Source organism: Aethina tumida, chromosome 5, assembly GCF_024364675.1.
Source record: "Aethina tumida isolate Nest 87 chromosome 5, icAetTumi1.1, whole genome shotgun sequence".
Taxonomy (NCBI): domain Eukaryota; kingdom Metazoa; phylum Arthropoda; class Insecta; order Coleoptera; family Nitidulidae; genus Aethina; species Aethina tumida.
In genome coordinates, this window is record NC_065439.1 from 5,992,592 (window position 1) to 6,064,680 (window position 72,089).

The 72,089-nt window shown below is 36.2% G+C and overlaps 4 protein-coding genes and 1 long non-coding RNA gene across 6 annotated transcripts; 2 read left to right on the forward strand and 3 right to left on the reverse strand.

Moving 5' to 3' along the window:
• Positions 1–481: 481 nt before the first annotated feature.
• On the reverse strand, positions 482–48,306 carry LOC126265512 (uncharacterized). 2 transcript variants are annotated; one of them, XR_007547991.1, is made up of 3 exons: positions 47,342–48,304; positions 47,024–47,278; positions 482–947 (listed from the first exon to the last, which is right to left on the reverse strand). XR_007547991.1 is itself a non-coding variant. In XM_049967267.1 (2 exons), exons 1-2 carry the CDS (start codon positions 47,265–47,267, stop codon positions 886–888), a joined length of 306 nt encoding a protein of 101 aa, XP_049823224.1. In that variant the 5' UTR covers positions 47,268–48,306; the 3' UTR covers positions 482–885. The 2 variants fall into 2 exon arrangements, 1 of the variants encoding a protein (XP_049823224.1); XM_049967267.1 differs by having other exon boundaries at positions 47,024–48,306.
• LOC109606330 (uncharacterized) lies at positions 32,918–35,495 on the forward strand. The gene is made up of 3 exons (XR_002192071.2): positions 32,918–33,009; positions 33,064–33,301; positions 35,351–35,495. It is a non-coding gene; the product is annotated as an uncharacterized LOC109606330 (long non-coding RNA).
• An 8,428-nt stretch (positions 48,307–56,734) lies between the features above and the next one.
• LOC126265589 (uncharacterized) lies at positions 56,735–58,545 on the reverse strand. The gene is made up of 4 exons (XM_049967515.1): positions 58,381–58,545; positions 57,146–58,334; positions 56,941–57,084; positions 56,735–56,742 (listed from the first exon to the last, which is right to left on the reverse strand). Exons 1-4 carry the CDS (start codon positions 58,543–58,545, stop codon positions 56,735–56,737), a joined length of 1,506 nt encoding a protein of 501 aa, XP_049823472.1.
• A 2,285-nt stretch (positions 58,546–60,830) lies between these two features.
• LOC126265590 (uncharacterized) lies at positions 60,831–62,032 on the reverse strand. Its single transcript, XM_049967516.1, has 2 exons — positions 61,289–62,032; positions 60,831–61,226 (listed from the first exon to the last, which is right to left on the reverse strand). The coding sequence occupies exons 1-2, from the start codon at positions 61,313–61,315 to the stop codon at positions 60,831–60,833; spliced, it is 423 nt and encodes a 140-aa protein (XP_049823473.1). The 5' UTR covers positions 61,316–62,032.
• On the forward strand, positions 61,659–65,879 carry LOC126265591 (uncharacterized). Its single transcript, XM_049967517.1, has 3 exons — positions 61,659–61,756; positions 61,809–61,913; positions 61,990–65,879. Exons 1-3 carry the CDS (start codon positions 61,753–61,755, stop codon positions 65,877–65,879), a joined length of 3,999 nt encoding a protein of 1,332 aa, XP_049823474.1. The 5' UTR covers positions 61,659–61,752.
• Positions 65,880–72,089: the final 6,210 nt, after the last annotated feature.

Sequence of the window (72,089 nt, forward strand, 5' to 3'; positions counted from 1 at the left end):
TGAAACGACGGTTAAAATAATACGTGCTTAAATTGATACACCGGTAGTAAAATTAATAACTGTGTTCATTTAAAAATAGTCAAATTAGTGTTAAATCGTTTTTACAAAGTTGAATTAGAACGGGATACAAGTATATTATAAGTATTAAAACACAATATTTGATTAATTATTTATTTAAACAATAATTTTTTTAAATAACTTTTATAATAAAAATTAAATTTAAATAACTTTAAAGTAGAATATGGGCCACTTGAGACAGACAGCGTAGGAGTGACGTCACGACCCTATCGGGACGTGCCGCCCATCTGTTTGGGTGGTTGCTGGCCTTTGTCGGCAAGTGAGCACGCGCCACCCCTCTGTTTGGGGCGGTTTGTAGCCTTTGTCGGCACGTGGGCACGCGCCACTCATCTGTTTGTGATGATTTATAGCCTTTGTCGGCATGTGGGCAGGCGTCACCCTTGTCGTGGGCCACCTCAGACCAAAAGCGTAGAAGTGACGTCACGAGTGTACGATATGCGCACCTTTCGTTGGCCACTTCGGACCAAAAGCGTAGGTGTGACATCACGAGTGTATGAGTCGTGGGCCACCTCAGACCAAAAGCGTAGGAGTGACGTCACGAGTGTATGATATGCGCACCTTTGTTTACTTTTCCTCGTGGGCCACTTGAGTCCAAAAGCGAAGGAAGACGCATATGCGCACATTTGTTTATTTTTACCCGTTCGTGGGCCACTTCAGACCAAAAGCGTAGGAGTGACGTCACGAGTGTATGAGTCGTGGGCCACCTCAGACCAAAAGTGTAGGAAGACGCAAGAGTGAATGAAAATGCAATTAATTTATAATTATGATTTTATTATTGTGTATTTATATAATGTATAATTTTTATTATTATTTCGTAACAATTTGAAATGTGGCAAGTGGCTTGGAGTAACCACCAATGAGTTGTTGACCTGTGAATACAAGCAAGTATTTTTCCGGTTCAAACTTCTCGATGTTGGCCTCCAGTACATGGGTCACTCGATTCGGCAGAAACACTACAGTTTTTTCCAATTCCATCAAGACACTTTTACCGAATGTGCCATTCACTATTCTCATGCCGAGTATCAAATGACCGTCTCCTTCCTGTAGACTGGTCAGCTTGGATATGGGTTTTCTGTTCTGATCGGATACAGCGTTGATTTGTTGCAAATCCATGTTTCTCTTCACTGCTTAGAGAAATATTCATATAACATACATTTATACAAAGGTTATTAATTATTTGTACCTACCCTGATTAATGATGATGATAGCGATGATGATGGTGTTGGTAAAACGAAAGCTGCCACTGATGGAATGAAAATGTAAAAAGTAAAGTTCACCCTCCCCCTCCCGACCAATAATCACAAAATAGTGTTGGTGGTGGTGGTAGTAGTAGGCGTGACTTGACAGAGTAAATCCAACTTGTCTGTACAAGTTATCAGATCTCAACTCGAATGAACGACAATGATGCACAATAAAAATGCCATAGTCGTAAATTAAAATGTATGTAAATAAAACAATGAAATAGAGTTTACAGTATTTATTTCACAAAATGTATAATATTTTTTTTTACAAATATAATTACTAAACTGATAAACCTGCAATAATTACAATATAAATTTAATTATTATTAATGTAACATTCGTACATATTCTAACAATTACAAACAATTATCGGTATGAAGAAGAAGAAAAGGAGAGGGGAATGCCATTGTCAAGATTTCTATTATACTACATATTATGCCATTTAACAAAATAATATTTTCAATGTCGCACATGTGTAAAAGTACACAACTGTCTGCTCGATATAAATTTACACAATTAAATATCGGATCGTATGATAAACAAATTTCTTCGGACACTTTTTGAAATGTAACTGATAAACTGCTCATCTCCTCCGGTTGCTCAGTTGAAATATTCTGAATAATTCGAATAAAGTTTATCCATTCTTCAATGTCAAAGGACACGTTGGTTTCATCTTCACAGGTGTTCACTATTCTATCCACAGGTGTACAGTCTGACTACACTTAATCCACACTCAATTTCATATTGGCAAACATGACTGAATTCGTGGGTGGTGCAAAACAAAAGATGTTTTTCTTTCTGAATCTCTACTTGAAAGTTCCTCCACATGCGATCCAACTTGGTATTGTAATTGATGCCTTGCTCCGTAATATCCACAAGTGTTGTTCCACAAGAGTCCGTAAAGTTCATCTCGTTGTCTTTTTCTTTTTTACGTTATCTATTATTACAATTTTATTCACTATTTAGTCTGCACGGACCGAGTTTTGAAACTCTACTAAACATACATACACATACACAAATAACGAAATCTCACCTAACTAACCCCCAGAAAATCGTACAACAGGTCTCGACAGATCTCAACATGTCTCTACAGGTTACTCTACAACGTTATTTTTGTCAATCCATTCTTCTTTCTTATAACCCAACCATTTGACAAGTAATAAATTACCCCGTCTACGTAAAACCTTTTCGATTAGACAGGTCACGGTGTTTTGTCTTTTGCAGTTCTTGTTCATAAAAACCACCATTGATTATGGTACCCTCAAGATCTTTTAATATGTACGTTCTCGGATTGCTGAGCACCACTTTGAATATCTTGAAAACTTCAGCAGTCCAGTTTGGAGTGTATACCTTTTCAAACACATGTTTTGCTTTGATAATTCGTACAAAATCACCGACGGAAAATTTTCCCTGTCCCGTCCATATTTTAATGTCAGCATACACATCTCTGTATAAACGTTCCTCATTTTCCTTATTCACATCCGACGGTCTCATTTTAATTATTCGATGCACTGTATTGTTATAATCCGACACTATTTTAGGAATTACGTCTCTCCTTTATTGTTCGTATTACACGTTCAGCCATCGCTGCTTTTTTGCAACTAAACGTATTGTAATGATTTATGGTGTGCTGCTTCATCAGTCGCTCGAATGAACTGTTGAAATATTCTGTGCCCTGATCAGTTTGAAGATTTTTCGGTCGTCTGTCCGTCAGTATTTTTGCAAATGCTTTTGCCACCTCGGTCCCCGTATTGGATTTTAATGGTTCCACCCATAAATACTTTGAGAAACAATCAATCACCACCAGTATGTATTTATAGTTTCTATTGTATTTGGCATACTTGTCCAATATTCCAAGATCCGATTACCACAAATCATCCAATCCTTTAACAACGGTTTGTCTTCTTGGAAAATTTATACGCATCGGTCGGTTCATTTACCAGGTCAATTTTATCGTTGTGGTGTTTGAGATTGTTGTAGTTTTTGTTGTTGCTGCTGCTACCATGTCGAGTTTGTTTAGCTGATTGTGTCGCTGGATCTAATCGGTTCATGAGCCATGATATCCATTCTGCAGTTTTATCCAATCTCTCTTTTATAACAATTATTTTGTATTCATGATCCTCAAACCTTTTATCTACATATTCCTTGTTTACTGCGTCGAGAAGGTTCGTGGATGCCAAGACATTAAACAATTTTCGACTTTTACAATCAATATTTCCGTCTCGAGTAAACTCAAAGGGTTGTAAGACCGGTTTCCAATTTTTATGATCCTTATTGCTGAACTCTTTGCGTAAGGACTGTCCGAACTTGTTCAGCCCCATTCTTACACTGATTAAAATGCATTAAATTTTTTAATTTATTATTCCACTCTCTTTTAGTTCTTCAATGATTGAAATAATCTCATTGTCATGTGCGTTATTTCCGGCATGTTTTGACGAAACCAATAGTTTTAGACGCTGTACCAGTTCGTTTACATCATCCCAATAAACGTATTCGATGGATTTATTCAACGTATTACAGGGTACTCGTCGTTGTCGCCGTCGTCGTTGTTGTTGTTGTTGTTGTCGCCGTACTTCACATCCTCCTCCTCCTCTACTTCCATCGCCAACTGATGAGCCCTTGTTTGATTGTTTCATAAGCGGCTTAATCACTTTTCTGTATTTCAGCGTATTCGTGCCTCTTATAGAGCCATTAGGTGCATAATTTCTTCGATGTACATTAGTACACTTTAAAATTTCTAAATACGCTTTTGTATCGTGTCTTGTAAAAAAAACGGGACTTTTTTTAAACAGCAACTCGTAAATGCCTTTTCGTCCGTCGTACGTTCGACCTCCAATTGTAAAACGATCCAGTTCGGTATCGAAATTAATTTCAGAATTTCCAATCAACCATCGCTCCGTTTCTACATCGTACTTTACGCCGTACGTTTTATCGACCTCCCTATTTTTAGAGTCATTTAAATACAGGTCCAAGTATGCACGAGTTAAAGGAGTGTAGACGATGGTCGACATGTCGTTTGTGTTATCGTATGAACCATCACTGTTACTGTTCTTGGACAAAGTTGATTGTTCCGGATCGTAAAAAATTTCATCTTCAGATTCTAGCTGTTTGGAGACGTCATCGTCGTCATTGACGTCGATTTTCTTCAATTGTGGTGGGTCGCTGTACAACTTTTGCTGTGTTGTTGCTTGTGTGGTCTGTTTTGTAGAATTTTTAAATTTGGCCGTCAATTCAGTTAATGGTTTGGTGATTGGGGTAAATAGTTCACCCAACACTGCTTCACTATCCAATTTGTTCTGTTTAAGTAACTGGTATTTTTTTCGTATGTTGCGGGATAATTCATCGATTTTACGCATAACCTGAGTATTGTTTGACGACATTGTCACGACTGTTTCCGTTGTATGTTAAACTTACACTTTTATATATTGATCAAATCCTTTTCGGAAGCGTCCATTGTCCAGAGGAAAATCTTTAATAATCACTAAACAACCATAATTTTCCCTCCAACAGTCGCAGCACAATTCCTTGAATCGTTCGTACGCCATGTCGGGAGACACATGTTCGTTGTACACATACTTTAAATTTTTCTCGTCCTGTCGAAATAGCACAATTACATTGCTGTTGTCGCGAATGAGTTGCTTGGATACACTGGTGTATGTTTGTGCTACAAACATGGCATCGATATTCTTGTGTCTACACATGGAGTAATACTCGCGAATTTTATTCTGTTTTTCACATATAACATCGTCAAATATAAATACCGAATTGCATTTAGCTTCCGACGGTTCAATCAACTCATCCTTGTTACTAAACTGAAAATATTCTATTCCTTTGATACGATTTAAAACGGATTCGAGCAGTTTGTACTTTGGCTGATACAGAGTTTTTGAATATACGTAAATATTTTCAAAACGTACTCCGTTCGGATCGTAAATTAAAGCCAGTAATGCATTTGTTTTTCCACAATTTAAAGGACCAATAAACAGAGCTCTGAATGAGTTGGGTAACAATTCACCTGTTCTGTTTTTTACACCTGTTGCTGCTTCGTCATCAAGATAATCTAGATTTTCAATGGGTAACTTTTGACGCTGTTGTATGTACTGCATGATTGGTTTGTCTTACACTGAAGCAGTTTAAAATTTTGACTAGGTATATAAGTATTTTACAAAGGAATAAAAACAAAAGATAAATTTACAGCAAAAAATGAAATGATGAATGATGATGAAAAATGAATTTATTGCCTCTGAAGAATCGGACATCGAATATAAGGACGGTGATGATGTGACCATGTGTGAGGACAACTCAGCGTCTAAACCCATCAGTTGATTGCTTTCGTACACGACACGGAATATGTAAAAACATTCACAAGTATCGGGTCCATCGACAGTCGTTGGATTAGCCCAAATACATGATTCAAAATGTGTACCAGAAGATTCAGTGTAAATCTCGCGCACATTAACAACCTTCTCAATTTTATTTTTAAGCAGTTCAAGTCTATTGATTTTTTCCCGATCTATACACGTTTGAATAAATTATTCAATTTTTTCTAAGGTGTACTTGATGATCGGTGACAGCGATGGCGACGATGACGACGACGAAGAGCTCGGTACCGATGACATTTCGAAACTAAACGTTAAATATAGACGGCTAATTAATTTATAGAAATTCATTACAAATACGGAAATATGAAAATATAATTTAAGTGTAGGGTTGATGTGTGTTTTCAACTGTTCATATGTCAAACCGCCAAGGATACTCTGCTCTGACATATTTGCGATTTTTGATAATTATTGTATATTCATTAAAATAGTTTTCTCACACTAGGGTGGTTTCAGAGTTTAATTGCTATCATTTTCAACCACAGCTGGTTGAAGGATGTTTACGACTCTGTGTCGAATCGATAATGATAAACTACCCTGTCATATTTAGGATTGCTGATAATCATTAGGCATTATTAAAATAGTTTTCTCACAAAATATTTTTGCCACCCAACATGTGGTTACAATCTTATCATCCACAACTGATTGAAAAATGTTTACGACTCTGTGTCGAATCGATAATGATAAACTACTCTGCCATATTTAGGATTGCTCATAATCATTAGGTATTCATTAAAATAGTTTTCTCACAAAATAGTTTTGGAATTTTTCCATCGTTCTGAAGAGGATGGTCAAGGGGTTCTTGAATAACAACGATCTCTATTACATTAGTTTTTATTTTATTATGATATTTTTACTACTCGTACACACAATTAATTTTACAATACATTTCTTGGTGTAATTATTCTCACAACAGGTTTATATTTTAAATTTCTAAATCTAAACGGATTCTAGAAAACATCCCGCCAGCAATTCATTGCAACAATATTTTCACATTCCTTGTTCTTGTTTATGTTGCTGTTGTTGTTGTTGTCCGCCGGTACGTCGACATCGACAGACTTGCTGGATTCCATGTGTTCGCTATTGTTGTGGACGTTGTGGTGTTTACACAATGAAATATTTTCACCGATGTTTCCAAACAGGGAACGGGGAGACGGCCATCCCCCTCGCTGTTGCACTTGACGAATCCGCAATGATGCGGAGCCGTCTAGCCTCTATTTGGAGACCAGCAAGTGTCGCCGCAGCCTCAACGGCGCGGCGCTCTGCCGCCTCGGCTTTGGCTACAGCGGCCTTAGCCACCGCCTCTGCTGCCACCACCTCTGCGTCCTCCGCTGCCGCATCTGCCTCCGCCTCTCTCCTTAATCTTTGGTGACGTTCACCCTCGCGATGTCTAAAAGCCTTTCTTTCCTCCCGAGTGAGTCTGTGAGGTGGATACCGGATGATCGGCAGATTCTCCGTCCTTGTGTAAAAATCGGTGTCAAAAAAGGAAGGGCGGCTGCAATCGTCGTCCCAATTTTCCTTTATAAGAAAATATATGTTTAATAAGTAAATTGTAATAATATAATGTCACATAGGGACGATAGGACACATAAATAATCCTCAATCATCAACATACGAACATTGCCCCTAGTGCGATTATTGCTTTCGCATAATGTCTTGATTGGCATTGTCAGCACCAACACATTCCGCTGACTTGCCAAGACTCAGCGGTATATCTGGGTCACGTTTTACTAGTGTCAATAAACTATTGTAATGTTTTGTAATAACAGACTATAAATAAAAGCGCGTCAAAGATGACAGGGGACAGAAGTGTGTGAACTAGAACAGAGGTCACGAGTCGCCCGGTGGATACCAGTGAACCCCAAGAGCAGCCCTGAAGATGGTCCCTTACTTATTACTGTAAGTTAGATAATTCGTAATGTGTTTTTTTTTATATATAAACTATGAATAAAATTGTATTTATTCTGTACTGGTGTTTATCTGAGCTACTCCCCAACCCCCAATAAGTCACGGGTGTGACAATAATAAGCTACAAACTCACCTCAATCAAGTTTGTCCTGGCTGCCATATTGTCAATGATTTTAAGAATTAAATAAAAATTGTAGACTGACTAATTCTTCAGAATAAAAATGGTTTTAAAGAAAACACCCCACTCTGGAATTCACTGTTTACACCTACACCCTTGTTGTCAACCACACACAAGTAACCATCCACTCCCTCCAAATAGATAAAAAGAAACCACCACCACCTAATGAAGTGTAAAAATCACCACCCTAGAAGAAACGCCCCCACATTCGAAATGTAATGGTAGGGATAGTGGTGGTACAGAGTCTTATATTTAGACTCTTCTGCTCTCATTTTCATATTCTTACATTAACCATCAGTTTACTAACACTGTTGACTGTTACTTGAAAGAATAGCTCTGTTGATCATCCTCACGAATATTTTTGTTCGAATTTTTAGTTTATTTTTAGACTTTTTTTCACCTTTTATTCTGCTATCATGGGTAAGTTGTTTTTATTTATTTATTTATTTATTTATTTATTTATTTATTTATTTATTAGTGTTTATTACAGAAAACAACGCATTCCACTTTGTGAATGATAATGATGATAATAATCTTGAATCAATTTACCATTGTTTGGTGTCAAGCTAAGTTCATCTATATTTATCTAAGATAATGACGATGAGTCCTACAACATGAGTTTACACATAATAGATGAGATTGAATCGCAAGAACAACAACAACAACAACCACAAGCCTGGCCGTTTTTACCTAATCCAGCATGCTGTTTCCTTTAAAATTAACCCCGTTCCGGAGAACATTCATCCAGCGAATTGGATACGCAATGGAATAACTTCAATTGTTCAACATTCATTGGAGGGACTCAATCCTGAGGATCGCGTCGGGTTTTCATTTTCTGGTAGTGAAATTGTTCGCGGTGAAGCCTGGGCACGCTTCAAACCACGGCATTCAGTGTCCGCTGATGAGGTGCTCGATTTGGTGCAATCAGTATACCAATCTAATTCGGCTGGCGTGAACACTGAAACTTTTCAGATAAAAGTGACGATTATTAAGATGCCGGTGGGTATGGGGCGTGCCCAGAAAACAAAATATAATAGTTTCGAAGAAGAATGTGCTGCAAGAAGAGGTATTATTGTTATAAAAAATTCTGATAACCTGTGCCTGCCACGGGCACTTGTAGTGTTAATCGCGAAACTGACTAGTGATCCTCAATTCGTACAGGTTCGCCGGGACATTGGACAACTACAAGGAATACGAGCTATGGAACTGTGCCAGAGAGCGGGTGTTGATATTCCCGTGGAGGGTGCCGGGATTCAGGAGTTGCAAGCATTCCAGAGGGTTTTATCCGAATACAGAAATACAGTGTTCAAGTACGGTGCCGGTGGACAAGAGGTGATTTTTAAAGGACAAAGTGAAAGACCAACCCTTAATTTACTACTCCACAAAGAACATTACAATGCGATTGTATCGTTAACCTCTGCGTTTTCCTGCAATTACTACTGCGAAGAATGTATTCTCCTCCCATTCAATACACGCGTCAACCATCGTTGCAGTGGAATTTGTCCGTGCTGCCGTCAATCACCACGGTGCGAGGATGAGGAGAAAATAGAGTGTGCGGATTGTCATCGTCACTTCAGGAGCCGGAAATGTTTGGAAAATCATCTACGGATTAAGAAGACATCCAACGTATGTGCCGACTTGCGATTGTGTCAAAGGTGCTTTAAAACTGTCGATGGAAAACGTAGGCATGAATGTGGTGAAATTTTTTGTAAGATCTGTAAAAAACACCATCAGATAAATCAACAGTGTTATATTCAGCCAAACACAAAGGAACCCTGTCTTACTGATTTATTATTCATATTTTACGAATTGGTAACACGACAGGACACCATTCAGACCGACGGCAGTGCAGTGCATGAAACCACATTGTGTGTGTTTAAATTGTGTTGTTCCAACTGTTTAGATACGGAAGTGGAATTTTGTGAAAATAGGCGGCGTAAGGACCCATGTAATCAACAACCCTATTGAAAATTTTATGAACTTTGTGCTGAATCAAAGGAAAATTTTCAAAAGAGTGACTGTGATTGCGCATAACGGTCAAGCATTCGACCATCAGTTCATCCTGAACTATATTCTCACCAAAACAGTCATCAAGCCAAACTTAATTATGCGGGGGACAAAAATTATTTTGGCTGAGGTGGGAAATGTGCGATTTTTGGACTCGCTAAATTATTTTCCAATGGCTCTGGCAAAGCTACCTAAAGCTTTCGGCCTTGCTGGAAACTTTAAGAAGGGTTATTTTCCACACTTGTTTAATACCCTGGAAAATCAGCAATACGTGGGTTCTTTACCATCTGCTGAATTTTACGGTCCGAATCAAATGAAGCCCGAGGACCGACATACGTTTTTAAACTGGCATCAAGAGCATCAGAATGATGTTTTTAATTTCCAGGAGGAAATCGTCGCATATTGCAAGTCGGACGTGGAAATACTAATGAGAGCCTGTCTTTCATTTAGGTCGATGCTTCTTAACGAGTGTAAGGTTTGCCTATTCATCGAAACAACAACAATAGCATCAGCGAGTAATAAGGTGTTTGCTCGAAACTATCTGGAAGCCGATACAATCGCCGTTATTCCCCGTGGTGGTTACCGAATGGCTGATAATCAATCGGTTATCGCTTTATAATGGTTGTTGTGGGAAGAGAACGTACGAGGAATCACCATACACCACGCCGGTACAGGTCGAGAACACATGGTAGGAGGAGGACTCAAAGTTGACGGCTTTAATGAGGAGCAGCGTCAGGTATTCGAGTTTCACGGTTGTTACTTCCATGGATGCACCAGCTGTTTCAAATTTCACCGAGACACATCTATTGGAGGATGTAAAATGGATACCATACGAAATCGTTACGAGGCCACCACCATTAAAACGACTCGACTTCGCAACTTAGGATTTGAAGTCATCGAAATGTGGGAATGTAGCTTCCGCACATTATTAAAACAGAGTTGTGAAGTGCGTGATTTTGCCGAAAACCATCCCGTGTTGGCAACATCACCATTGAATCCTCGTGACGGTTTTTATGGAGGACGAACCGGAAACACTGTTACATACTACAAATGTAACGAGGGTGAGCGCATCAAATACATCGATGTATGCTCGTTGTACCCTTTTGTGTGCAAGTACGGCCGATTTCCTCTAGGACACCCCACAATTCATGTAGGATCTGCAGTCCAGGACATTGATTTATCCACCGTAGATGGCATGGTGAAATGTAAAATTTTACCACCCACGCAGTTGTATCACCCCGTTCTCCCTGACAGGATGAAGGGAAAGTTAATGTTCGCCCTTTGCAACAGCTGTGGTGAAAGTTTACAACAGCGTGAGTGTTGCCATACGGAGGAAGAACGGTTGTTCAATGGGACATGGGTAATTGCAGAAGTTCTTAAAGCATTGGAAAAAGGCTACAGGATTGTGGAAGTGTTTGAAGTGTGGACATACGAAACGCGTCAATACAACCATGCGGCGGGTTAGCTGGGTTTATTCACAAAAATGATGAATAAATTCATCAAAATTAAACAGGAAGCCTCCGGCTGGCCCGCGGATTGCGTAAACGATGTAGTGAAACAGCAACAATATCTGGTGGATTTTGAAGAAGCTGAAAAAGTGAAGCTAACACCGGAACGCATCGAAAATAACCCTGATCTTCGATTCCTCGCCAAATTAATGCTGAATTCGTTCTGGGGAAAGTTTGGACAACGCGAAAACCAACCCCAAACAACCATCGTCAACGATCCTCAGGAATGCTTTGATCTCCTTGCGCATCCGTCGAAGAATGTCAACAGTATAACTCCTGTTAATGAACAAACTGTTGTAATCAACGGGAGTACGCCGACGAGGCAGTGGAATCTTTCCCCACTGTGAATGTGGTAATTGCAGCTTTTGTTACAGCACAGGCCCGTTTGAATTTGTACGAATATCTAGAGATGTTGGATACACGTGTTTTATACTACGATACCGATTCCGTTATCTATGTGTCAAACAACCTTTTTCCAGATCCCCCGACTGGAAAATTCATTGGGAATATGCCCGATGAGTTGGAGGTATACGGTATCGGTTCCTACATCACGGAATTTGTTTCGGGCGGACCGAAAAATTACGCATGCTCGGTGTGGTCAACGACGAAGCAATGTATCGAACATGTTTGTAAGGTGAAAGGGATCGCCTTAACATACAGCGCTTCTCAGTTGATTAATTTTGAGAAAATTAAACAAATGGTTCTGGAAAAAACAGATCCCATTCGTTTGACGTCGATGAACTTTGTGCGGACAAAAGATCATCACGTAATAACCAAAGAGGAGACAAAGACATACAGAACGAATTCAACAAAGAGACTCTTCATGGATGTCAACAGTTTTCGACCATTCGGATACAAGGTCCCTAGGAAGTGATTAATGGAAGTGATTAAGTGAAAATTAAAAATTAATATAATAATATAAAAAAAGGTAACTTTGAATTATTAATATTATATAGATATATATGGTACATACAATTTGTCTATTTTGTTTTTGATATATTCAACGCGTACAACTGGGTGAGAAACGGACTTGTACACTCAGCCTACATCACAACCACCACAACTACACTTATGAGCCTCAGTCAAATAATCAGTCACAAAAAAGGTGTATCACTACAAAAATTACCATTGAATAATTAATATTGTATATGTATGTTTTCTGTTTACTTTAGAAACACGGTTTTTGCACCCATCAACGACTGGGATTCGAAAGCAACAACGAAAGACAGAACTTTTTCACCTCTTTTTCATGTATCGAAATAACAAAATGTATAATAAATTGTAATATAAATGTACAATAATAAATTGTAATATAAACGTACAATAATAATAATAATTATATTGTTAACTTATTGATATGTTTTTGTTTTTAAAATGTAATAAATCATAATTATAAATTAATTGCATTTTCATTCACTCTTGCGTCTTCTTACACTTTTGGTCCGAGGTGGCCCACGACTCATACACTCGTGACGTCACTCCTACGCTTTTGGTCTGAAGTGGCCCACGAACGGGTAAAAATAAACAAATGTGCGCATATGCGTCTTAATTCGCTTTTGGACTCAAGTGGCCTACGAGGAAAAGTAAACAAAGGTGCGCATATCATACACTCGTGACGTCACTCCTACGCTTTTGGTCTGAGGTGGCCCACGACTCATACACTCGTGACGTCACTTCTACGCTTTTGGTCTGAGGCATGGGGGGGCAAGTGAATAGGACCGAATGGAAACAGCCGAATGTTCCCGAAGTTACACTCGTTTTCTAAAATTGATATGTTGTTTATAATGTTGGTATGATAATTGGTAATGGCTATTTAACCAGATTTGTTCGTTAATTTTTCGACCAATAGCTACGCAGTATTTAAATATGGCGCGGGCTTCTATCCGAAGACGCCGGGAGGATGGAAAAGAGCTAATGAATAAAATTGTTTAAAATTCTTGTTTTAGGTAAGTTATTTCTTATATTTCTTAATAAATTATATCATACTTGGATCCTATGCTTTTTAATTCAATAATTTAGTACTTAAGATGTTTACTTTACATTACAATCATATTAGAAATAAAATAACCTCAAATTTGAATAAGATGCTTTATATATTAATATACTTTTTCTTATCTGTTGATTAAATTAATATTATTTTGTAGGTTAAATAGTCTGCCGGACCAATGATTTAACCAGAATAGACTCGGTACTTTTTATGTATGTTAATCTTATTATATATATTATTAAAAGTGGGTATTCTAGGTTCCAACTAGATTGGAAAGGTTCGATCAATGGGAATTAGGTAGTTTATTAAAATACAGAATTTTTTTCTGCGATTTTATTTTATAATTTTATAAAATTCAACCATGAGTTCTCAGCCTCAATCTCTGTCTGGTTACTGTGTCAAAATGTGTTTCAATATATATTATATTATGTTTCAATACATATTATAGTGATGTTCATAATTCTAATTTTAATAATAAATCGTTTTTAAGCCACCTTCCAATTCTAAATTAAATTTAGTATGGCGTTCAATTTGTCAATTTGTAATATTAATCCTTCTATCAAAACATGTCATGTTTTTCACTAAAAAATTCGTCGCCTTAAACCTAAAATAGTTCCTTTGTCACCATTACTTTTTCATTCTTATATTGCTTCCACTTCCAGGGATCTTAATTTTAATGTTTTTGAAAATGCATTGTCTAATTTGAATTCTAGTCAATCTATTCCTGCAACGTCCAGAGATCTTAATTTTAATGTTTTTGGAAGTTCATTGTCTAATTTGAATTCTAATACGAATTATTTATTTTTATGTTGTTTGTTATTGTTGTTGAAGAAATTTATTGTGTTGTATTTGTAATTATTTATTTATAATATGAAGTATACAGAAGACTGATGTATTTTTCATAATGTACAATAAATAATTTGTAATAAAAATGTTTTAATTCCATAGCTTGTTTTATTTCTCACAATTCACTCAATAATATACCAATTAATTTGAATTTGAAACTATTCCCGCCAATTTTGTCAAATGTCAAATACAGAAAACTATAAAGGCGACATCTATTGACTAATTTAAACACTACAAATCAATTTATCGTCCAGTGTTGTTTCCCATTTTTAGTAAGAGGTTGGTACTTCTTGGGTGTTCTGTGGTCTGAGGTGGCCCACGACAAGGGTGGCGCAAGGGGCTACGAACCAGACTTTTCACCAATGATCTCTTTTGATTTCTAAAATTTTGCCGACAAACAACGAACACTATGTTAATCGCGTGATGGTCGTCTGCCATTGGTATTTTCTGATAGTAATAATATTATATTTTTAAATTTCCAAGCGGCAGACGTGGTCAAATGGATTTGAAATAAGCGAAAAAAAGATACCTGTCTCACCTGCGCACTACCTGCGTCCGCCACTTTGGGCTTAGTGAGTGCCCATCTCATGTAGGTTAGGTATAGAGGCCTCAATGCACAAAAACTCAGGTCTGGTCAAATACATATAGTTATCCACCCGCGGGCTCTTAGACTATCAAGGGTGTGCAGGCACTTCCACACCTAGTGGGCCTTCCTAGAACACGCACTTCCTAACGTCATAAACGTGTGCCTTCAAAGAAGGTATTTCCACATCTGGTAAGCCTTATCGGTACTCCAACATCTGGCGGGGCTTCCTGGAATACAAAGTTCAAAATATCATAAAATGTACATTCAAATATTACGAGCATTTCCCCTAATAAACCCTAAAGAATGCAGTAAAATATAATTCGAGGAATTTCCGTGGGGCATGGGCCCTACAGTAGGAATCCCCGTTCTCAGAGACAATGCGCCGAGCTGGTGCATAATATAAATTAATCTTTACGAATGCATTTAGTAACTCTCCATATGCGTAGGGATGTAGTTCGAGTTCTTCAGATGCTTCATTTAAATAAACTTTGTATAAATTTCAATCTGTAAAAAGAAATATTTTTTGAAAGTATATCAAAAACAAAAATAAGTATTCTAAAAATAAACTTCTTTTTTCAAAATAAAAATGTATACCAAAAATTAAATAAAATAAATAAATGTATAAATAAAATAAACTAAAAACAATTAAATAAGGTGTTCAAAAACGTCTCCATAGGCAGTCGTACAATACCCCAACCTGCCAGAGTGTCAGGAGTAATATTTTCCAATAAATTAATTATACGGCCTCTTAATTAATTGAGATTAGTCCTGTTCTCCTGGAAAGTGTATAATTTGTACTTCAGGTAACCCCACAGAAAAAAATCAAGGTGCAAGGTCCGGTGATCTAGCTGACCAAAGAATACTTCCGCAATCGCCCAAAGTGGTACGTAAATATTCTCTAATATATTAGTATTGTGAGCAGGGCAACCATCCTATTGAACCCATGCATTTTTCAGGTTTACTTAAAAACGGTGGGCTGCCGGGACAATTTTGTTTCGCAGAAGATCGAGGTATTTTTGACCAGTGAGGTTACCTTCTATAAAAAAGGACCCACTATGTTGTCTCCCAAAATACCAGCCCAAACATTTAGTTTTTGGGGGTACTGGGTACGGCCAACATAAAATTTTCTTAAATTTACCCATGACCAATACCGCGTAACGGTGGGATTGTGTCGCCCATGTAAAGGATATTACGACTCATCAGTAAAAAATACTTTACTAATAAAATTGTTGTCGCCATTTGCCTTTTCAGTTATGGTCTCACAAATTGCCAAGCGGCGGTATTTATCGGCAGGTAAATTTTCATTCCCACGTTTCAATTTGTAGAAGAGGTATCCATTAGATTTCAGTACATTTCGTATTTGGGCATTTGAAAGATTAAAGTCAAGTGCAACCTGGCTAATCGGCTGATTTGGATTGTTTTCAATACTTGCACAAATCAAAGTGTCCCGTGCTTCACGTTCAAAATCGTTAGGTCTGGACGGACGTTGAATCCTGTGATTGCCGAGATTTACACAACCGGGCGTGAGAAAATTATTTACAACTCGTTGAATAGTGTGGAAGTGGATAAATGTAAAATATTCACTTTTACTTTTTTACATTTTATTTATATATTTAAACTATTACACACTCAGAAAATAACTACTACTTTTCTATCTTGTTAGTTAACAGTTAGATCACTTGCCTCAGTGTTACCAACTTAATTAAAAATTTCCAACAAAAAGAACCTTCCCGTTGACTATGAATTGGCATTCACGTAGGTTCGATTCGAATTACTGGTAGGATTTCTATCATGCGCTGCCAATACTGAGAAGAGGTTTCGAGAAACGTCTGGGACAAACCATACCTCGTTAAGAGTCATACTTTTCAGTTGACTATTAGAAAAGTTAGTAATCTCGATCATTCCGCTGCCGAGAGCTTTCAACTTCCCGAAAATGGTTTGTATTCCTTGAACCAATTGAAATTGTTTATCAGTCCACCAGTTATCGATTGTATTTATTGCCAATACGTCGCTACTGACAGATACCAGCGCCTCATTTGTTTCGGTCTTGTTCACTCTTGGAAGTGATTTTTTACTATTTTCCGTTCCACCAGCACAAGCCGGGTTATGTGGTTCACCATCGGCCTTCCAGCGACCACATTGTTTTAGCCAATGACCTTTTCCAGAGCAATATTTGCAGATAACGTCACCTAGTTTGTTTTTATCATCCGTAGACGTCCTTGACGTAGGACGGTTCGCTTGTTTTCCGAAACTTTCCTTTATTGCTGTTACGCACCTCTAAAATTTCTCCTGACGTGCACGTTTTGGTTTAGGAGATTTACCTTGTTAAATTTTACGAGAAAAGCAACACGTGTATCAAGGTCTGCATAAAGACAGACTTTATTTGACAAAAAATATAAAACTACAACTACGCAAGTCCAAGTTACACTAGCCAAAAATACATGTTTTCTGATCTGTATAACAGGTCTCGGGTTGTTTCATATATATATTTTCTTCGAGTACTCCGTTCAAAAAAGCACTTTGTACATCGAGATGGTATATTTTTAACACTAAGTTCGCTGCTAAATCCACTAATACTCTTAGGTTAGAATGACGCACCACAGGTGAGTATGTTTTATTATAATCAACCCATGTGAAACCTTTAGCAACTAACCTATCCTTATACATAATACCATGTTTTTAACTTGAATACCCACTTGCAATCAACCACTATTCTCTTTGTTGGTACCTTCACAAGTTGCCAGGTGCTGTTTTCTTTTAATGATCTTATCTCGTCCTCCATAGCATCCTTCCACTTTTGTATATCAGATCTGGACAAGGCTTCTGTTACAGTTAATGGTGCGGTCTCGAGACCTAAAGACTGAGATGGATATAAAAAAGTCACATAATCATCCATCTGCTTAGGCTTTATAACTCGTTCTGACCGCCTGACAACTTCTGGTTCGGTAAAGGAAGCAGTAAACTCTTCACTTGAAGTACATTCAAGATCTAAATTATCCTCTAAATTATCACCAGATGAAGATTCATCGGTAACAAGGTCATTCTCCACTGAATCTTGTATGTCTAAATTAGATTCTGAGTTAAATTCGCTTACAATGGCTTGATCTGATTTTGGGATCTTTTCATTTATTACTGCATCTCGACTGGTAAATATTTTGTTTTCAACTGGATCATAAAAACGATAACCTTTGATGTGCCCACTGTATCCAACTAGAAAAGCTTTCTGAGCCTTCTTATCTCATTTGACTCGCTTTTCTTTAGGTAAATGAACCATGGCTTTACTGCCAAAAACTCTTAGGTGACCAACATTAGATTTCTTATTATACCACATTTCATCTGGTGTTTTGTCAAGTCCTGATGTCCTGTAAATAACTGCAGTGTTAACTGCTTCTGCCCACAATTCCTTTTTAAATTCTGCTTCAAAAAGCAAACATCTAGCTTTTTCCACAATGGTCCGATTGATGCGTTCAATTCGACCATTTTGTTGCGGGGTATATGGGTTTGTCTGTTAATGTAAAATATCAGAATCTTTAAAAAACTTATTAAACATTCCATTGTCAAACTCAATACCTTGATCCGTACGAAAAATTTTAATTTTAAGATCTTTCTGATTTTCTACAATTTTCAGAAAGTATACAAAGAGCATTCCTGTAAAATCATCCTGTAGGAGCATGAAATACCCCACTGAATTAACTTCCATTGGTCCACATAGATCAGCGTGGATAACCTCCAATGCTGAAGTTGCTCTACTTCCTTTTCCAAAAGGCAATCTGGTCGTCTAGCTTCACAACATACTCTACAAAAACCGTCCTGGACAATTACATCTTTGCAGTCAAGACCATCGACCAGTCCATTCTTCATTTTATATAAGCCTTTCAAATTTAAGTGTCCAAATCTTCGGTGCCAAGTTCCTCCAGAAACAGCGGCCAACCCTTTAGCCAAATTTGATACTGATTTAACAAAGTTGAGTTTGTACACACTGTTTATCAATGGTTGCAATGATCCGATCATTTGAATAAAAAATATCACATCTAGAATGATGAAAATGCACTTTGTTGTTGTTTTTAATTAATTGACTAACAGACAACAAATTAGTTATTAAGCCTGGAACATACAATACATTATTAATCGTTGCCGAATAGTTTACATTATCAACCTGGGTAACAATGTCAATATCACCTGCACACTCTACAATCAGTTTTTCATTATACGCAACTGTAATGTCTTTAACTGTAAAATCACTACGAATGTTTTTGTCCGGTTAGATGGAAACTGCACCCTGAATCTACATACCAATCTGAGTTGCCGAATTGACCATTCAAATAAACAGCATTTAGGGCAATGCTGTTCCTGGTTTTGTTGTTTTTTTCTCAGTTCTGGACATTGACTTCTGTAATAACCTTTTTTCTGACATTTGAAACACCTATATGCATGTCAAGTAACCTCGATTTATTGGAGTCTGCTGTAATGTTAACGGGTGCGTGTTCAATAGCGATCACCATCGGTTCAAACTTTTCAGTTAAACCTGCCAACATTAAACTTTCAACGAATTTGAAACCACTTCGTTCCAATTTTTACGAAATATCTACAGTTTGGTTAATGTAGGTTTCCATTGATTCACAATTGTCTAATCGCAAAGAAATCAGTTTGCGTAAAAGACTGATCTTGCGAGCACCGCCAGTATCTTCATATAATTTCCTCAACGTGGTCCACACCTCTTCAGCCGATTTACACTCCTTCACATGTATGTATAGGGATGAATCCAATGTTAATATTAATTTCGCTTTGGCTTTGCTGATTTGAACAGTATTTGCTTCTTTTCCGTCGAGGCACTTCGACAAATCCTCCAGAACTAACACGTTCTCGATGGCAAAAGACCAATCTGCGTAATTTTCCCGTCCTAATAATTTGGGAACACTGGTTAAATAGTTCAGTCATTTTGCATTTGAAACAACGCTCGCATTCACGAAATAACTATGGAAGCCAAGATGGTCTGGGTCCATAACCTGTTAAATTTTACGAGAAAAGGTTGCAGATAAAGACTGACTTTATTTGACAAAAAATATAAAACTTCGCAAGTCCAAGTTACACTAGCCAAAAATACACGTTTTCTGATCTGTATAACAGATGGCGAAATATAAAAATAAGTATAATTTACACAAAAATACACAGTGATTAGACAGTTTTCAATAACAACCAACATACCTTCAATTATTTCGACTGCATTGAAGTACTCCTTCACGTCCATAACTTTGTCTTTTCATTTGGGCCTCTCAGAGGTTTTATTCCCTTAACGAATATTACCCTCGCCCTTATTGCCTCTTTGACGTGCACATACAACGACGGATCCAAAGACAAAACGATCTTTGCCCTGGTTTTCGTAATTAACTCAGCGTCAGTTTCTGTACCATCGATAAACTTATTCAAGCACTCTAACGCGAGAAAATTTTCCATGGCGAAAGACTACTCCTCGTAATTTTCACGATCTGTTAGTTTCGGGATGGTGGACAGATAGTTGACCGCCATTTTCTTTGATTTATATTCACCACGTGTAACTAAACACGTTATCTGAGTGTTTGCGCGGTATCATAACCTGTTAAATTAAACGTTTGATACTGTCGATATAGATAAATAATCTCGGGAAGAATAAAACACACACCTGCTTGCTTAACGTGTGAGTACAGACTCTCAGCGCTGTTTATTGTAAACGTGTATAAATGTCGCTTTAACAATATTTCAGTTACCTATTTTAACAGCCTCTTCAGTCTGCATATGTTGTTGGGCCCGCCCGTCGGACAAAATGGTATTTTGAATGGTCACCCTCCACTTTACCAGCTAAATCAATAGCAAGATTTGATCCTCTTTTTGCACACAGGATTTTTACATCTTCAGTTATTCTTGTTGGTATTTTTGTGTTCATGTTCGTTTTTATATCTACATTTATCCTGCGGGTGATTGGTTTTCTTACAATGTTTGCTGGTAGGGAAAGTTTTCCCAGCCCAGCAATAGTCTTTAGTGTGGTCATCAAGTTTGCATTTGTTACAATACTTACTTAAACTTCTTGTGACCCATTTTTCAACAATAGTTGCATGTGCCTTTGAACTTGTACGCTTTAAAAGCTACTCTTGTGTCATCGCTGTTAGATTTCAATTTTTCCTCTTCTTTCAGTAACCTCGCTTGAAGATTTGAAAGCGTTCTCTGTTCTGTTGCTGTAGAATCCCTGGAAGAATTTCACTTATTGAAATACCCAGACCACTCATTTTAGATGTGAGTGTTTCAATTTTTGCAATGTTTCCTAGAACATATAGGTTGTTGTCATACTTCACATTGAAGAACTTAGTCTCTTTGTTTGATCTGAATTTCTTTTATAAATTGTACAAATTGCTTTGTACATTTCTGCAGCAGTATTGGTGGTCAGTACATGTACTTTAACTTTAGAGTCCATTGTCCTTAGCATAATGTGTTTGGCCAGTGCATCATTCGTCTTCCATTTTGCCTTTGTCTTTTCATCAGTGGAATTAACATATTTATCATGATCATCAACAATGTCTTTAAATCCTTTAGCTTCGAATAAAATGGATATTTCAAATTCCCACAAGACAAATATATGGGCATTACTGAGTTTTGTCACGGATTCAATCTCTTCTTTGTTACTTGCCATTGTTTTTCTGTGATCTAATATTTATATGTAACATGCAGAACTTGAACTCAAACCCTTAGAAGACATCCACTTACGAAGAGAAGTTCATTATTCTTTTTGGGCCATAATAATTTTACTTTTAATAGTAATTGTTAGAGTTATACTAATTAAGAAAAGAAGCCGCATCAATCATCTCCTTTTTAGCAGAGGCTTACTCTCAAGGATCTGGAATCTGCGCTTAAGTCAAAGAAGGGAGGAGTTACGTCCGCTGACTAGGCATTTTACCATGGACAATCAGACGTAACGAACATACGTCGAAGCCGGCAGCAGTAACATCGGCACTTGCCTTTTAGTTTTTAAAACTCGCGTCCCATCGCCATCCATTATAATGTTAATATTCCCCGAATCAACAATGTTACGGCCAATAATGGCCTGATACTTCATTTGGTCATTTGGCACAACGAAGAATTCTCGGCCCTCGATGTATATACAAAAGTACGTAGACCTTTGAATCTCTGCTGTACCTGAAAAGCGGATAGCAGAAGGAATAAGAAAATATTAAAAAGCATAGAAAGACCATTCATCAAGGCAATTACGAAGGCGTATAACACAGCGCCAACAGCAGCAATGAATGTATTAGCGGTTGATATAAGAGCGAAAATCAGATACGAAATGAACGAAAACGGATGGGTGAAAGAAAAGGCAGAAATTGGAAAGAGGATATATCCACGAGAAATAATAAGAAATAAAATTCAGGCAAAGGGGGGAAACAGATTGGAAATAGGGTGCGACGCTACCGTAAAAAATGGAGAAGCAGGTATTGGAATAGTAATGGAAGACATAAATGGAAGGGAAGTAAAAAGCTGGAAACAAAAAGGAAACATAGAATCGGAAGATAGAGAAATAGAAGGAGTATGTAGGGCAATAGCAGAAGGAGAAAAATGGCTTGAGAGTAATGAAGGTACGGTGAGAGTGATTACAGATAAGATAGACATAATAAGAAATATAAGAGTACAAAGGATAACGAATAATAAAATACTGGAAATACAGAGGACAATTAAAAGGAATGAAGGGAAAATGGAGATTAAATGGTGCAGAAGGAAAACAAATGAATTACAAAAACTGGCCGAAAAAGCAGCAAAAGAAAAGATAAACATAGAAGAAGAAGGAGAGGAAATTATAATGAAATCTAAAGTGGCAATAAAAAAAAAAAAGAAAAAAGGAAAATATTAGACCGATGGGAACAGGAATGGAGGAGAGAACATACTGGAAGATGGACATATAGACATATAAAAAGGGTAAACGAAAAGGGGATAAATTTAAATAAGAAATTAACACAAATGTTAACGGGACACGGGAACATATCACAGGCGTTTCAATTTGAAAGAAACAGAAGGAGTTTGTGATTGCGGAAGTGAAGAACTGGAAGATATAGAACATATATGGTATAGGTGCAGGAAGGAAAGAAGAGAGAGAGAGGAAGAGAAAAATTAGAAAGGGAACTAGGGGTAAGATCAATAGAAGAAGCAGATATAAGAGAGGCTTTAGAAAGCAAAGGAGGGGAAATGGTAGAGTTCGCGGAGGAGATGATAGAAGACGAGGAATGGGAGGAAGAAGATATGTAAAGGAGGTCGAAATAGGATGTAAAATAGAATTTGTAGTAGTTAGTAGAGAACAGGGGAAGAACCGCTAATTTTTGGAGTGTGGTGTTGGGATGGTGTTTTCATGGCAGTGGGTGGCTAGATAGTGGTGTTAGATGGGTAATTACGTATAACCGAAAGGTCAGGTCGTTAAATTAAACAGACAGTGATCATCGTCTGGAAATCATGTACCTGAAATAGAGGCATTTGTCAGCCTGTGACTGCTGGAGGCCAATCACGATCACGAAGCCGTTGAAGGTCGCGTTCCATTTTCTGGGGGCGTGTTTAAGCCAATACAAAGTTTTCCTCAATTTACATACAAGCCCGTGCTTATGCTTGAGTCCTGGATGCATGTAAATTTCCTCTCTCAAAGTGCCGTGAAGAAATGCATTTTTCACTTCCATTTGGTCAGTTATCAGATTTTCATGGTTAATGATCGAGAGAAGTGTGCAACTTTTCACGACGGGACGAGCCTTGTATTTGTAAATATTTCCAGCTTCGTCGAGTTTAACCTTCAATATCCATTTCGAGTTGATCACCGTTTTCTTTGGTGGTGCACAAACCATCTCCCACGTCTGGTTGCGTACAGTGCATCGAGTTCTTCCTGAACCGCTTGCATCCATTGTCTTCAAACTTGTTGTTGTCCTCCAGGGAATCCGGAGCCTCATCCACTAAAGCTTCTGTATGAAGTACAAGTACGAGGTAATCGTTCAATCAACGGGGCCTGGTCGTCGTCCTTGTGCTCCTTCTCAGGATCGCTGGTTCGAGATATTGCACAGTTCTCAAACGAATTCTGTGGTGCTGTATCCTCCCATTCTTCATCTCGCTGTTGTGCTAGTACTTCCTCCTCACCAGATGCATCGACTGGTCCATCCTTCTCATCCTGTAGGTCGATGTCTGCTGGACTGCTTCCACCGGTCCAGTCCTCGCTAACCGTGTCCTCGTGCACGAAGAGCGATTCTTCAAAAATGACATATTTTCCGCTAATTGCCTTGCGTTTCTCAGGACACGAGAGTATCTAACCATTTGGACAGTACCCAACCATGTAGCATTTCAGAGTTCGTCACTGGAATTTGTCCCGAATCAACTCTTTCGAAATGCGCAAAAAGGCGACACATTCGAAAACTTCCTAAGGCTAGGTGTTCAGTCTCTGTCGCACATATGTAAAAGTACACAACTGTCTACTCGATATAAATTTACGCAATTTAATATCGTATCGTAGGATAAAGTAACTGATAAACTGGTTATCTCCTCCGGCTGCTCAATTGAAATATTTTGAATAAGTTTGTCCATTCTTCAATGTCAAAGGACACGTTGATGATGCTTCGGTCCATGCAGGCCCTTGGTCAGGACATCAGCTATCATCGCGTTCGTCGATACTGAAGGAAACAGTGCCATCCTTTATCTAATCTCGTAGGAAGTGGTACCGAATGTCAATGTGTTTACATGTTGTACATTGTTACAATCAGTGCTCCCTGATTGTCACAGTATATCAGTATTGGCCCTTGATCAACACCGATTTTAAGCAAAAGTTTTCTCATAAAAATGGCTTTTTTTGTTGCTTCCGCTATTTCCATATATTCTGCTTCATTCGAGGATAATGCCACTGATCGTTGCTTTTTGGATGATATTGGAGAGTTCTTCCACAAGAAGCTATATCCGGTGTACGATTTCCTATCTATTTCGTCGCTGACCCAATCAGCATCTACGAAGCCCTTCACTCCTGCTTTGTCTGGACCATAACAGAGCCCATAAATTGCCTCAAGTAACTGACGGCGTGACATGTATCCGTCCGTGAAGATCTCGACAGGTAAGTTAATACTCCGACCAGTTCTCGGAATGGAAATGTTTCCTGTACTGCTGAAGTGACTTTCGTCACTTCCTACTTGGATCTAGGGGTGTCAACACAGGGTTGGAATCTTTATAGCGTTTCAATAGTTCCACTACAAGCCCCTGTTGATTTAAACGTATTTGGTTGCCTTCTCTGGTAAATTCAATTCCCAGACAATATTTGGCTTCGCCTAAATCTTTGACGTCAAATTCTTCTCTTAGTGTTTATAGCACCTGTGTTTCAGTTTCGTTGCTGAAATGTATGCTGCGACTTCGTCCCCTCGCTTCAGTTAGTAGAGACATGGGTTCGCTTGGGTAGGTTCAGCACCCATCTATCACAATTATGAACTTAACTTTTCGTACCATTTCCTTCCGGCTTGTTTAAGACCCTACAAGCTTCTTTTTAGAAGACACTCAATCGTTTTTCATGTGTTTGTTAAGCATGATTGTGCCCATTTGGCTTAGTTCTGTGTTCCACGATAACTTGAAGAAGTTCGGTAAGATTCTTTGGAGCTTCCATGTATATTTCTTCGACCAAATCTTCGTTCAGATATGCCGTTGACACATCGAATTGACGAATTCTCACGTTAAGTTTCGCGGCTAGTGCTACCACTGCCGTTATCGTACCGATTCTGGTCACTGGGTCAAAGGTTTCGTTGAAGTGAATCCCAGGATTTTCGGAGATACCTTGCGCCACAAGTCGAGCCTTCTTCCTTTCGATTTTAATTTCTCACATAGGAGCATCCTACTTCCGTTGATTTCTTGGTTTTTTGGCCTTTTCATTAATTCCCAAGTGTCATGCCGCAATATTGACTTCATTTCGTCGGTCATGGCTGCCTTCCATTCAGTTGTTTCTGGTGATGACATTGCGTTTTTTACGGGGATATCTGCTAGATGAAAGTATTCCATGTCATGATGATTTCGAGTCACTTGGACTCAGACCCCCTCGCCTTTCGGCCATTGGCCCTCCAAAGGAACCCATCCACCATAAACCACACTCCTAAAAATTAGCTGTTCTCGCATCCCTTTATTACAAACCATTTCTCATTAACTTTTTACATTTGTATCACTATTCTATTCTATCCTTATCTCCTATATTACATACATATATACATATATTACATCTTTTCCCTCTCAACTTCCTTCTCGAGATATTCCTCTTCCATATCCAATATCTCTCCAGAATTCCACCCATTTTCCCCAGTTAAAAAACTAAATCAATTTATTGTCCATAATCTGTTCTTGAAATACTGCTCTTTAACCTTCTCTGCAGCGCAATACATTGATTATCTATCAAGTATTCCTCCCCTTGGTACTTGCAGTTCGCACATCTTTTACTGTTGCTTGTACATTCCCTTCCCTGATGTCCCCCTGCACAATTATAACATACTATTTTCCACTCCTATTTGCAGTATTTGACAATTATGTCCAAACCTGCAGCACCTATAACAAATTGCTACACCTATATTTTCTTTGATGTAGCTTATTTCCCCGTTGATTGCCAGTTTTTCTTTTTTAATAAGCCTTCTGAAGATCTTACCCTCCGTACTTATTATAATATTTTCCCTCATGAGATTCCTGCATCTGAATCTCTTCACGATTTTTGTCTCCTCCTATAGTTTTGCCTATAGTTTCCTCTACTTCTTCTATTATTGTGTTATCGCTAGTTCGTATTCTTACCGCTTGTATTTTAATTTTTGGTTTAATTAAATTATTTTTTTCCATTTCTATATTTTTTCTTTTTTCGTTTTCTATTTTCCTCCTAAGCTCTTCGCTTTCCTCTGCCGTATTGTTTTTTATCCTATTCCTTTGATTATCTGCACCGATTTTAAATTCATTTTGTGCAACCCTAAACCCTCAACCTTCTTTTCCATATCTTTTTTACTTTTGGTTTCCTCTATTTTTTATAACTAGTTCTTTTCTTCTCTCTTTATTCACTCTTGGTATTTACAATTCCTTTTCTTTTTCTACTTTTTTCTCTTCTTTATTTGCTTTGATCTTTTCAGCATATGTTTTTTCCTTTCCTTCCCTATTGTTTTCCTTGGATGCTTCCGTTATCTTCAAGCCTGTTTTTTCACTCTTTTTCTCGTCTCGTTTTCTCTTTCTTCTGTCTTAAAATTAAAATTTCGGTGTCTCTTAAAACAACAACATCAACCTCGGATGTTGCATCCAAAATTATTAACAGTTGTGTGGTGCTACATAATTTGTGTATAGCTAATAACAGGAGGGGGGGGCAAGTTTTCTAAAATTGATATGTTGTTTACAATGTTGGTATGACAATTGGTAATAGATTTGTTCGTTAATTTTTTGACCAAATATGGCGCGGGCTTTTATCCGAAGGTGCCAGGAGGATTGAATGGAGCTAATGAATAAAATGGTTTAAAATTTTTGTTTTAGGTAAGTAATTTCTTATATTTCTTAATAGATACTTTACATTACAATCATATTAGAAATAAAATAACCACAAATTTGAATAAGATGCTTTATATATTAATATACATTTTCTTATCTGTTGAATAAATTAATATCATTTTGTTGGTTAAATAGTCTGGCGAACCATTGATTTGACCAGAATAGACTCGGCACTTTTTAGGTATGTTAATCTTATTATATATTAGGTTCCAACTAGATTGGGAAGGTTCCATCAATGGGAATTAGGTAGTTTTATTAAAATATAGAATTTTTTTCTGTGATTTTATTTTATAATTTTATAAAATTCAGCCATGAGTTCTCAGCCTCAATCTCTGTCTGGTTACCGTGTCAAAATGTATTTCAATATATATTATATTATGTTTCAATACATATTATAGTGATGTTCATAATCCTAAGTTTAAAAATAAATCGTTTTTTAAGCCACCTTCCGATTCTAAATTAAATTTAGTATGGTGTACAATTTATCAATTTGTAATATTAATTCTTCTATCAAAACATGTCACGTCTGTGAATACCATTTCTCTCCATCAGATTTCTCTATAACAAGAAAAATTCGTCGCCTTAAACCTAAAACAGTTCCTTTGCCACCATTACCTTTTCATTCTCATATTTCTTCCACTTCCAAGTATCTTAATTTTAATGTTTTTAAAAATTCATTTTATAATTTGAATTCTAGTCAATCTATTCCTTCCATTTCCAGAGATCTTAATTTTAATGTTTTTGAAAGTTTATTGTCTAATTTGAATTCTAATTCGAATTATTTATTTTTATGTTGTTTGTTATTGTTGTTGAAGAAATTTATTGTGTTATATTTGTATTAATTTATTTATTTTTGTTATATATAATATATAGTATACAGAAGACTGATGTATTTTTATAATGTATAATGTTTTAATTCCATAGCTTGTTTTATTTCTCACAATTCACCCTATAATATACCAATTAATTTGAATTTGAAACTATTCCTACTAATTTTGTCAAATGTCAAATACAGAAAACTATAAAGGCGACATCTATTGAATAATTTAAATACTACAAATCAATTTATTGTCCAGTGTTAGTAACAGGGTGGTACTTCTTGGGTGTTCTGTGGCTAATAATCTATCTCTAGTCGAGTTGTGCGTTTTGCTCGAAGATGAATTACTCGCGATTAACTATGGCATTTATAACGATGTAAATAATATTGAAGAGGAAAATTCTGGCAATCGATTCAGTCCGAAATTAGCTCCTAGACGACGTGTGCAACAAAGAATAATAAGACATCATTTTAATAATTAAATATATTTTGACAAGTTAATACAAGTAAATAAATAAATTTAAATTTAGCACTATATTGCATTCTTTAACCTACTTACATTTAAGTAACTAATCCAACTAAATAACAATGAAGAGAGCAAAATAAATATTGACATAGTCAAACCCTAAGTAACAGAAGTAAACTTTCCGACAAAAAACAAAAAATTCTGCCTTATAACAAACGAATTGTATGTGAAACATACTAGACTATCAACTAGAATCATTTTTAGCTGCCCAATAACTATAAAGCGTTTCAAGATGATGAGAGCAATGCGTACTTTGGCGATAACTTCTCCTTCAAGTAAGGCCAACTTCGCGTTTTGATACTTCTCTCTTGCCATTGCTTTTTCTTTTGTTAATTGAATTAACTCAGCATTAACCGATAATGATTTCTCAAGCCGTTCCACAAGCCTTGGAAATTTTAGGTTTGGCACCTTCGTATCCGTATTATTTTTCCTCTTAGGTTCATTTCCATTTTTGGAAACTTCTGGCTCATCGTCGACATCTGGAGAACTATTAGGAACAGCTGTGTTAACATTATCGACACATTCAATTATAATATTATTTTCTTTTACATTAGTATCTTCTAATTCTAACAGGTGGGCTCGATAATGTTAGGTTGTCCAGAAGTAATTGTTGGATGTTTAAAGCTTTTCAGTCCTCATTTGAAAGAGTGATGTCAGTTGGAGGACCACCACCAGTTTTTGTCATACTTGGTTTTATGGCACAACCTTTATTTTTTACGTTGCTCTTCATATCCTGCCATGTCTGCCACAAATGAAATTTGTTATGTTATATATGTAGGTCTGGATTTTCTTCCATAAAGTTAATAATTCTATTTTTTGCCCTGGTGAAACATATATATATATATATATATATATATATATATATATATATATATATATATATATATATAATAAAATTATACAAAATATATAATTGTTTTATTTTTATATCTATCAGAAAAACTTAACCTATACTCATTAATATAAATTTTAAATAGTAAGTAACAGATGGACAAAAAGATATCTGTAATCAATAAGAAATGGCAACATCGCGTTCAAAATAGCAACATCCCGAGATCGTGCCCAGTAATGTTATCGTGTTTCTTGTTTATACATTGAGTTGGTACTTCTTAGGTTTTCTATGATTGGTAATGGCTATTTAACTGTGGCGTTTCGTAAACCAAATGCCATGACTGTGTACTCAAATAATCCAAATGGTGTTATAATAGCAGTTTTTTGGATAGCTTCTGTAGCCATGGGGATCTGATGGTATGCTTTGGTCAAGTCTAGTGTTGTGAAAATATTTTTTCCTTGTAGTTTCTGAAACAAATCTTGAAAGAGTGGTGTAGGGTATCTATCCATCCTCCTGATGGTTTCTTTTATATTGTATACACCAATTATGGATTGGGCAATATCGGCAATTGTGAAGTGCCACTTGAATGATCTCCTGAGGCCTAGGCTGAGTATTAGGAGTCTTTGACCATATGTCTGTCATATGGTTGTGGAATTTGCTGCATGTAGAACTAGTTTGTCTGGGGTTATATTATTTTGTAGGTTCGATCAATGGGAGTTAGGTAGTTTTAGTAGAATATAGAATTTTTTTCAATGATATTTTTTTGTGATTTTATTTTATAATCTTATAAAATGCAGCCATGAGTTCTCAGCCTCAGTCTGTCTTGTTACTGTGCAGCTATTCTTCATGTTTCAATACATATTATGGTGATGTTCATAATCCTAATTTTAAAAATAAATCTTTTTTTGAGTCACCTTCCGATTCAAAATTAAATTTAGTATGGCATTCAATCCTTCTAACAAAACATTTCATATCTATGAAGACCATTTCTCTCCATCAGATTTCTCTATAACAAGAAAAATTCGTCGCCTTAAACTTAAAACACTTCCTTTGCCACCACTACTTTTTCATTCTCATATTCCTTCCATCTTAATTTTGATATTTTTGAAAATTCATTATCTAGTCAACCTATTCCTTCCACTTCCAGAGATCTTAATTTTAATGTTTTTGAAAGTTCATTGTCTTATTTGAATTTTAGTCATTGTAATCCCTCTTCTAATAATTCCACTGTCAATGATAATTTTAGTAGTTTAAATGTTGAAAAGTTCAAATTCTAACAATCACAATCAATCTAACATAATTCCAATGGTTTAATTAATCACGCTTATTTTTATCTGTACTTGCTGTATATGAGTTAATATTTACTTGTTATTGTCTTTGCATTTGTATTTTTGTATAATGTACAATAAATAATTTGTAATAAATATTTACATAATTCACCTAATATATCAATTAATTTGAATTTGAAACTATTCCCGCCATTTTTGTCAAAAGTCAAATACAGAAAACTATAAAGGCGACATTTATTGAAACTTAATCACTACAAATCAATTTCTCATCCAATGTTGTTTCTCATTTTTAGTAGGAGGTTGGTACTTCTTGGGTGTTCTGTGTCTAAAACTAAAAATTCAAACCATTTTAGTTCGTTGGTTATATTCAATTTTCCTGCCATCTTCGGATAGAAAACAAACACGCAATATTTAAAATATTGCGCTGCGATTGGTCAATAAATACACCAGTAGATCTAGTTAAAAACACAGAAAATCTTTAAATAAACATTACCAACTGTAACACCAACATTATAAACAACATATCAATTTAAAAGAAAGAGTGTAACTTCGGGAACATTCGGCTGTTTCCAGTTGATCCTATTCACTTGGCCACTCATGGAGATAACTAACGGGTGACTCAACTCTTCATCTAAGAAAAACGTTGAACTGTGGCAAGAAGCCATAACTACTTGTATCAGGAAGACGAGGCCCGAAAAGACTTGGTAGGGGTGAAGGAAAGTTAGTTTATAAATTGAACATTAAAACACAACTTTTACTATCAATTTATTTATTATGACAGACGTGGTCCGACATAACAGCTAGAACAAAATCTCATCAGTTAGAGAAAAGAACTTTCGAAAACTGGATGGGGGCCGGCAAAAATTTGCGGTCTAAGCCGGCTTGAGGCAGATATTGTCTATCTCATCAAGCCCACTTCGGTAGAAGGAGTCGCAAATGTTCCCCTCCCAAACGTTAAATTCGAAATTTCTCCGGGTACGCTGGACCCCTCGTTTACTCCGGACGTATCGGGTCTATTTAATAATTATATATAATATTTAAAACTCATATCATTCTAACGAAAGCCAAACCACCGATAAACAATCTTACAAGTATGATTCCTTATAGGAAATATAGGAAATATTTCCTCCAGATATAGTGGATCTTTTCCTTATGTGCCTTACTGAAAGCTATTTTGTTTGGAACAAACTGAAGGATTAGCAATAGGCAGTCCTTTTAGTACAGTGAAACACAAACCTATTGTAGTATCGTTACGTGGATGGTACTTTCATGATATGGAAACATGGACAAGAAAAACTAGATCAGTTTCTAAAACACCTAAATTCTCAACATAACAATACCAAATTCACAATGGAATTGGAACAAAATACCCTTTTTGGATGTCCTATTTAAAACAGTGAGTGAACATTTAGACCATACAGTATACCGAAAATCTACATACACCGATCGGTATCTACATAAACTATCTAACCATCATCCTAGTCAAAAACAAGGGGTCATCAAAACACTAACCGAAAGAACCAAAAGAAATGTGCCACACACAACCTCGCTGAAGAACAAGAACACTTGGAAAGAACACTACAAACGCTCAGAAATAAAAGTCGTACAATGAGAGCTCATATTGATAATAATGATCCACCTGGTGAACCCACGATTGGTAAAGCTTTTCTCCCATATACATGTAAAGTCTCCGATAGAATTGGAAAAATCTTGAAACATTGAAGCTTAATAAAATATGAACATCAGTGTTGAAAAACGCCGAAACCGCTAAGCCAATTAGAACGGCCAACGAACAGAACGACATTTCTAGAACATCAATTGTCTCAGTTGTCATTTAGTTATCCATCAGATATCAAAGTGACACGAACCAAATCAGATCTCTAAAGATGCTAGTCGTTCGTGCTAGCGAAACGTTAGGAAAAAATTCGGACAAACATCGACCAATAAACCCGAAAAACTCTAGAAATGGAAACAATGGTCACGAAAACCTCAACCTTTACATTATAAGAGTTGTTAGGGACCATCCTGTGTAGCTCCATTTTGGAAAATTACCTCTCGTTGTGGTGTAGCTTCTGAGTTAAGGATAATCAGATGTGCTGAAATGAAATTTATTAATCGTTTATACCTTCCTGTATATTATACTGTAATTATCTTTTGATGTACCCCACGGTATATATAGCTTGTGTCAATCATCATCGGAGCAACCACGTGGATAGTCGGAGAATTTGGTTAGTTTTCCAAGATTTACTTCTTCATCATGAGGGATACTGATTGTATACTGTGTGCTAAATTTGTCCTGGTCATTGTGAGTGTTCCTGTTTCTGTATTTTTAGTTTGAATTTTAATTTAAACGTTGTAGTTTGAAAGTAATCAAAAACTCAAGGATCACGTGTTAGTGCATAAAACTTTAGTGACTATGAGTCATGTTTTCATCGAACCCACCCCATCTGAAAATCTCATGGAGCCCTAAATTAAAAATACGGAGGGATTGGCAAAGACATATATATCGAGCTGGAGGTTTTAAAAAAGAATTTTTAGAAGCAATGCCTTAATGCTGTGTTTGCAATTTATTAATACTTCAAAGTGAATTATTAAAGGTTAGTATCCATTTTTTACTTGATTATGATAAGAACATGCTTCGTATGATCTTTAAAATACATTTTATGTTTTTAGTTTAATTTTTTTGTTTTGTTTAATTAATGGTACTTAATTTAACAACTAGTAATAATTATATTTAAATATATAACAAACATAATTATAAACACATACAGTTATTTAGTTTAACAAAACCCATTTCTCTTTGGGGATTAAGGTAACTGTACAAATGTTATGTTGATTTTGGTACCCTTAAATTAGTATTCATGCAATTGATTATATTTAGTTAGCCAATGGCTTGTAATCAGAAGAAACGTTAATTTCATTGTCATGAAGATACTATGAATAATCTAATTTACATTTCAATATTTTAGATGTTAAATTACTTAACATTTAATTAATAACTTTAATTTAAAAATTGGTCGTTTCAATAATTTTATTAAACTAATTAAGTTACAAAATAGTTTTCAACAAATGCATTAATTCAATTTAATATCACTTGTTTATATGTAGGAATTTCATGTACTATTTTTTATCTCATTTTACGTCGCGTAAGCTAATATTCATTCATTTGATAAGATTTTACTCACCGATATATAGCTTGTCTATGATGTGCAATTAGTATAAATATCACCTTGCTTATATATAATTAACTTATACTATTTTTTTATTTCCTCTTAAGTACTGCAAGCTGCAGTCAATTAGATTTAGTCCTCGGATCACTGTTCAATCTGTACAAACCTTAATTGTATTATCCGATAAACCAATAATAGAAATGTATATTTTAATATACATATTGTAATATAATATGATTTGATTTAATTATTATAATAAAAACAATTTACACATATTAATTTTATGCCACGTGATTAGAAATTTCTCTTCTACATTGAAAGTAACTGTATAGTGGACATACGTATTGATTTATACATATTTTAGTTAAATAATATATTTTTAAATTCATTAAGTATTCCAAAAATATTTCATTTTAAAAGCATATCCCCAACAAAGTTAAATCAAATATTAACATTTTTTCAAATTTCATTGAAAACAAAGTGATTCTAACTAGGTCTTACTATAGTTTTTTTTTAAAACACAGAAATTAACATTGAGATGTTTTTCTAAAAGTAGTTCTCAATACATCACAATGGTGTGTTAAATTTGTCTAAACATTATATATTTAGTAGATTTTAATAGTGGACAATGAAACAATGGAAGCTGCAAGAATGTTGGTTTAGTTATCATGTCATAACTTATCATATTTTTTTTAATTATTAAACAATTCAACTTATTTATAGAATTATCATTAAACTCAAACTAATTTTATCAACATTTTCGAATTTTAATGATGTGAAACGTAGATTTGAATTTCATTATAATAATTTAAAAAATATATAATCATAAATATTTTATTAATCCTTTATTTCAAAGATTAGTAAAGCAAAGTAATTATTGTGAGCAAAAATATAACATACAAATATTTTCTCGTCTAATTTAACGTACATTTTAAGTATACAAACAAGCATACACATGTTTAAAGAAAGTATTGAAAACAAATAAATTGATAGAAAAACTAAACATTAAACTATTATACATATTTACATAAAATTCGTATAGATAAAATTCAAATACATTTTGAAAATTTTGATAACATGTTTACAGACCCATAATGTAATAAAATTACCCTGGAATGTAAAAACATCTGCATTGAATTCTGTATAAAAATATTTATGTTTATACATTTAAAAGAAAAAATTTACTTTTCAAGCATGTTTGAAGAAACAATTGAATTTCTTAGATAAAATTTAAGAAATTATAGATACAGTGGTGGACTATATGGAACTTATTCTGAATTTCTTATCGATTAAGGTTTGCAATAATCTCAGCTATAGATTTATAACTATCAAGAACATTTCATTTATAAATACGCGTTGTACAAGTGTTATTATGATTTAAAATATTTTCAGTTAAAGAACCACATCTAAAAGAAAGATGATTCAACTATTTGTGACAATTTCATTATGCACGTGTTTATAATTTTTATATTTTAGGTATTATAACAAGCTACTTCGAAATTTGATGGGTCATTGTCACAAGAAGATTGTGAAGTGTGGTGTGAAGTCTCTTTATACATTGTATTAATTGAAGCAATACTAAAAACAACCAGTGACCTGAAGAATATATCAGTATCTGTGTACCAGATATTGAAAATTTCGAAACACAACTGATATTTAAAATAATAAGGAATCATGTTTGGTACTTAAAATATGTAATGTTTTAAGTAACAAGCATAAATTATTATTTCTGTTAAATTTTTATATATTGTATATTATAGGCATTTAATTTGTTGTTGTCAAAAATAAGGTTTATAACCTGCTGCTCCACAAACTTTAGGGTTGTTAATTTGACAATTATTTCATCTGATTTGTTTGCTGAGATGTGTTTATTACTACCAATCCTTCATCATTCCCTAAACTGAAAATGATTCGTTAATAATTCAAACACTTTTACCACCAATTACAACTTCTTTTTCTGCTTCATTTTGTGTTTGTCCCGAACAATACTAATCTTACGTAGGAATAGCTGAAGTTGAGGGTATCTTTCATAATGTCGGACTTTTATTTCCTCGGTTAACGTTTTATGTGGTTAAACAGACGTGTTGCCGTAGTTTTCTTGTATCGCTATAAATTGTACATCTACAGAGAATATTCTAAATTGTCATTTTTATGATTCTACAGACATTCAAGTTACTGATCACCGTAAGATTCAAATTTATAGTTATTTTACGAGGTAACTCTATTACCGCATAAGGATAATTTATTAAACCTTTTAATTAATTAATTAAATTTAAGAATATTTTATTAAATAGTTCTGTATAAATCCAGTCATATAAATTATGAACCAACTGTGCGACAACAAGTAGCGTATAGATTACGTTAAAAATATTTTTGAATAAATTTTGTATTGTTTTATGACTTTTTTTATAATTCAATATGCAAGATTAATTTTAAGAAAACCCATTAAAATCTGAAAAATATTCGTGGCAACCTAAACGAAGTGGTGGTTTAAAAATTCTCCGAACTAACCTATTAAATAAGGGTTATCTAGCTCTGTTATATTTTATTATCAATGTTTTTTTAAAATTAAACAAAAAATTAATGTTTTTAAGTGATTATTTTATTAATTTTTATTAAATTCGACTTAAAATATAAAGAAAAAAACCGAAGGACAAAATGTTACCCTTTGGTCAGGAAAATATGGGACCAAGTATGATTGACCAACAAAACAATAATCCAGAGCACACATTCAGGGTCGTAAAATAATGGTTTCGTGATCAAAACATATCGGTATTCAAAAATCCTTCGCAGTCACTTGATCTGAATCCTACTGAGCATCTGTAAAAGTTAAGTAATCGTAGAAGTACAGTGTTTCAGATTTTAATTGTTATTCATTTATTATATAAACAGCTTCGATGATTTGTAATCAGTTTTTATAAATTGTTTTCCTTAAATGCCCAAATAAAATGTAGTGTAACGGGTTACCGATGATAATTCAATCGGTATAACCAAAGTCTTTTTGAAAGACTCGTTACAACAGGTTAAAGGGAGCGATTTAATTTTACACAATTTTGATGAGGTTAGACTATACAATTCTTACCCTATAATTAATTTGAACAGATCTTCTTCAACTAAGGTGATGTATTACACTCAATACTCACACCTTTCACCAAACCGAAATATTAGATAATTTCTACTTACTGTTTTATTGTTCTTTAACTTATAATTCGGAATTAATTGAAACTCAATTTTAATCAACCTAACTATATTAACAAAATAAATATAAGAAAAACAAAAACAAAACAAATATAAATATAAAAATTGAATGATTTAAATTTACTTAAATTTATGGCAAAAAGGTTGAACTTTGACAAACAGTAAGTAAAAACAACTTGTTAGAGCATTTGTCAACATTGGTAACGTCTAATGCGCAACCCCCTCCTTTTTACTTACTTTTAAGTTAGCTCGAAAGCAACACACAACGTTCAGATGCTCCGAGCAAAATAAACAGAAAAATCACAAACTTTTACTAGTCCAGCACATACAAAACATTGGTCCTTCGAGCCGGATTTACGTGTACAAGATCAACAAGAAGCAAGGGCGAACGGAAAACACCTGTTCAACACACAGAAGAATACGTGGCGATAAGTTCCGTCGTACCGAAAACAGCAATTAGTGTTCAATTGGCAACGGTTCCAGTTGAAATAACCAGTGCAGGCAAGTCAAGTTTGGATTTGGCATCGATTCCAGAAGAATTCCAGCAAAGGGAAGTCTAATCAACAATCATAGCAACATCAAGGTCATTTCAAAAACATACCAGGGTTTCAAGTCAAAAGAGCCTGCATTGCACGTATCCACAACCATTGGTTTCAAGTCGAAAGGCCTGCGTAACACGTGTCTACAACCACTTGAGTCGGTAAGTTTGTTTCCCATCTACTACCTGCATGAACATTTGCCAATTTAAAAAATCCTTTACATTTGAAAAACAAAACGATCACAATGTCTACTGAAAGCATTAAGAAATTACAATGTAAACGTCGTACAATCAAAGGCAAGTTGACCAGGTTGCAACATTACGTAAATTCTATAGACACCGCAAATATTAATGACGAATTAATAGCACAATTAAGAATTCGTTTGGAAAAACATTCGTGTACATTAGATGAATTTTCTTCCATTTGCACAGAAATAGACTACCTCGAAGATAATGAGGATAGTTCTGAATTGGCGGAGTTTGAAGATTCATTCTATGACGTTACAACAAAAATTACTAGATTAATCAACGATTATCCCATAAATAATCAAACACAATCGAATACGTCATCATCAGATACAGTCGCGAGCAATCCAATTACAGGTATAAAATTGCCTTCAATAAGTCTACCTTGTTTTAAGGGTCAATATGACGGCTGGCTAGAATTTCGCGATGCATTTAAATCACTAATACATGCAAATCAATCATTGTCCGACATTCAAAAACATTATTATTTGCGTTCGTGTCTTCAAGGGGATGCTGCTCGTATAATCGACTCTATTGAGATTACCGCAAATAATTATGATATTACTTGGCAATTGTTGGAAGATAGGTTTGAAAACAAATCTCTAATAATTCACAATCATATTAAAGCCATTTTCGATCATCCAAATGTTATAAAAGAATCTCATATTCAATTGCGAGATCTTTACGATTCTGTGACAAAAAACTTGCGTGCTTTAAAATCTTTGGGCGAATCTACAGATACGTGGGATACGCTTATAATCTATATAATCGCAACCAAAATGGACGATATTACCCGACGCGAATGGGAGATCGTTAACAAGGCACAAGTTCCAAACATGGCGGATATGTATAAATTTTTAAAAGGGCGTTGTGAGCTTTTAGAAAAACTTGATCACGAAAGGTCTTCAAAACCAAAGAACAAACCATTCAAATCACACACTTATATAACCACTGTGTCTGCCAAGGTCAGTTGTTATTACTGTAAAAAGGATCATGCAATTTACAACTGTACCAATTTTAAGGGGCTTTCAATAAATGACCGTATTGCAGAAACTAAAAGGCTCAAGCTGTGTCTAAACTGCTTAAGACAGGGACACAACACAAAAACATGCCATTCACGTAGTTGTCGAAAATGTGGCAAAAGGCACAATACCTTGTTACATATTGAGACACATGTTACCAGTGAAACTGTCACTAATACTGAAGTGCCAGTTACCATTTCTAATCATTCGGTGGCAAATGAACACAAACAAGTCTACTTATCCACGGTTTTAATTCATGTAACTGATGCACAAGGCAACAACCAAGTTCTACGTGCACTACTTGACAACGGGTCCCAAATTTCATTTGTGACTGAAAGGGCTGTTAAAATGTTAGACTTAGATAAACATAAAACCAATATTAAAATTTCTGGTATTGGTCAAACTGTACCGGAGATTCAATATCAAACGATAGTCAACATTTCTTCTACTCACGGTTCATTCAAAAAACGCGTTTCATGTTTCATTATGAATCAAATCACAGAACCCATACCTTCTACTACAATGGAAAGGTATAACTTCACAATTCCAAATCATATTACGTTGGCAGATCCTACATTCAATATATGCAATGATATCGACATCCTATTGGGTGCCGACATATTTTGGAAAGTTCTACGGCCTGAGCATATTTCACTGGGAAAACATAATCCTATGCTGCAAAACACGTCCTTTGGATGGATCGTTATAGGAGGTTATAGTAATGAAAGCCAAAGGCATTCAGTTAATTGTTTAGTCGTAAACAAAACTGATGAAATCGTGAAGCGTTTCGGGGAAATAGATGAAGTAGGAGATTCATATCAAACAGTTCTGCGAAAATCAATCAACCAATCTGCGCGATCGCCTAAATTTGGAGGTATATGGGAAGCTGGTGTTAAAAGCTTTAAACATCACTTGAGACGAATATTAGGCAATGATAAGTTTATGTTTGAAGAGTTTTATACGGTAATGTCACAGATTGAAGAAGTTTTAAACTCGCGTCCAATAAGTCCATTATCAACAAATCCAGATGATTTATCTCCGCTAACGCCGGGTCATTTTCTAATTGGCAAATGTTTAACTTCAATTCCCGAACCTGTCCTTTCCCACATTCCTGTCAACCGACTCAATAATTACCAGCGACTGGATCAACTGAAACACCACTTTTGGCAACGTTGGCAAAAAGAGTACGTGTCCGAACTCCAAGCCAGGTTGAAATGGAAACAAGCGGGTCAACACATCCTCAAACCATGACATCTAGTCATCATTAAGGACGATCAACTGCCCCCTCTACAGTGGCGTATGGGACGCATTCTTGAGTTACATCCTGGTGAAGATGGAGAAGTGCGTGTGAGTGTAAAAAGCAGAACCGGTGTGCTAAAACGAGCAATTTCGAAAGTGTGTGCGCTACCTTGTGATTGACTTTTCTATTATGACTCCTATTCTGATCTCCAATGTATTAATTATATTATTTGTCTATTGAAAATTGTATTTTCAAGGCGGGCGGCATGTTAGAGCATTTGTCAACATTGGCAACGTCTAATGCGCAACCCCCTCCTTTTTACTTACTTTTAAGTTAGCTCGAGAGCAACACACAACGTTCAGATGCTCCGAGCAAAATAAACAGAAAAATCACAAACTTGGCAGTTTTACTAGTCCAGCACATACAAAACACAACTAAAAGAACTTCGATCTCGACACTTGAAAAATTCGGGTAAAAATCTTCCGAAATAAATGAATCCCATAGTTTTATAAACTCGGATCCTAGGAAGGGGGTGAAGTAAGTGGTGACTTAAGACCCTTAAGAATCTGAATGTCTCCAACAACGATCCTACTTCAACCAATCAGACGAACTAAACAAATGTTCCTTTTCTCAACATTGTTGCCAAACTAATTTAAGAGTTTTTCTATATGAAACCCTAATCTAAATAATAATAATGTACTTGGTCTAAAAAACCTTAATGCAATTCAAAATACAATACAATTAATTGTTTCAATAAGATTACAATTCTGATGTTATTTGCATAAGGAAAAACCATTGTACGTACAAATATTTTCAATCATTTTAAAAATCAATTCATTAACTTAAATTTACCAATATTGTAAAACATAAATAAAAAGAACAGAGTTACAATTCTCTAAGATTTCACGTAGGGGTAATATATTAAACCTTTTAATTAATTAATTAATTTAAGAATATTTTAGTAAATAGTTCTACATAAAGACATGTAGAAATCCAGTCATTTAATCTTCGAAACCACGGTGCGACAACACCCTGGCACTTGATGAGGGTTTGAAAGGAAATCCGGTAAATGTAAAAACAAGTAACGTATAGATTATGTTAAGAATATTTTAAAATTAATTTTGTGTGATTTTATGACTTTTATAATTAAATATGCAAGATTGATTTTAAGGAGACCCATTAAAATCTGAAAAAATTCGTGACAATCCAAACAAAGTGGTGGTTTAAAATTCCCCGAACTAAACCATCTACAACGGTATTTTTTAGCTCTTATTACAGTAGTCTAAAACATTTAAATCTGGGGATGTTGCTGATTGAATCCTTCTATCAATCATTCCGTCCTCATAGTCTTTTCCATGGAACGCTTCTTTGTTTTTGCAGTAAGAGTAGAATTGTTGACTTGTTGGAAGTATTCCTGTGATGAAGTTGGCCAACAAAAATTAGTTTCTGTTTTTGAATCATTCAACATTCATAGTGTCATTAAAAAAACGGGTTCAATTAAACGTATTCTTGATATTGTAGAACCACACTCAAATTTTTACTGGATGTAATGTTACCCCTTGAAGACCTTGTGGACTTCAGCACTCCAAATTGAGAATTAATGTGCACAAATTACATCGCACAATACAATGACTCCAAAGGAAACCTGAGACCGCTTGATCAGCAGAATAGAGTTTATATATTAACATTGTTTCCGTTGTAAAAACACTCTATGTTATGTCATTGTTAAATAAAGTCTTTTTAAAAAGTCAATCGTATTTTTCGAAAATATAAGTGGCGCAGTCGGATCGGATCGTTTTGGAAACCTCAAAATCGTAGACTTTGACATAGATAGATAGACAATATTATTTTGAACCCGGTTTCGCGAGTAAACCCACCGTGGACTTTCACGTAACAAAACGGTGCTTTTCAAAGATTTGTAACACAAGAGGTTTTCAAGTATTAAACATTCGGTTGGAATTGACTTTCACTCAGTGAAGCTTCTGAAAAACTACGACGACTCCACAGCAACTGGGAAATTCACAGTCGAAGGAAATTCGGCAGAACTTCAGGCTTAATGTGGCAACTTTTGTACTGGTAAGTCATAGATGTCAGTTAGTGGTAGCGATTCGGAATCGGAGACTACATCCGACTATAATTTTAAAATTCGATTACCTAAAAACCACGAGGCACGAAAACTTGCTTTCAAAAATTTAGGCATCGATAAGATTAAGGTTACAAAAAACGATTCGCTTGTTTAAGAAACCATTAACCAAATAAACAATTTAACGCTTAATTCAGAATTAAATAATTATAACAAACAAATTCAAACAAACATGTCAGACTTTCAAATTGAGTATCTTCAAATTGTTCCTGAGTTTACTGGCAATCAGTCACTTCTTAGTGAATTTATTCAAACTAGTGAACAATTAATTATTCAATTTTATGACAAAGTTAATGTTAATTCGTTTCAAAATACATTTCTTTTAAGATGCATTCGAAACAAGGTCAAAGGCACCGCCGAGGATACATACTTACATACATTAATAATGGAATTATGCAACCTTAGACAGGGAAACCTAAAACCTCTCGAATTATTTAGTAAAATTCAGACTAATTTGAATTTGCAAATTAGTTACATTCACAATCATTCGGAGAGTGCAATATAGAAAGAAACCTTGATATCCCATTCTCAGAAACTTGCTCTAAGAGTGTTCCTGAAACATCTAAATGGTCACTTGGGCGACTATCTATCAACTCGCAACCCTGAATCGCTAAACTCCGCGTTACACATTCTTACGAATGACTTAACATAAAACAACAAAATTTCCCCAAGCAAAATCCCTTGCCCGCTATATACAAAAAAACTCAAACCAATCTAATGTATTTAAACCTAATCCCAATTTCCAGCAAATGTACAAACCAACACCAATGAGTGTTGAAGAGTCAACCAGATTCACAAAAATAATAACCCTCATAACACCTTCAGACAAAAAAGTCGAATAGCTCCTGAGAAGCTACACAATATAAATACTTCTGAAGATCAGAGTAATGAAGAGGAGACGGATGTCGAAATCCTAGAAACTGACCTGACTGAAGAATTCCATAAATCGAATGAACAGTTTACTGATGAACAGAGTTCGAAGCTTCGGAACCAGTCACTTATTATGTGTTTAGTACACGGAATTCTCTAAACCTTTATTACCCTACATATCTATACCAGTGGGAAATGTTAACTTAAAATGCTTAATCGACACTGGATCTACTAAATCCTTCATCAACCCTGAGATTGAGAAAAATTACTTTTCTGAACACATAAAGAACGACTCATACACAATCTCGACAGCTCATGGTACCAGTCCTATGACCGTGTCAGATATTTTTAAAACCACAATTAATTTTTTTAAATTTCACCTTTTTAAATTTCACAAAATTTTTGATTGCCTACTAGGGTTAGATAATCTCATATTGCTTAACGCAAAAATTAATATACCCGCAAAGAAATAAGAACTTCCTAATACAAAAATTAATATTAAATTGGAACGTCTCGAACAATCTAAAACTCATACTATTCTTGATCCCAGATCAGTTATTGTGGTTAAACTACCTGTAAAAAATGTTAAGGACGGTATTGCAATTTTAACCCATCAAAAATTTCACAATATCGACATCTCTGAAAGTTTAATTAATGTCAAAAATAATGAAGCGTTTACAACAGCTTTAAACGTTTCGGAAGGCACTATTTCTGTCAGTCTATTTGATCCAATAGAAGTTATCCCAAATTCGGAATTTGATATTAAACCACCATTTTGAACAAAATCTAAATAATTTCAACGTAGAGAGTTCGATTTAAATAAACTTAGATTAAATCACACGAATAAGCCGAAATTATAAAACTCTTAAAATCATACTCAGACATATTCCTCTTTGATTCTAACAAATTAACTTTAGCAACAAAATTAAAAAACAAAACATCCATCTATACGAAAACCTGCAGATATCGCCAGATTCATAAACAAGAAGTACAAAGCCAAGTTAGGAATATGCTAAAACATGGATTATCAAACCATCATAATCTCCGTGGTCATTCCCTATTTGGGTTGTACCTAAAAAGAAAGACACGTCAGGAAAAATAAAATGGCGTATTGTTATGGACTACCGCAAACTTAACGAACAAACTATCGATAATAAATATTATCTTCCCAATATTACCGATATTCCAGACAAACTAGGCAAAAGTCAATATTTTACAACAATTTTTTAGACCTTGCCTCTGGGTTCCACCCACCAACCGCTTTTACAGTAGGAAATAGACATTATGAATTCGTAAGAATGCCATTTCGTCTTAAAAACACACCTTTCACTTTTCAGTCAGTCATGGACAACATATTAAGAGGAATACAGAACGAAATATGTTTCGTATACTTAGAAAATATCCTAATATATTCTACTTCCCTTCAAGAACATTTAGATAAATTAAAATTAGTTTTTCAGTCAGTCATGGACAACATTTTGAGAGAAATACAGAACGAAATAATATAATGATATCATAATATATTCTACTTCCCTTCAAGAATATTTAGATAAATTAAAATTAATTTTTGATCACCTCAGAAAGTATAACTTTAAAATTCAATTAGATAAAAGTGAATTTTTGCGTAAAGAAGCCAATTATTTAGGCCATGTAATAACTACTAAAGGAATTAAACCAAATCCTGATAAAATTATTGCAGTAACCGAATATTCAATTCCAAAGACTGCTAAACAATTAAAAGGATTTTTGGGATTACTCGGATATTACCGAAAATTCATAAAAAACTTTGCCAAAATAACTAAACCCCTCGTAAGCTGTTTGAAATAAGGTAACGACATAAACGTTAAAGATTAAAATTATATTAATTGTATAAACTTTTGTGAGAAATTATTGACTAATGATCCAATACTTCAATATCGAAACTTCGAGGAACCATTCATTTTAACTACCGATGCTTCAAATTATGTCAAGGAAAAATCGGATCCGATTTGCTTATCGCATACGCATCCAGAACATTAAATGAACACGAAATAAATTACAGTACTATCTAAAAAGAGTTGTTATCAAAATATTTTCGGCCGTATTTATATGGACGAAAATTTACTATAGTAACAGACCATAAATCTTTACAATAGTTATATCCTTTATAAGAAAGGCAAATTGAATTCTAATGCAGTCGCACTTTCTCGTCCACTTAATCTAAACATTCTTGTGATAAATTCGGAATCAACCCCTATTTTTCAATATATGCAAGAGTTTAATGAAAATCCCACTGGAAGTACCACAGAACCCCAAACTGACGACAACGTTTCTTTAATCGTTCAAGTACCTCCTGATAATGAGCAGCAAATGGAGGAAGACATTGACATAATCCACACAAATATAGAAAATGCTGAAGTACCAATTTCCGAAGAACCCCTTAATATGGGATCAAATCAAATCCATTTTCTGTCTGTTAAAACGATACCAAAATTAGCTACTATTATGCGACTATTCGATAACACAAAACAAAGAATTACAGTTAAAATTTCAAAAACTAATTATCTAAGCGATTTTAATAAATTCATTATGTTGCCCCAAAAATTAATTATTACTGCTACTTTGACAAGGATAGTCTGTATGAACAATTCTGCTCAATCCTGGCACAGAACATTAACAAAAACCTTAAAATCAGAAAATGTAACAAAATCCTAACTGATATAGAAATAATCGATGACTAACAAAAATTTGTTGAAAAATTATCACGGTATCACTGAAACTATTTTAAAACTTTTATCACGTTATTACTGACCCAATTTACAAAAGTCTGTCAAAAATTACATAAAAAATTGCGAAACTTGCAAGATCGTTAAATATGATAGAAAACGGTTGAAATTAAAATTTAATATTACCCCAACATCTACGAAACCATTTGAAATTGTGCATATAGATGTCCTCAAATACGAACATCATAGGTTCCTTACAATAATTGATGTATTTAGTAAATACGCACAAGTATATTACTTGGAAACATCTTAAGCAATAGAAATAATGGAAAAACTATTAAGTTTCTTTTCACACCAGTAGAATATGGGGCACTTGAGACAGACAGCGTAGGTGTGACGTCACGCCTCCCCCCTCCCCTCTGGCGCCAGTGGGGCACTTGAGACGAACAGCGTAGGAGTGACGTCACGACCCTGTCGGCACGTGCCGCCCATCTGTTTGGGTGGTTGCTGGCCTTTGTCGGCAAGTGAGCACGCGCCACCCCTCTGTTTGGGGCGGTTTGTAGCCTTTGTCGGCATGTGAGCACGCGCCACTCATCTGTTTGTGATGGTTTATAGCCTTTGTCGGTATGTGGGCAAGCGCCACCCTTGTCGTGGGCCACCTCAGACCAAAAGCGTAGGTGTGACGTCACGAGTGTATGATATGCGCACCTTTCGTGGGGCACTTCAGACCAAAAGCGTAGGTGTGACGTCACGAGTGTATGATATGCGCACCTTTCGTGGGGCACTTCAGACCAAAAGCGTAGAAGTGACGTCACGAGTGTATGAGTCATGGGCCACCACCACAGACCAAAAGCGTAGAAGTGACGTCATGAGTGTATGACATGCGCACCTTTCGTGGGCCACTTGAGTCCAAAAGCGAAGGAAGACGCGTATGCGCGCATTTGTTTATTTTACCTGTTCGTGGACCACTTCAGACCAAAAGCGTAGAAGTGACGTCACGAGTGTATGAGTCGTGGGCCACCTCAGGCCAAAAAACGTAGGAAGACGCAAGAGTGAATGAAAATGCAATTAATTTATAATTATGATTTTATTATTGTGTATTTATATAATGTATAATGTTTATTATTATTTCGTAACAATTTGAAATGTGGCAAGTGGCTTGGAGTAACCACCAATGAGTTGCTGACCTGTGAATACAAGCAAGTATTTTTCCGGTTCAAACTTCTCGATGTTGGCCTCCAGTACATGGGTCGCTCGATTCGGCAGAAACACTACAGTTTTTTCCAACTCCACCATGACACTTTTACCGAATGTGCCATTCACTATCCTCATCCCGAGTATCAAATGACCTTCTCCTTCCTGTAGACTGGTCAGCTTGGATATGGGTTTTCTGTTCTGATCGGTTACAGCGTTGATTTGTTGCAAATCCATGTTTCTGTTCACTGCTTAGAGAAATATTCATATAACATACATTTATACAAAAGTTATTAATTATTTGTACTTACCCTGATTAATGATGATGATAGTGATGATGATGGTGATGGTAAAGCTGCCACTGATGGAATGGCAGCGATGAGAATGAAAATGTAAAAAGTAAAGTTCACCCTCACCCTCCCGACCAATAATCACAAAATAGTGTTGGTGGTGGTGGTAGTAGTAGGCGTGACTTGACAGAGTAAATCCAACTTGTCTGTACAAGTTATCAAATCTCAACTTGAATGAACGACAATGATGCACAATAAAAATACCCTAGTCGTAAATTAAAATGTATGTAAATAAAACAATGAAATAGAGTATACAGTATTTATTTCACAAAATGGATAATATTTTTTACAAATATAATTACTAAACTGATAAACCTACAATAATTACAATATAAATTTAATTATTATTAATGTAACATTCGTACATATTCTAACAATTACAAACAATTATCGGTATGAAGAGGAAGAAAAGGAGAGGGGAATGCCGTTGTCAAGATTTCTATTATACTACATATTATACCATTTAACAAAATAATATTTTCAATGTCGCACCTGTGTAAAAGTACACAACTGTCTGCTCGATATAAATTTACACAATTAAATATCGGATCGTATGATAAACAAATTTCTTCGGACACTTTTTGAAATGTAACTGATAAACTGCTCATCTCCTCCGGTTGCTCAGTTGAAATATTCTGAATAATTCGAATAAAGTTTATCCATTCTTCAATGTCAAAGGACACGTTGGTTTCATCTTCACAGGTGTTCACTATTCTAACTACAGGTGTACAGTCTCTGACAACACTTAATCCACACTCAATTTCATATTGGCAAACATGACTGAATTCGTGGGTGGTGCAAAACAAAAGATGTTTTTCTTTCTGAATCTCTACTTGAAAGTTCCTCCACATGCGATCCAACTCGGCATTGTAATTGATGCCTTGCTCCGCAATATCCACAATTGTTGTTCCACAAGAGTCCGTAAAGTTCATCTCGTTGTCTTTTTCTTTTTACGTTATATATTATTACAATTTTATTCACTATTTAGTCTGCACTGACCGAGTTTTGAAACTCTACTAAACATACATACACATACACAAATAACGAAATCTCACCCAACTAACCCCCAGAAAATTGTACAACAGGTCTCGACAGATCTCAACATGTCTCTACAGGTTACTCTACAACGTTATTTTTGTCAATCCATTCTTCTTTCTTATATCCCAACCATTTGACGAGTAATAAATTACCCCGTCTACGTAAAACCTTTTCGATTAGAAACAGGTCAGGGTGTTTTGTCTTTTGCAGTTCTTGTTCATAAAAACCACCATTGATTATGGTACCCTCAAGATCTTTTAATATGTACGTTCTCGGATTGCTGTGCACCACTTTGAATATCTTGAAAACTTCAGCGGTCCAGTTTGGAGTGTATCCCTTTTCAAACACATGTTTTGCTTTGCTAATTCGTACAAAATCACCGACGGAAAATTTTCCCTGTCCCGTCCATATTTTAATGCCAGCATACACATCTCTGTATAAACGTTCTTCATTTTCCTTGTTCACATCCGACGGTCTCATTTTAATTGTTCGATGCACTGTATTGTTATAATCCGACACTATTTTAGGAATTACGTCTAGCCACTTGTATTCTCCATTCAGTGAAAAATGTTTATACAATTTCTCCTTTATTGTTCGTATTACACGTTCAGCCATCGCTGCTTTTTTGCTGCTAAACGTATTGTAATGATTTATGTTGTGCTGCTTCATCAGTCGCTCGAATGAACTGTTGAAATATTCTGTGCCCTGATCAGTTTGAAGATTTTTCGGTCGTCTGTCCGTCAGTATTTTTGCAAATGCTTTTGCCACCTCGGTCCCCGTCTTAGATTTTAATGGTTCCACCCATAAATACTTTGAGAAACTATCAATCACAACCAGTATGTATTTATAGTTTCTATTGTATTTGGCATACTTGTCCAATATTCCAAGATCTGATTGCCACAAATCATCCAATCCTTTAACAACGGTTTGTCTTCTTGGAAAATTTATACGCATCGGTCGGTGTAGTTCATTTACCAGGTCAATTTTATCGTTGTGGTGTTTGCGATTGTTGTAGTTTTTGTTGTTGTTGCTGCTACCATGTCGAGTCTGTTTAGCCATCTGTCAACTGAAGGGTTTCACTCACACTTTACTGATTATCTGATTGTGTCGCTGGATCTAATCGGTTCATGAGCCATGATATCCATTCTACAGTTTTATCCAATCTCTCTTTTATAACAATTATTTCGTATTCATGATCCTCAAACCTTTTATCTACATATTCCTTGTTTACTGCGTCGAGAAGGTTCGTGGCTGCCAAGACATTACACAATTTTCGACTTTTACAATCAATATTTCCGTCTCGAGTAAACTCAAAGGGTAGTAAGACGGGTTTGCAATTTTTATGATCCTTATTGGTGAACTCTTTGCGTGAGGACTGTCCGAACTTGTTCAGCCCCATTCTTACACTGATTAAAATGCATTAAATTTTTTTAATTTATTATTCCACTCTCTTTTAGTTCTTCAATGATTGAAATAATCTCATTGTCATGTGCGTTATTTCCGGCATGTTTTGACGAAACCAATAGTTTTAGACGTTGTACCAGTTCGTTTACATCATCCCAATAAACGTATTCGATGGGCTTATTCAACGTATTACAGGGTACTCGTCGTTGTTGCCGTCGTCGTTGTTGTTGTTGTTGTTGTCGCTGTACTTCACATCCTCCTCCTCCTCCTCCTCCTCCTCCTCCTCTACTTCCATTGCCAGTTGATGAGCCCTTGTTTGATTGTTCCATAAGCGGCTTAATCACTTTTCTGTATTTCAGCGTATTCGTGCCTCTTATAGAGCCATTAGGTGCATAATTTCTTCGATGTACATTAGTACACTTTAAAATTTCTAAATACGCTTTTGTATCGTGTCTTGTAAAAAAAACGGGTCTTTTTTTAAACAACAACTCGTAAATGCCTTTTCGGCCGTCGTACGTTCGACCTCCAATTGTAAAACGATCCAGTTCGGTATCGAAATTAATTTCAGAATTTCCAATCAACCATCGCTCCGTTTCTACATCGTACTTTACACCGTACGTTTTATCGACCTCCCTATTTTTAGAGTCATTTAAATACAAGTCCAAGTATGAACGAGTCAAAGGAGTGTAGACGATAGTCGACATGTCGTTTGTGCTGTCATATGAACCATCACTGTTACTGTTCTTGGACAAAGTTGATTGTTCCGGATCGTAAAAAATTTCATCTACAGATTCTAACTGTTTGGAAACGTCATCGTCGTCATCGGCGTCCATTTTCTTCAATTGTGGTGGGTCGCTGTACAACTTTTGCTGTGTTGTTGCTGGTGTGGTCTGTTTTGCAGAATTTTTAAATTTGGCCGTCAATTCAGTTAATGGTTTGGTGATTGGGGTAAATAGTTCACCCAACACTGCTTCACTATCCAATTTGTCTTGTTTAAGTAACTGGTATTTTTTTCGTATTGTCACACCCGTGACTTATTGGGGGTTGGGGAGTAGCTCAGATAAACACCAGTACAGAGTAAATACAATTTTATTCATAGTTTATATATAAAAAAAAACACATTACGAATTATCTAACTTACAGTAATAAGTAAGGGACCATCTTCAGGGCTGCTCTTGGGGTTCACTGGTATCCACCGGGCGACTCGTGACCTCTGTTCTAGTTCACACACTTCTGTCCCCTGTCATCTTTGACGCGCTTTTATTTATAGTCTGTTATTACAAAACATTACAATAGTTTATTGACACTAGTAAAGCGTGACCCAGATATACCGCTGAGTCTTGGCAAGTCAGCGGAATGTGTTGGTGCTGACAATGCCAATCAAGACATTATGCGAAAGCAATAATCGCACTAGGGGCAATGTTCGTATGTTGATGATTAAGGATTATTTATGTGTCCTATCGTCCCTATGTGACATGTCCCCCCGGCATCCTAAAGTTGGCCCCCAACTTTAAATTTCTATTCTACGTTCACAAGGTCCATATCACGTGATCACAAGATTATAAGTCCTTCCACACTAATTCTTCCTGTGGGTTACCACCTGGCTTCCTGGATTGCGCGGGCAAACAATTGTTCTTCTACACTTTCACACCAAGTCACTCTATCCTGGCCTGTCTCGGTCTGTCCACCTTGATTTGTCCTTTCGACTGGCTGTGGTACTGTGGTGAGTGTATTAGATTAGCTTGGTTCCGCTTCCGTGTTGTAGCCATACGATGGTGAACCCTAGGATTAGTGTGGATTGCTAACTAGAACAAAATATTTTTCACGCAGTATGTTGTTTATGATTGACTTTACATTGCTGTTTATTATACACTATTATTAAAACAAAACCTATTTAGTTAATTATACTAATACTCTTTACGATCTTTACATTAATTTATATTTATCCGACACGTTCTTTGGTATTAGAACGTACAGAGTATTTAACTCGCGATATTCCATTATCCTCTTCCCTTTCTTTCGGTTTCGGCGTCCATGGGTCGTGGTAGCTTAAAATCCTACTTACATGTATCACCTCTTTTTTGGCATTACTAGCCTCACCTTTCCTAACCTCGTAATCTACTTCTGACACTTTCTTAGTAATATAATACGGTCCAAACCATCTCAGCAGTAGTTTTTCACTTCGACCGACTTTTCTAACCGGTGTGAAAACTTTAACTTTATCTCCTATTGAGAACTCCACATGTCGGTGGTCCTTGTCGTACCTCCCTTTGTCAAAGTTCGATCTCTTCCTAATATTTTCCACCGCTTCACTCCTCACCGCAAGAGCCTTTTCCCTAATTTGTTCCGCATCAGTTGAGTTGCAGGGTTCCATCAGGTTCGCTTCGGTCGGTAGGATTGCTTCTCTGCCATAAACTAACATAAACGGTGAATACCTTGTTGTATCCTGTATCGCTGTGTTATACGCAAATGTCACGTGGGGTAAGTATTCGTCCCAGTCTGTTTGCTGTGTGTTTGTATACATCGACAACATATTCGCTAGGGTTTTATTCAATCTTTCCGTCAGTCCATTACAGTTTGGGTGGTAAGCAGTCGTGTACTGGTTGTACGTTCCTAATCTGCTGACTACCTCCCTCACCAGCTCTGACCTAAAATTGGTTGCTGTGTGTTTGTATACATATATTCGCTAGGGTTTTATTCAATCTTTCTGTCAGTCCATTACAGTTTGGGTGGTAAGCAGTCGTGTACTGGTTGTACGTTCCTAATCTGCTGACTACCTCCCTCACCAACTCTGACCTAAAATTGGTCCCCCTGTCGCTTAAAAGATTTCTTGGCGCTCCGTGTACTTTTTCCCATTATAAATTTGGCTACGTTCCTTGCTTTACCATCCGGTAGTGCCTGTGTCTCCTCCTATCTTGTGGCGTAATCCGTTGCTACGATTATTACGGTGTTTCCTTTTTTGCTCTTTCGAAATGGTCCCAATATGTCGATCCCTACTCTTACGAATGGTGTTTCCACCGGTATGGGCTGTAAAAGTCCTGCGGGTTTCTTTCCTTCTAGGCCCTTCCTCGCTTGACAGTCTGGACATCCCTTGACGAACTTTTCTACATCTTTGCTTAGGGTTTCCCAGTAGTATCTACTTCTTATTTTATGTAGCGTTTTTGCTACTCCTAGATGTCCTGACAGTGGTTCCGAATGGTGGGAATGCAATATTTCTCCCACTAGGTGTTCCGGGATAACCAGCACATTTTCCTGGCCTGTTGACATGGGGTTGATTTTGTATAGTACGTTATCCACTAACCGAAAGTTTTTTGCTCTTTTTGCTGTTCCTATAGGGCTGTTTGACGGATCCTCTATTGCTGATATGATCTCTTTCAGTCCAACATCCTTCCGTTGCTCTTGTGCCAGGTCCGTGGGCATTAGTAAAAACGTTGGAATGTCGTCGATGTTTTCCTCTGCTTCTTCTGGTGTTAGGACCGGGTTTCTAGATAGGCAATCCGCATCTTGATGTTTAGCGCCACTTTTGTGTACGATGGTGTAATCGAACTCGGAAAGTTTTAGTGACCATCTCGCTAATCTTCCTGTGGGATCCTTCAATGACCTTATCCAACATAGCGCGTGGTGATCACTAACTATCTTTACTGGTCTTCCGTATATCAGATGTCGCAGGTATCCTAGTGCCCATATCGCTGCTAGCCCTTCCAGTTCCGTGATTGTGTAATCCTTTTCCGCCTTGGACAGACTTCTGCTGATGTATGCTATTGGATGTTGGTTCTGATCTTCTCCTTTTGATAATTCCTTCTGGACTACTTCCTCCGCTGATTCGTCACAAGTTTCGAGAATCCGCTCCCGCGTTGTTGGAGTATTTACGGTTTCCCTACTAGGTGATCGGGACAGCCTTGAACTTCTTTCAAAAGGGGTTTTGCGGTACGCCAATTTCCGCTACGATATTTCTATGAGAACTGGTATTTTCAAAGCTGCTGAGGTGGCTCGGGTTACTATTTTGTTTGCCATAAAAAAAAAAAATGTTAAGTACAGACCAGGAAAGGGAGGTTAGATTGTGCGAGTTGGCATTGTTTGTGAAGCGCTGCTGCTCCTGTTGGAACCTAAATTACTATTTTCCCTGTAAGAAAAACAACACAACCACAATTTTCCTACGAGTGTACCGGCCGGGAACTAATTATGAGGAATTAGCCCTAACCGAAACCTTAGGCGCCTCCACCACATGTCACACCCGTGACTTATTGGGGGTTGGGGAGTAGCTCAGATAAACACCAGTACAGAGTAAATACAATTTTATTCATAGTTTATATATAAAAAAAAACACATTACGAATTATCTAACTTACAGTAATAAGTAAGGGACCATCTTCAGGGCTGCTCTTGGGGTTCACTGGTATCCACCGGGCGACTCGTGACCTCTGTTCTAGTTCACACACTTCTGTCCCCTGTCATCTTTGACGCGCTTTTATTTATAGTCTGTTATTACAAAACATTACAATAGTTTATTGACACTAGTAAAGCGTGACCCAGATATACCGCTGAGTCTTGGCAAGTCAGCGGAATGTGTTGGTGCTGACAATGCCAATCAAGACATTATGCGAAAGCAATAATCGCACTAGGGGCAATGTTCGTATGTTGATGATTAAGGATTATTTATGTGTCCTATCGTCCCTATGTGACAGTATGTTGCGGGATAATTCATCGATTTTACGCATAACCTGAGTATTGTTTGACGACATTGTCACGACTGTTTCCGTTGTATGTTAAACTTACACTTTTATATATTGATCAAATCCTTTTCGGAAGCGTCCATTGTCCAGAGGAAAATCTTTAATAATCACTAAACAACCATAATTTTCCCTCCAACAGTCGCAGCACAATTCCTTGAATCGTTCGTACGCCATGTCGGGAGACACATGTTCGTTGTACACATACTTTAAATTTTTCTCGTCCTGCCGAAATAGTACAATTACATTGCTGTTGTCGCGAATGAGTTGCTTGGATACACTGGTGTATGTTTGTGCTACAAACATGGCATCGATATTCTTGTGTCTACACATGGAGTAATACTCGCGAATTTTATTCTGTTTTTCACATATAACATCGTCAAATATAAATACCGAATTGCATTTAGCTTCCGACGGTTCAATCAACTCATCCTTGTTACTAAACTGAAAATATTCTATTCCTTTGACACGATTTAAAACGGCTTCGAGCAGTTTGTACTTTGGCTGATACAGAGTTTTTGAATATACGTAAATATTTTCAAAACGTACTCCGTTCGGATCGTAAATTAAAGCCAGTAGTGCATTTGTTTTTCCACAATTTGAAGGTCCAATAAACAGAGCTCTGAATGAGTTGGGTAACAATTCACCATGCCTTCTGTTTTTTACACCTGTTGCTGCTTCGTCATCAAGATAATCTAGATTTTCAATGGGTAACTTTTGACGTTGTTGTATGTACTGCATGATTGGTTTGTCTTACACTGAAGCAGTTTAAAATTTTGACTAAGTATATAAGTATTTTACAAAGGAATAAAACAAAAGATAAATTTACAGCAAAAAAAAATTTATTGTTATTTCTTGAGCAACTCTCTTATAATGCCTAACATTTCAATTGTACATATCATAAGTTTATCGAAACTCTCTGGTTTACATAAAAATTGTAGACAGTGTGATGGATTTATTGCCTCTGAAGAATCGGACATCGAAGATAAGGACGGTGATGATGCGGTAATGTGTGAAGACAACTCAGCGTCTAAACCCATCAGTTGATTGCTTTCGTACACTGCACGGAATATGTAAAAACATTCACAAGTATCGGGTCCCTCGACAGTCGTTGGATTAGCCCAAATACATGATTCAAAATGTGTACCAGAAGATTCGGTGTAAATCTCGCGCACATTAACAACCTTCTCAATTTTATTTTTATACAGTTCAAGTCTCTTGATTTTTTCCCGATCTATACACGTTTGAATAAATTCTTCAATTTTTTCTAAGATGTACTTGATGATCGGTGACAGCGACGGCGCCGATGACGACGACGGCGACGAAGAGCTCGGTACCGATGACATTTCGAAACTAAACGTTAAATATAGACGGTTAATTAATTTATAGAAATTCATTACAAATACGGAAATATGAAAATATAATTTAGGTGAAGGGTTTATGTGTTACGACTCTGTGTCGATCCGCTAATGATAAACTGTTCCCACCCAACAAGTGGTTGCAATCTTATCAACCACAACAGGTTGAAGGATGTTTACGACCCTGTGTCGAACTGCTAATGATAAACGGCTCTACCCTATTTAGGATTGATTATAATCTTTAGGCAAACATTAAAATAGTTTTCTCTCAAAATATTTTTCCCACCCAACAAGCGGTTGCAATCTTATCAACCACAACAGGTTGAAGGATGTTTACGACCCTGTGTCGATCCGCTAATGATAAACTGTTCCCACCCAACAAGCGGTTGCAATCTTATCAACCACAACAGGTTGAAGGATGTTTACGACCCTGTGTCGAACTGCTAATGATAAACGGCTCTACCCTATTTAGGATTGATTATAATCTTTAGGCAAACATTAAAATAGTTTTCTCTCAAAATATTTTTCACACCCAACAAGCGGTTGCAATCTTATCAACCACAACAGGTTGAAGGATGTTTACGACCCTGTGTCGATCCGCTAATGATAAACTGTTCCCACCCAACAAGTGGTTGCAATCTTATCAACCACAGCAGGTTGAAGGATGTTTACGACCCTGTGTCGAACTGCTAATGATAAACGGCTCTACCCTATTTAGGATTGATTATAATCATTAGGCAAACATTAAAATAGTTTTCTCTCAAAATATTTTTCCCACCCAACAAGTGGTTGCAATCTTATCAACCACAACAGGTTGAAGGATGTTTACGACCCTGTGTCGAATCAATAATGATAAACTGCTGTCATTTTTAGGATTTTTTTTTATTATGATATTTTTACTACTCGTACACACAATTAATTTTACAATACATTTCTTGGTGTAATTATTCTAACTACAGGTTTACATTTTAAATTTCTAAATCTAAACGGATTTTCGAAAACATCCCGCCAGCAATTCATTGCAACAATACTTTCACATTCCTTGTTCTTGTTGATGTTGCTGTTGTTGTTGTTGTTGTCCGCCGGTACGTCGACGTCGACAGGCTTGTTGGATTCCATGTGTTTACTAGTGTTGTGGACGTTGTGGTGTTTACACAATGAAATATTTTCTCGTTCTATTCACATTGTGATGCCGATATTCAACTTATATTTAAGTCACAGTGCGTACAATTTCACTTAGCGGTAGATACTCCAAAACACAATCGTGCACGATTACGCAATATGCCTTTGTTTTCTGGGGAAATGCGACCCTCGATTCAATTTCCAATTTAACATCTATAGTACCCAGTTTCAGTGCTGTATTTCTTTTGGAGCAATCAATAACAAATATGGTATTATCCTTAAACGTTGAATAATCGAGTAGAGGTTGCTTTACTTGGGATGCATCATGTTTGAAATTGTTAAAAAACTGAGTATAGTTGTAATGCGATTCGGTATAACTGTGTTTGGCAAAATTCAAACCCTGTCGTTCAGCTGGATAATATTCACCGTTCAACACGACCCGTACTTCCAAGGCGTGCATATTATCAAAGACGGTCGTATCAACCGAATCATTTTCTCTTTTGTCCGATTGAAAAGCAACAATTACAAATCGTGGACTCTCCACAGCTGTACATGTTTTGACACCCCAAATTTCCTTCGTTGATCCAGTTGTTAATTGCGGCAGTTCATGATATTCCCATCTTCTGAATGGTAAAAGTATAGGTTTATCATTTTTTATCGAATCCAACAATTTTATTTTCAGCATGTCATTTGGAACAACAATGGGTGCTTTTAGACAAATGTTGGTCATTTTGATGATACCTGAGGTGGGCGCTGTATCTTTCAAGGATTTACACACAATAGCATCTAGATCGCTTCGAGCTCTGACCAATCTTAAGGTGTGTTTGCCAAATTGAGCTAGTTTATAGTCGATAAATAGACCAAACAGATGATGCAGTGGTATTCTTAAAACAAACGTTGACTTGTTCTTGGTCGTAACTAGATTGTTTGGGTAACACCATCCTGCCGTACTCAAAATATTGCTATCCATTTGATTGTAACAAAGATATCCTCTAATTGTGGAGACGATTCCCGGTGTACGAACAGAGTCCACTTCTTTTCCGTTTAGTTCGTATGTGATATTGTCAAACATAAATGCACCAGCATTGTTGACCAGTGAAACTTCACCTTCACCTCCATCTCTTCTCAGCTCCCCTTCAATCACAATTGCCGCCTCGTGCATCAGTACCCAGGAATCCCTCTGGTTTATGGAGATTTCAATAACGTCATTATTATTGAACGATTTTATGTATGGGTAATAGGTGCGAGTTTCCATTTTTTGAATTGTTTCGTCGTACCGTGGTTTGCGGTAGACCTCGAACACCTGATTGTACAACGACATTGTAACCCAGTGATTGTAAAAACAATACGTTGTCTAGAGTCAAACGTTGCTTCGGCCTGCGCTTCTGCTTCTGCTTCTGTTTCTTATTTTGCTGTTGATAATTAAGCTGATTCACACACGATGACGGTTTTTCATATACTGATGGATTTGTACTGTTGTTGTCCGAATTATAGTAATCGAAAGTCAAACCCATTTTACGTGAGCTTTTTCAATTCCAATCGGATAATAATTTCCTCCCCTCGGAAATTAACAGGTTCAAAATTTTGATCCAAAATCTGCAGTGAAATGTTTGAAATTTGATTTCTGTTCACTACGGGGAGATAGATAATATGTCTTGGCGTTTCGTCAATCGCGTAGCCAGGGTTGCTGTCCAATGCAAATTCGTAGATGGTGTGTGTCGGTCTGTCCTTGTAAAATGCACCCGTGGTAATGTTACAGTCGATATGTAATGTTTTCACCTTTACTATATCCACAGGTAAGTCAGATTCGTAAAGTGTTCCTGTTTCTAGAAGTTTTGCCGAAAAACCCAACAATTTCCCAACAGAAGACGGTGTGCTGAAGTCAATTGCAAGTGTTTCGCTATATATTTCGCACTTGAGGGTGTTATGGTTAGGTTTTATCGATAAAATCTTTCCTTCCGCTAACTCGTCTTCAATGGAATCTTGAATAATTCTCTTTCGTAAATATTTTTCAATATCACTTATTTCATATGCACCCTCGGGGATTTCTATATATCCGATACGATTGGCTATGTTCCGGTAGTTAAACGTATTACAATTTGAATCAATATTCGGAATACTGTTGTACGAATGAAATCCAATTAAGGCGAGCCCGTACTGTACTTCGGGATCCAACTGAATAGGATTTACAAAATCGATATTTAATATGTGGCTGGTACTTGTAAGAGTAAATATATATGACATTGCTCTCACAACGTTTCAAATAAGACTGAGTAATAGTTTAGCTCACTGCTTATTTAACACAAAATAATAGAAAACGCAACAACAATAATAACAACAACAACAGCAATTGTGGATGTGTGTGTGCGTGTGTGTGTGCATGTGTGTGTGTGTGTGTGTGTGTGTGTGTGTGTGTCATCAAATAAAACTCAATTAAAATTAATGATTTTTCTTTATTATTATTATTATAGTATGACAAAGTATTCATTGTTTTATATTGTATAAAAATTTCAAGCAGTAACGACCACAGGATGACTCATTAAACTTCTGCTCAGGGTGTACATTGTAATAAATTTGACAATTTTTTCCCATGTATCGAATTATCTCCAACGGTGGTCGTAAATCCCCAAAACTATCATAATACTTGACTTGATTTCCTCTCTTTGCGTAACAAACCCAGTGAGTTCCGTAATTTGTTGAATCGTCCAGGTTCACGACGGCACTTTCGTTTTTCTTAGGATACAAAGGTAGAGCGTCACGCATAAAAACACCTCTAAAATAGGGTATTTTCAATTGTTTGGCAAATTTGATTATTTCATGATCGTAGAGTGCTCGTGCGGGCACTCTTATCGGTAGTTTTTTGGAATTTTTTCCAAGAACAAACCGTACCCTTTTGGGTTTTTTCGTAAGTACAATCCACTACCCTTTTTTCCTATTTGCTCCATGCGTTGATTGTGTCGTTTCTGTTCATCTAGATTCTTCTTCGCATTTTTCGCGTCGACTATTGTTTTTGCCACACCGGCAGCACCACCCATTAATGCTCCAAGACTTGATAAACCAGCGAGAATTGGCAGTAATGGCAGAATTCCTCCTTGTTTCGAACTAAACGGAATTGTTCTAGGTATCTTCACGTTTTTTCGACCCCCAATTCGTTTAGTGTTGACTTTGGCTATTTTTATTGCCGCTGCAGCGATTTTTCGTAGTGACTTGCTACCTGGTTTTATGTCGACCGATTTTAAAATCTTTTTATCGATTTTGTCGACAATGTCTTTCTTGAATGAAATTTTTGATTGGTGTTGTGTACGATGACCCATTCCGAGCTTCCTTTTTATCTTCATTCCCGTTGTTACAAGCCACGCGGCTGCTTTTTCACCCAAATTAGCGTTCTTGGCTTTTACTCGGTTCCACGCCTCGTTTTCCAAAACAAAGTCTGCCTTGTGTCTATCCTGCAGCGATTTATTTTCCTCGTAGGCAATGTCGTGTCGTTTACAGGCTTTGTCCAACTCGTTGATACCTGTATCACCTCTCGCTAGTCGTTTTTTCAATTTTGTACCAGGACCACAGTACTGATAAAATGGTATATGTAATTCAAACGGTAAGTTGTCAATAACAGAGTTTAATAAACCATTACCGCGATACTCAATGACCAACATTGAAATGAAATGTCAACACTCTGTACATCATATTTATCACCGATGTTTTCAATCAGTGAGGTAATTGAAAAAAACATTCAAATTTATTTGTAACGTATATTTTTAATATTAAATTCTTTCTCAATACAATATATATATATAAAATATTATTTATGCCGTCTTTTTGCATCGAGGGAGACGGCTATTCCCCTCGCTGTTGCACTTGATGAATCCGCAATGATGCGGAGCCGTCTAGCCTCTATTTGGAGACCAGCAAGTGTCGCCGCAGCCTCAACGGCGCGGCGCTCTGCCGCTTCGGCTTTGGCTACAGTGGCCTTAGCCACCGCCTCTGCTGCCACCACCTCAGCGTCCTCCGCTGCCGCATCTACCTCAGCCTCTCTCCTCAATCGTTGGTGACGTTCACCCTCGCGACGTCTAAACGCCTTTCTTTCCCCACGAGTGAGACCGTGAGGTGGATACCGGATGATCGGTAGATTCTCCGTCCTTACGTAAAAATCTGTGTCAAAAAAGGAAGGCCCGCCGCAATCGTCGTCCCAATTTTCCTATAGAAGAAAATATATGTTTAATAAGTAAATTGTAATAATATAATAAGCTAAAAACTCACCTCAATCACGTTTGCCCTGACTGACATATTGCCAATGATTTTAAGAATTAAATAAAAATTCTAGACTGTCTAATTCTTCAGAATACAAATGGTTTTAAAGAAAATACCCCACTCTGGAATTCACTGTTTACACCTACACCCTTGTTGTCAACCACTCACAAGTAACCATCCACTCCCACCAAATAGATAAAAAGAAACAACCACCACCTAATGAAGTGAAAAAATCACCACCCTAGAAGAAACGCCCCCACATTCGAAATGTAATGGTAGGGATGGTGGTGGTACAGGGTCTTATATTTAGAGTCTTCCGCTCAGATTTTCATATTCTTACATTAACCATCAGTTTATTAACACTGTTGACTGTTATTTGAAAGAATAGCTCTGTTGATCATCCTCGCGAATATTTTTGTTCGTATTTTTTATTTTATTTTTAGACTTCTACTTCACCTTTTTATTCTGCTATCATGGGTAAGTTGTTTTTATTTATTTTTATTTATTTATTTATTTGTGTTTATTACAGAAAACAACGCATTCCACTTTGTGAATGATAATGATGATAATAATCTTGAATCTTCAGACATCATTTTCTACGTTATAGATGAACTTGGCTTGACACCAAACAATGGTAAATTGATTTATAAATATATATGTATACAAATTATTTATATATTTATTAATTTATTTATATTTTTTTCCAAAAGATGAATCCTCCGTTGTAGATAATGACGATGAGTCCTACAACATGAGTTTACACATAATAGATGAGATTGAATCGCAAGAACAACAACAACAACAACAACAACAACAACAACAACAACAACAACAACAACCACAACAACAACAAGCATTTCAAGTTGTAGACGATGTTGAACAATCGACTGGCCGTTTTAACCTAATCCAGCGAGCTGTTTCCTTTAAAATTAACCCCGTTCCGGAGAACATTCATCCCGTGAATTGGATACGCAACGGAATAACCTCAATTGTTCAACATTCATTGGAGGGACTCAATCCGGAGGATCGCGTCGGTTTTTCGTTTTCTGGTAGTGAACTTGTTCGCGGTGAAGCCTGGGCACGCTTCAAACCAAGGCATTCAGTGTCCGCTGATGAGGTGCTCGATTTGGTGCAATCAGTATACCAATCTAATTCGGCTGGTGTGAACACTGAAACTTTTCAGATAAAAGTGACGGTTATTAAGATGCCGGTGGGTATGGGGCGTGCCCAGAAAACAAAATATAATAGTTTCGAAGAAGAATGTGCTGCAAGAAGAGGTATTATTGTTATAAAAAATTCAGATAATCTTTGCCTGCCACGGGCACTTGTTGTGTTAATCGCGAAACTGACCAGTGATCCACAATTCGTACAGGTTCGCCGGGACATTGGACAAATACAAGGAATACGAGCTATGGAACTGTGCCAGAGAGCGGGTGTTGATATTCCCGCAGAGGGTGCCGGGATTCAGGAGTTGCAGGCATTCCAAAGGGTTTTATCCGAATACAGAATTACTGTGTTCAAGTACGGTGCCGGTGGACGAGAGGTGATTTTTAAAGGACAAAGTGAAGGACCAACCCTTAATTTGCTACTCCACAAAGAACATTACAACGCGATTGTATCGTTAACCTCTGCGTTTTCCTGTGATTACTACTGCGAAGAATGTAATCTTCCCTACAATACACGCGTCAACCATCGTTGCAATGGGATTTGTCCGTGCTGTCGTGAATCACCACGGTGCGAGGCTGAGGAGAAAATAGAGTGTGTGGATTGTCATCGTCACTTCAGGAGCCGGAAATGTTTGGAAAATCATCTACGGATTAAGAAGACATCCAACGTGTGTGCCGACTTGCGATTGTGTCAAAGGTGCTTTAAAACTGTCGATGGAAAACGTAGGCATGAATGTGGTGAAATTTTTTGTAAGATCTGTAAAAAACACCATCAGATAAATCAACAGTGTTATATTCAGCCAAACACAAAGGAACCCTGCCTTACTGATTTATTATTCATATTTTACGATTTGGAAACACGACAGGACACCATTCAGACCGACGGCAGTGCAGTGCATGAAACCACATTGTGTGTGTTTAAATTGTGTTGTTCCAACTGTTTAGATACGGAAGTGGAATTTTGTGAAAAATGCGGCGTAAGGACCCACGTAATTATCAACAACCCTATTGAAAATTTTATGAACTTTGTGTTGAATCAAAGGAAAATTTTCAAAAGAGTGACAGTGATTGCACATAACGGTCAAGCATTCGACCATCAGTTCATCCTGAACTATATTCTCACCAAAACGGACATCAAGCCAAACTTAATTATGCGGGGGACAAAAATTATTTTGGCTGAGGTGGGAAATGTGCGATTTTTGGACTCGCTAAATTATTTTCCAATGGCTCTGGCAAAGTTACCTAAAGCTTTCGGCCTTGCTGGAAACTTTAAGAAGGGTTATTTTCCACACTTGTTTAACACCCTGGAAAATCAGCAATACGTGGGTCCTTTACCATCTGCTGAATTTTACGGTCCGAATCAGATGAAGCCCGAGGACCGACATACGTTTTTAAACTGGCATCAAGAGCATCAGAATGATGTTTTTAATTTCCAGGAGGAAATCGTGGCATATTGCAAGTCGGACGTTGAAATACTAATGAGAGCCTGTCTTTCATTTAGGTCGATGCTTCTTAACGAGTGTAAGGTTTGTCCATTCACCGAAGCAACAACAATAGCATCAGCGTGTAATAAGGTGTTTGCACGAAACTATCTGGAAGCCGATACAATCGCCGTTATTCCCCGTGGTGGTTACCGATTGGCTGATAATCAATCGGTTATCGCTTTACAATGGTTGTTGTGGGAGGAGAACGTACGAGGAATCACCATACACCACGCCGGTACAGGTCGAGAACACCTAGTAGGAGGAGGACTCAAAGTTGACGGTTTTAACGAGGAGCAGCGTCAGGTATTCGAGTTTCACGGTTGTTACTTCCATGGATGCACCAGCTGTTTCAAATTTCACCGAGACACATCGATTGGAGGAGGTAAAATGGATACCATGCGAAATCGTTACGAGGCCACCACCATTAAAACGACTCGACTTCGCAACCTGGGATTTGAAGTCATCGAAATGTGGGAATGTAACTTCCGCGCATTATTAAAACAGAGTTGTGAAGTGCGTGATTTTGTCGAAAACCATCCCGTGTTGGCAACAACACCATTGAATCCTCGTGACGGTTTTTATGGAGGTCGAACCGGAAACACTGTTACATACTACAAATGTAACGAGGGTGAGCGCATCAAATACATCGATGTATGTTCGTTGTACCTTTTTGTGTGCAAGTACGGCCGATTTCCTCTAGGACACCCCACAATTTATGTAGGATCTGCAGCCCGGGACATTGATTTATCCACCGTAGATGGCATGGTGAAATGTAAAATTTTACCACCCGCGCAGTTGTACCACCCCGTTCTCCCTGTCAGGATGAAGGGAAAGTTAATGTTCGCCCTTTGCAACAGCTGTGGTGAAAGTTCACAGCAGCGTGAGTGTTGCCATACAGAGGAAGAACGATTGTTCACAGGGACATGGGTAATTGCAGAAGTCGTGAAAGCATTGGAAAAAGGCTACAGGATTGTGGAAGTGTTTGAAGTGTGGACCTACGAAACGCGTCAATACAACCATGCGGCGGGTCAGCAGGGTTTATTCACAGAAATGATGAATAAATTCATCAAAATTAAACAGGAAGCCTCCGGCTGGCCCGCGGATTGCATAAACGATGTGGTGAAACAACAACAATATCTGGTGGATTTTGAAGAAGCTGAAAAAGTGAAGCTAACACCGGAACGCATCGAAAATAACCCTGGTCTTCGATCCCTCGCCAAATTAATGTTGAATTCGTTCTGGGGAAAGTTTGGACAACGTGAAAACCAACCACAAACGACCATCGTCAACGATCCTCAGGAATGCTTTGATCTCCTTGCGCATCCGTCGAAGAATGTCAACAGTATAACTCCTGTGAATGAACAAACTGTTGTAATCAACTGGGAGTACGCCGACGAGGCTGTGGAATCTCTGCCTACTGTGAATGTGGTAATTGCAGCTTTTGTTACAGCACAGGCCCGTTTGAAGTTGTACGAATATCTAGAGATGTTGGATACACGAGTTTTATACTACGACACCGATTCCGTTATCTATGTGTCAAGCAGCCATTTTCCAGATCCCCCGACTGGAAAATTCATTGGGGACATGACCGATGAGCTGGAGGCTTACGGTATCGGTTCCTACATCACGGAATTTGTTTCGGGCGGGCCGAAAAATTACGCATACTCGGTGTGGTCAACGACGAAGCAGTGTATCGAACATGTTTGTAAGGTGAAAGGGATCGCCTTAACATACAGTGCTTCTCGGCTGATTAATTTTGAGAAAATTAAACAAATGGTTCTAGAAAAAACAGATCCCATTCATTTGACGTCGATGAACTTTGTGCGGACAAAAGATCATCGTGTAGTAACCAAAGAGGAGACAAAGACCTACAGAACGAATTCAACGAAGAGACTCTTCATGGATGACAACAGTTCTCGGCCATTCGGGTACAAGGTCCCTAGGAACTAATTAAGTGGAAATTAAAAATTAATATAATAATATAAAAAAAAGGTAACTTTGAATTATTAATATTATATAGATATATATGGTACATACAATTTGTCTATTTTGTTTTTGATATATTCAATGCGTACAACCGGGTGAGAAACGGACTTGTACACTCAGCTTACATCGCAGCCACCACAACTACACTTATGAGCCTCAGTCAAATAATCAATCACAAAAAAAGGTGTATCACTACAAAAATTACCATTGAATAATTAATATTGTATATGTATGTTTTCTGTTTAGAAACACGGTATTTGCAGCAATCAACGACGGGGATTCGAAAGCAACAACGAAAGAAAGAACTTTTTCACCTCTTTTTCATGTATCGAAATAACAAAATGTATAATAAATTGTAATATAAATGTACAATAATAATAATAAATTGTTAACTTATTGATATGTTTTTGTTTTTAATATGTAATAAATCATAATTATAAATTAATTGCATTTTCATTCACTCTTGCGTCTTCCTACGTTTTTTGGCCTGAGGTGGCCCACGACTCATACACTCGTGACGTCACTTCTACGCTTTTGGTCTGAAGTGGTCCACGAACAGGTAAAATAAACAAATGCGCGCATACGCGTCTTCCTTCGCTTTTGGACTCAAGTGGCCCACGAAAGGTGCGCATGTCATACACTCTTGACGTCACTTCTACGCTTTTGGTCTGTGGTGGTGGCCCATGACTCATACACTCGTGACGTCACTTCTACGCTTTTGGTCTGAAGTGCCCCACGAAAGGTGCGCATATCATACACTCGTGACGTCACACCTACGCTTTTGGTCTGAAGTGCCCCACGAAAGGTGCGCATATCATACACTCGTGACGTCACACCTACGCTTTTGGTCTGAGGTGGCCCACGACAAGGGTGGCGCTTGCCCACATACCGACAAAGGCTATAAACCATCACAAACAGATGAGTGGCGCGTGCCCACATGCCGACAAAGGCTACAAACCGCCCCAAACAGAGGGGTGGCGCGTGCTCACTTGCCGACAAAGGCCAGCAACCACCCAAACAGATGGGCGGCACGTGCCGACAGGGTCGTGACGTCACTCCTACGCTGTTCGTCTCAAGTGCCCCACTGGCACCAGAGGGGAGGGGGGAGGCGTGACGTCACACCTACGCTGTCTGTCTCAAGTGCCCCATATTCTACTCACACCATTCAACTCCCACCATCAGACAACGGACCTGAATTCGACAACGGACTTATCTCTGAATTCCTTATTTTACATAAGATAAAAACACATTTTTGCAGTCCACATCATCCCACTAGTAATGGCTTAATAGAGAGATTTCATTCCACCTTTGTTGATCATTTGAACATATTAAACAATAGACCAGAATTTTCTGATGATTCCCTAAAGGTTAAAGCTCTTCTGGGAACCATAGCATATAATAGTCGAAATCCTAAATTATGATATGCAAGAACCTTTAGATATTAATTTAGAAACCACTATTCTCAACAATTTTATTCAAAGTCATAAAGAATACTTGGTCGCTCGATCATACGAAATCGTAAACGAACGACTTTTAACGAATAAAACTACAATTATTAATAAATTAAACGAGACTCGCGAAGATCCACCCGAAATCCCCGAAACGGTCTTTGTAAAAAAGTAATTTCAGATCTAAACAAAGAAATAAGTATAAAAAAGAAAAGGTCTTGAAAATTGATGAAAAAAGGAAAACATTTAAACCGGAAATTCCAAAAAACAAAACGGGTAGGAAATTTAACAAACCTTAGAAAATGCAAAGAGACTAACTAAAAATGATCCAATGGACATCCATGATGGCAGAAAGAGATATAAGTGATAACTCCGGTATACTCAATAAATTTATTATCAATATTTTTATTATTACGATACTTCTATAATCACAGCAAATTACAAAAAATTAGTGAATTAGTGAATTATTACGAGGAAACATAAATGTTGATCAATAATAGTACTAAATACAAAAATACACTCGAAAACCACACTAAAGTTTTAAGACGAAAAAATAATCATATTTAAAAACTCAGACAGAAATAAAAGAGGTCTAATAAACCGACTAGAAAAATAATCGAAGAATAACAAATATTGTCAATCACATAAAACAAAATCAAGAAAATATAGTACATCAAAATAATAACCAATTTTCAGTCAACATTGAAATCATTCGTAAGTTCAACCGGATTGTTGAAGACATTCAACATAATCAAAAGTCTATTGTAAAAAATATATATTTATTGCAAAAATTATTAACTGGTTCCCAGGAACATATAGATGTTTTATGGGCGGGAAATACACTAAATCAGCTTATTCAGTTATTTAACAATGTTTTGAATATATTTCAGGATATCGAGAATTCTTTATCTTTTTGTAATCTCAATTCTATTCACCCAAGCATAATTTCGAAAGTTGAACTTATTAAAGAACTCAACAGAATCGCATCGTATTACCCTAATAAACTACCCTTTTTGTCGATATGCCAAAATATCCATAACTATCAATTAATTATTAAACCAAATTGATTAATTCACAAAACAGAAATATTATAATTTCTTACGTTACCTCTTTTTAGTACTACCCCATATCAACTTTATTACTTTGTGCCTATCCCAAATTTAAAATTTCAAACAATCATCCCTCCTTCAAAATATATCTTAAAATCAGATTCCGATTTAATACCCCTTTCTAGTATCTGTGATCACATTGATAACAAAATCAAACCAGAAAGTATTCAAACGCAGACATTTACCATCAATTCGGAAGCACCTTTTTACACGTTTTGCTGCTATGTGTAGGAGTTTTCATGATAATAAGATGTTTCAAAAGAAGATCAATCTATCCAGAAGAGACCAGGAACAACCTCCAGCCACACCAATTCACCGTCGGCGATGCCAAAATTTAACCTTCACCGGAGTTGAAGGACTACCATGGGAGGAATTACATCGCACAATACGATGACTCCAAAAGAAACCTGAGACCGCTTGATCAGCAGAACAGAGTTTAAACAGTGCAAAAAATGCTCTCCGTGACTGGATGTTGTAAGAGATGGATGCACGACAAAGAGAGAAAAATTTTGTCAGGTAGTAGGAATCCCCACTCTTAGAGACAATGCGCCGTGCTAGTGCGCGCTTGCGCACAATATAAATTAATCTTGTAAGGTGAAGTAATTTGGGTTGTACAATTGTAACATTTCTAAATAAATACAAATATTATAAAATCGATCGAAAAAGTAACTATTACTCTTATTTTATTTATTTCACATTTCTAATAATAGTGATTTTTTCTCAATTCTACTAAAATTAACAAATACTAATCTGACACTGCTTTAGTTAATATCCAAAATTAATATTATGTATAAATGTTCTACAAATTATTAAGTTAAAATAAATTCAAATTATTTTATTATTTGTGATTTAGTTAAAGCAATATTTGTTTCCTAAAGAAATATATAAAATTTTAATAATCAAAAACATATTTTTATAGTAACAAAACGAAATATAATATACAATAAAATAAAAAAACAGTTTTTTAAACCATTTGTCAAATAAGTGTTGTGTCGGTATAATTGAATTACATCAATAGAATTATTTCAGCCAGAGTCTCAAAATATTAGGTAAAACATTTTGTTTTAATTAATATATAATTGTATATAATATTTAATCCCAATTATTATTACAATTTTTAAATTCTAAGAAAAATTGATATCTGTATCCACATTCTTATATTTTATATATCGATTCTAATAGATTTCACTGGATTATTTAAAATTTTCTCCGTTTCATCTTATATTTTCATTTCATTTTATTATGATTAGATTGATTTGAACACGACGACACCAAAATGTGAAGTGTACAAAATTTTCATTAATTTTGCTTAAAAATACTAACGATTACTAACTAGTACTAGTAGTAAATATTTCGTTCGACAAATCCAATTTTAAGCATATTTTTCAAATTTCGGTGGCCCCTCATTTAAATTTTATAGCTTACCGCAACTAGAATTCATCCTTTTTTTACTATATCTGTCCCTTGTATATATCTTTTTGGTGTACTGGGCGGAGCTTATCGATAGCGGATCTCATAGGATTTTGTTTCCAAAGTGGTAATGCCATTCTGTAGCCGACTGTACTTGCACTTTGCTATTGACATTACACGGTTAATTCTGTCGATTCCGAAGTGTTCTTGGTACTGAAATTTCGGGCTTACATGTGTAATGTTATGAAAGTGTTGCATAAAATAATCGATTGATCTGTTTATATTAGAGTCGTGTTCCAGTTTAAAAAAGTGGACGTTGCTAAAATATGGATCAGAGAGCCCTTTATTAAAACATGTCTCTGAAGATTCACTAATTCAGCATTTGAGTCAGAGTCATATATAATGTTACTAATGTATAAACAAAATTTTATAAATTTTCGGTTTCGTGATTCAGTTTGGAAGAGTTATCCTAAGTAGTGACAGTGATAAATACACAGTGTGAAATAAATAATTTATTATAATCATAATCGGGTACGTACATGCAAAACTTGTCCACAACGTTTAATTTTAACAAATAACAAAAGTAATTTCAAGTTTTTCGCCATAATGAAAATTGGTCGCAAGGCAAAAATAGATGCCGATTATGTTAAATCGGTATTATTAGAACACAAGGGCGAAATATATAATGAAAAAAGTAATAAATATTTATCTAAGCATGATAATATGTGGAATGTGATCTTCAATAAGCTGGATGAAACAAAGGGCATCCCCAATTCTGCAAAATCCCTTTATACGTTTGCAACTTGTAGGAAAATATTTGAAGATGACATTGGTTCAAAAAATGTAAGTACATTTTTTACTTAATGTATAATTTATCAACATAAAATTAGCAAAGCACATTAGATTCAGAACGAAATTAAATATAAAATTGGTCCCGAATTGGTAGTGGAAAAATTATTTCTATGATTCAATGAATTTTAATTGCTTTGCTATCTCCATATGAACTTATTTTAGCATTAGTTTCAAATGATATAAAAGGAACTAACACACACTTAAACACGTTATAAGCAAGAACACTTTCAAATTCATTTTTTTCGAATTTAAATTTTTTACCTACCCGTTACTGTAGTATAAATCAAAGAGTATGTAAAAATATGAATAATTTCTTTTTATGAAAAATTTTCATAGTTTTCGTCAAATTTTATATTGCATTACTATAATTATAATATAATAAACAATGTAGAATCGATATATCCAATCAAATTGCCAAACTCGTTGTTAGTTTAAATTGTATTTAATTATTTATATAATTTTAAAATTATTTATCATTACTATGAAAATTATCGGATACCAAAGAAAAACAAATAAGCGATTTGTTGTATACAACTATAAATTATATTATATATTTGTTTTCAGATAAATAACAATTCATGCTACAACGAAACTGTCGATTCCGTGAATACTGCAAGGTCAACTGAAGTTGACAGTAGCAATGTTGTTGTCGTTCATTTTAGACAAAAAGAATTCCAAAGTATCACAGAAAAAAGATCGTATGCACAACATGATAAATCCAGAATTCAAAAACATCGGTTATATCACATTCTTATACCAGGCAAATGGCAAATGATTTTAACAACAAAACTTTGGACCGAACATCATATTTCATACGGATTTCTTTTTAGTCGTGCTAGACTAAATTCATCAGATGCTACGATAAAAGGTAAGTATTATTATTATTTACAAAAACTCAAAGATCTGATAAATTATCAGTTTTTTTATTCATCATTTATGCAGTTTTAAATCTTACTAAATGTAAGAAATTCCTAGAAAATTTTTGAAAGAATAATAAAAGAACGATATTAAAAAAACAACGTTTGTCTGCAATTTTACCATAAATTACTAAAATATTTTAGGCTCTTGTGAATGTGGTACCAAAATTACTTGCTGTATTCCAAATTTTGAGAAAGAAATTGTGGAGGTGGTTTGTACACTGGAAGTACCATCCATCAAAGGCAAATGTTCAAAACGAGCGGCAAATATATGGAAAGCATGTGGTCGAAACATCCACTGCACCATCTGTTTTCCGTAAAAATCTTGCAAATAGTGTGATGTACATTGATGGAAGAGTACCACCACACTTATATAGCGAAGCAATTATTAAACAAATTAAAGCAGAATTTGTAAATGAATCATATATTCATAAAGAT

Bases quoted from the DNA above. Each gene is read 5' to 3' on its own strand.
- LOC126265512 (XM_049967267.1), bottom strand. From the start codon at position 47,267: ATGGATTTGCAACAAATCAACGCTGTAACCGATCAGAACAGAAAACCC. The intron at 948-47,023 runs GTCAGCAACTCA...TTGTATTCACAG, and splicing joins ATACTTGCTTGTATTCACAG to GTCAACAACTCATTGGTGGT.
- LOC126265589 (XM_049967515.1), bottom strand. From the start codon at position 58,545: ATGGGTTTGACTTTCGATTACTATAATTCGGACAACAACAGTACAAAT. The intron at 58,335-58,380 runs GTATTGTTTTTA...TTGTACAATCAG, and splicing joins AACGTTTGACTCTAGACAAC to GTGTTCGAGGTCTACCGCAA. The intron at 57,085-57,145 runs GTGAAATTGTAC...CAATGTGAATAG, and splicing joins TTTGGAGTATCTACCGCTAA to AACGAGAAAATATTTCATTG.
- LOC126265590 (XM_049967516.1), bottom strand. From the start codon at position 61,315: ATGTCAGTCAGGGCAAACGTGATTGAG. The intron at 61,227-61,288 runs GTGAGTTTTTAG...TTTCTTCTATAG, and splicing joins TCAGGGCAAACGTGATTGAG to GAAAATTGGGACGACGATTG.
- LOC126265591 (XM_049967517.1), top strand. The intron at 61,914-61,989 runs GTAAATTGATTT...TTTTTCCAAAAG, and splicing joins TGGCTTGACACCAAACAATG to ATGAATCCTCCGTTGTAGAT.